At 46.5% G+C, this 60,948-nt stretch overlaps 2 protein-coding genes and 1 pseudogene across 2 annotated transcripts; all 3 read right to left on the minus strand.

Moving 5' to 3' along the window:
• Positions 1 to 10,474: 10,474 nt before the first annotated feature.
• On the minus strand, positions 10,475 to 13,352 carry LOC117851443 (uncharacterized). The gene is made up of 2 exons (XM_034733260.2): positions 12,869 to 13,352; positions 10,475 to 10,929 (listed from the first exon to the last, which is right to left on the minus strand). The coding sequence occupies exons 1-2, from the start codon at positions 13,167 to 13,169 to the stop codon at positions 10,739 to 10,741; spliced, it is 492 nt and encodes a 163-aa protein (XP_034589151.1). The 5' UTR covers positions 13,170 to 13,352; the 3' UTR covers positions 10,475 to 10,738.
• Positions 13,353 to 33,078: 19,726 nt separating this feature from the next.
• On the minus strand, positions 33,079 to 34,734 carry LOC140222609 (uncharacterized; annotated as a pseudogene).
• Positions 34,735 to 53,791: 19,057 nt separating this feature from the next.
• Positions 53,792 to 57,676, minus strand: LOC117854264 (uncharacterized). Its single transcript, XM_034736565.2, has 5 exons — positions 57,354 to 57,676; positions 56,261 to 56,363; positions 56,062 to 56,127; positions 55,750 to 55,947; positions 53,792 to 54,012 (listed from the first exon to the last, which is right to left on the minus strand). The coding sequence occupies exons 1-5, from the start codon at positions 57,595 to 57,597 to the stop codon at positions 53,985 to 53,987; spliced, it is 639 nt and encodes a 212-aa protein (XP_034592456.1). The 5' UTR covers positions 57,598 to 57,676; the 3' UTR covers positions 53,792 to 53,984.
• Between the last annotated feature and the right edge of the window lie 3,272 nt (positions 57,677 to 60,948).

The raw sequence follows: 60,948 nt of genomic DNA on the forward strand, positions 1-60,948 counted from the left end.
AGTTTCGCTACCCGGAAATAGTGCATTCGGGTGCCGAAATGCACCCGTTTTGCGTCGTTTTTCGTGCCGGAACCGAATGCTCAAAAACACTCCCAAACATGTTCTAGTGTATAGTTAGGAAGATTGCATGCGTTCGTTGCGAAAACATCCACCCGAGTTTCGCTACCCGGAAATAGTGCATTCGGGTGCCGAAATGCACCCATTTTGCATCGTTTTTCGTGCCGGAACCGAATGCTCAAAAACACTCCCAAACATGTTCTAGTGTATAGTTAGGAAGATTGCATGCGTTCGTTGCGAAAACATCCACCCGAGTTTCGCTACCCGGAAATAGTGCATTAGGGTGCCAAAATGCACCCGTTTTGCATCGTTTTTCGTGCCGGAACCGAATGCTCAAAAACACTCCCAAACATGTTCTAGTGTATAGTTAGGAAGATTGCATGCGTTCGTTGCGAAAAAATCCACCTGAGTTTCGCTACCCGGAAATAGTGCATTCGGGTGCCGAAATGCACCCGTTTTGCATCGTTTTTCGTTTCGGAACTGAATGCTCAAAAACACTCCCAAACATGTTCTAGTGTATAGTTAGGAAGATTGCATGTGTTCGTTGCGAAAAAATCCACCCGAGTTTCGCTACCCGGAATAGTGCATTCGGGTGCCGAAATGCACCCGCTTTGCATCGTTTTTCGTGTCGGAACCGAATGCTCAAAAACACTCCCAAACATGTTCTAGTGTATAGTTAGGAAGATTGCATGCTTTCGTTGCGAAAAAATCCACCCGAGTTTCGCTACCCGGAAATAGTGCATTCGGGTGCCGAAATGGACCCGTTTTGCATCGTTTTTCATGCCGGAACCGAATGCTTAAAAACACTCCCAAACATGTTCTAGTGTATAGTTAGGAAGATTGCTTGCGTTCGTTGCGAAAAAATCCACCCGAGTTTCGCTACCCGGAAATAGTACATTCGGGTGCCGAAATGCACCCGTTTTGCATCGTTTTTCGTGCCGGAACCGAATACTCAAAAACACTCCCAAACATGTTCTAGTGTATAGTTAGGAAGATTGTATGCGTTCGTTGCGAAAACATCCACCCGAGTTTTGCTACCCGGAAATAGTGCATTCGGGTGCCGAAATGCACCCGTTTTGCATCGTTTTTCGTTCCGGAACCGAATGCTCAAAAACACTCCCAAACATGTTCTAGTGTATAGTTAGGAAGATTGCATGCGTTCGTTGCGAAAACATCCACCCGAGTTTCGCTACCCGGAAATAGTCCATTCGGGTGCCGAAATGCACCCGTTTTGCGTCGTTTTTCGTGCCGGAACCGAATGCTCAAAAACACTCCCAAACATGTTCTAGTGTATAGTTAGGAAGATTGCATGCGTTCGTTGCGAAAACATCCACCCGAGTTTCGCTACCCGGAAATAGTGCATTCGGGTGCCGAAATGCACCCATTTTGCATCGTTTTTCGTGCCGGAACCGAATGCTCAAAAACACTCCCAAACATGTTCTAGTGTATAGTTAGGAAGATTGCATGCGTTCGTTGCGAAAACATCCACCCGAGTTTCGCTACCCGGAAATAGTGCATTAGGGTGCCAAAATGCACCCGTTTTGCATCGTTTTTCGTGCCGGAACCGAATGCTCAAAAACACTCCCAAACATGTTCTAGTGTATAGTTAGGAAGATTGCATGCGTTCGTTGCGAAAAAATCCACCTCAGTTTCGCTACCCGGAAATAGTGCATTCGGGTGCCGAAATGCACCCGTTTTGCATCGTTTTTCGTTTCGGAACTGAATGCTCAAAAACACTCCCAAACATGTTCTAGTGTATAGTTAGGAAGATTGCATGTGTTCGTTGCGAAAAAATCCACCCGAGTTTCGCTACCCGGAATAGTGCATTCGGGTGCCGAAATGCACCCGCTTTGCATCGTTTTTCGTGGCGGAACCGAATGCTCAAAAACACTCCCAAACATGTTCTAGTGTATAGTTAGGAAGATTGCATGCTTTCGTTGCGAAAAAATCCACCCGAGTTTCGCTACCCGGAAATAGTGCATTCGGGTGCCGAAATGCACCCGTTTTGCATCGTTTTTCATGCCGGAACCGAATACTCAAAAACACTCCCAAACATGTTCTAGTGTATAGTTAGGAAGATTGCTTGCGTTCGTTGCGAAAAAATCCACCTGAGTTTCGCTACCCGGAAATAGTACATTCGGGTGCCGAAATGCACCCGTTTTGCATCGTTTTTCGTGCCGGAACCGAATACTCAAAAACACTCCCAAACATGTTCTAGTGTATAGTTAGGAAGATTGTATGCGTTCGTTGCGAAAACATCCACCCGAGTTTTGCTACCCGGAAATAGTGCATTCGGGTGCCGAAATGCACCCGTTTTGCATCGTTTTTCGTTCCGGAACCGAATGCTCAAAAACACTCCCAAACATGTTCTAGTGTATAGTTAGGAAGATTGCATGCGTTCGTTGCGAAAACATCCACCCGAGTTTCGCTACCCGGAATAGTGCATTCGGGTGCCGAAATGCACCCGCTTTGCATCGTTTTTCGTGCCGGAACCGAATGCTCAAAAACACTCCCAAACATGTTCTAGTGTATAGTTAGGAAGATTGCATGCTTTCGTTGCGAAAAAATCCACCCGAGTTTCGCTACCCGGAAATAGTGCATTCGGGTGCCGAAATGGACCCGTTTTGCATCGTTTTTCATGCCGGAACCGAATGCTTAAAAACACTCCCAAACATGTTCTAGTGTATAGTTAGGAAGATTGCTTGCGTTCGTTGCGAAAAAATCCACCCGAGTTTCGCTACCCGGAAATAGTACATTCGGGTGCCGAAATGCACCCGTTTTGCATCGTTTTTCGTGCCGGAACCGAATACTCAAAAACACTCCCAAACATGTTCTAGTGTATAGTTAGGAAGATTGTATGCGTTCGTTGCGAAAACATCCACCCGAGTTTTGCTACCCGGAAATAGTGCATTCGGGTGCCGAAATGCACCCGTTTTGCATCGTTTTTCGTTCCGGAACCGAATGCTCAAAAACACTCCCAAACATGTTCTAGTGTATAGTTAGGAAGATTGCATGCGTTCGTTGCGAAAACATCCACCCGAGTTTCGCTACCCGGAAATAGTCCATTCGGGTGCCGAAATGCACCCGTTTTGCGTCGTTTTTCGTGCCGGAACCGAATGCTCAAAAACACTCCCAAACATGTTCTAGTGTATAGTTAGGAAGATTGCATGCGTTCGTTGCGAAAACATCCACCCGAGTTTCGCTACCCGGAAATAGTGCATTCGGGTGCCGAAATGCACCCATTTTGCATCGTTTTTCGTGCCGGAACCGAATGCTCAAAAACACTCCCAAACATGTTCTAGTGTATAGTTAGGAAGATTGCATGCGTTCGTTGCGAAAACATCCACCCGAGTTTCGCTACCCGGAAATAGTGCATTAGGGTGCCAAAATGCACCCGTTTTGCATCGTTTTTCGTGCCGGAACCGAATGCTCAAAAACACTCCCAAACATGTTCTAGTGTATAGTTAGGAAGATTGCATGCGTTCGTTGCGAAAAAATCCACCTCAGTTTCGCTACCCGGAAATAGTGCATTCGGGTGCCGAAATGCACCCGTTTTGCATCGTTTTTCGTTTCGGAACTGAATGCTCAAAAACACTCCCAAACATGTTCTAGTGTATAGTTAGGAAGATTGCATGCGTTCGTTGCGAAAACATCCACCCGAGTTTCGCTACCCGGAATAGTGCATTCGGGTGCCGAAATGCACCCGCTTTGCATCGTTTTTCGTGCCGGAACCGAATGCTCAAAAACACTCCCAAACATGTTCTAGTGTATAGTTAGGAAGATTGCATGCTTTCGTTGCGAAAAAATCCACCCGAGTTTCGCTACCCGGAAATAGTGCATTCGGGTGCCGAAATGGACCCGTTTTGCATCGTTTTTCATGCCGGAACCGAATGCTTAAAAACACTCCCAAACATGTTCTAGTGTATAGTTAGGAAGATTGCTTGCGTTCGTTGCGAAAAAATCCACCCGAGTTTCGCTACCCGGAAATAGTACATTCGGGTGCCGAAATGCACCCGTTTTGCATCGTTTTTCGTGCCGGAACCGAATACTCAAAAACACTCCCAAACATGTTCTAGTGTATAGTTAGGAAGATTGTATGCGTTCGTTGCGAAAACATCCACCCGAGTTTTGCTACCCGGAAATAGTGCATTCGGGTGCCGAAATGCACCCGTTTTGCATCGTTTTTCGTTCCGGAACCGAATGCTCAAAAACACTCCCAAACATGTTCTAGTGTATAGTTAGGAAGATTGCATGCGTTCGTTGCGAAAACATCCACCCGAGTTTCGCTACCCGGAAATAGTCCATTCGGGTGCCGAAATGCACCCGTTTTGCGTCGTTTTTCGTGCCGGAACCGAATGCTCAAAAACACTCCCAAACATGTTCTAGTGTATAGTTAGGAAGATTGCATGCGTTCGTTGCGAAAACATCCACCCGAGTTTCGCTACCCGGAAATAGTGCATTCGGGTGCCGAAATGCACCCATTTTGCATCGTTTTTCGTGCCGGAACCGAATGCTCAAAAACACTCCCAAACATGTTCTAGTGTATAGTTAGGAAGATTGCATGCGTTCGTTGCGAAAACATCCACCCGAGTTTCGCTACCCGGAAATAGTGCATTAGGGTGCCAAAATGCACCCGTTTTGCATCGTTTTTCGTGCCGGAACCGAATGCTCAAAAACACTCCCAAACATGTTCTAGTGTATAGTTAGGAAGATTGCATGCGTTCGTTGCGAAAAAATCCACCTCAGTTTCGCTACCCGGAAATAGTGCATTCGGGTGCCGAAATGCACCCGTTTTGCATCGTTTTTCGTTTCGGAACTGAATGCTCAAAAACACTCCCAAACATGTTCTAGTGTATAGTTAGGAAGATTGCATGTGTTCGTTGCGAAAAAATCCACCCGAGTTTCGCTACCCGGAATAGTGCATTCGGGTGCCGAAATGCACCCGCTTTGCATCGTTTTTCGTGGCGGAACCGAATGCTCAAAAACACTCCCAAACATGTTCTAGTGTATAGTTAGGAAGATTGCATGCTTTCGTTGCGAAAAAATCCACCCGAGTTTCGCTACCCGGAAATAGTGCATTCGGGTGCCGAAATGCACCCGTTTTGCATCGTTTTTCATGCCGGAACCGAATACTCAAAAACACTCCCAAACATGTTCTAGTGTATAGTTAGGAAGATTGCTTGCGTTCGTTGCGAAAAAATCCACCTGAGTTTCGCTACCCGGAAATAGTACATTCGGGTGCCGAAATGCACCCGTTTTGCATCGTTTTTCGTGCCGGAACCGAATACTCAAAAACACTCCCAAACATGTTCTAGTGTATAGTTAGGAAGATTGTATGCGTTCGTTGCGAAAACATCCACCCGAGTTTTGCTACCCGGAAATAGTGCATTCGGGTGCCGAAATGCACCCGTTTTGCATCGTTTTTCGTTCCGGAACCGAATGCTCAAAAACACTCCCAAACATGTTCTAGTGTATAGTTAGGAAGATTGCATGCGTTCGTTGCGAAAACATCCACCCGAGTTTCGCTACCCGGAAATAGTGCATTCGGGTGCCGAAATGCACCCGTTTTGCGTCGTTTTTCGTGCCGGAACCGAATGCTCAAAAACACTCCCAAACATGTTCTAGTGTATAGTTAGGAAGATTGCATGCGTTCGTTGCGAAAACATCCACCCGAGTTTCGCTACTCGGAAATAGTGCATTCGGGTGCCGAAATGCACCCATTTTGCATCGTTTTTCGTGCCGGAACCGAATGCTCAAAAACACTCCCAAACATGTTCTAGTGTATAGTTAGGAAGATTGCATGCGTTCGTTGCGAAAACATCCACCCGAGTTTCGCTACCCGGAAATAGTGCATTAGGGTGCCGAAATGCACCCGTTTTGCATCATTTTTCGTGCCGGAACCGAATGCTCAAAAACACTCCCAAACATGTTCTAGTGTATAGTTAGGAAGATTGCATGCGTTCGTTGCGAAAAAATCCACCTGAGTTTCGCTACCCGGAAATAGTGCATTCGGGTGCCGAAATGCACCCGTTTTGCATCGTTTTTCGTGCCGGAACCGAATACTCAAAAACACTCCCAAACATGTTCTAGTGTATAGTTAGGAAGATTGTATGCGTTCGTTGCGAAAACATCCACCCGAGTTTTGCTACCCGGAAATAGTGCATTCGGGTGCCGAAATGCACCCGTTTTGCATCGTTTTTCGTTCCGGAACCGAATGCTCAAAAACACTCCCAAACATGTTCTAGTGTATAGTTAGGAAGATTGCATGCGTTCGTTGCGAAGACATCCACCCGAGTTTCGCTACCCGGAAATAGTGCATTCGGGTGCCGAAATGCACCCGTTTTGCGTCGTTTTTCGTGCCGGAACCGAATGCTCAAAAACACTCCCAAACATGTTCTAGTGTATAGTTAGGAAGATTGCTTGCGTTCGTTGCGAAAAAATCCACCCGAGTTTCGCTACCCGGAAATAGTACATTCGGGTGCCGAAATGCACCCGTTTTGCATCGTTTTTCGTGCCGGAACCGAATGCTAAAAAACACTCCCAAACATGTTCTAGTGTATAGTTAGGAAGATTGTATGCGTTCGTTGCGAAAACATCCACCCGAGTTTCGCTACCCGGAAATAGTGCATTAGGGTGCCAAAATGCACCCGTTTTGCATCGTTTTTCGTGCCGGAACCGAATGCTCAAAAACACTCCCAAACATGTTCTAGTGTATAGTTAGGAAGATTGCATGCGTTCGTTGCGAAAAAATCCACCTGAGTTTCGCTACCCGGAAATAGTGCATTCGGGTGCCGAAATGCACCCGTTTTGCATCGTTTTTCGTTTCGGAACTGAATGCTCAAAAACACTCCCAAACATGTTCTAGTGTATAGTTAGGAAGATTGCATGTGTTCGTTGCGAAAAAATCCACCCGAGTTTCGCTACCCGGAATAGTGCATTCGGGTGCCGAAATGCACCCGCTTTGCATCGTTTTTCGTGGCGGAACCGAATGCTCAAAAACACTCCCAAACATGTTCTAGTGTATAGTTAGGAAGATTGCATGCTTTCGTTGCGAAAAAATCCACCCGAGTTTCGCTACCCGGAAATAGTGCATTCGGGTGCCGAAATGCACCCGTTTTGCATCGTTTTTCGTGCTGGAACCGAATGCTCAAAAACACTCCCAAACATTTTCTAGGGTCTAGTTAGGAAGATTGCATGCGTTCGTTGCGAAAAAATCCACCCGAGTTTCGCTACCCGGAAATAGTGCATTCGGGTGTCGAAATGCACCCATTATTTTTCGTGTAGTAGCGAAATGCTCCAAAACACTTCCAAACATATTTTAGGGTCTAATGAAGTAGATTGGATCCATTTGTTGCAAAATAATTTGTTATAAGTTCGCTACCCGGAAACAATGATTCAGGTGACGAAACACAACCGTTTCGCATTGTTTTTCGTGCAGTAGCGAAATGCTCAAAATGCTCCCAAACGTGTTCTACGGTCCAATGATGTAGATTCAATGCATTTGTTGCGAAAAAATCCGTTGGAAGTTCGCTACCCGGAAACAAAGCATTCAGGTGCCGAAACGCAACCGTTTCGCATCATTTTTGGTGCTGTAGCGAAATGTGCCGAAACACTCCCACACATGTTCTATGGTTTAATGAGGTAAATTCAATGTGTTCATTATGAAAAAAATCTGTCAAAAGTTCGCTACCCGAAAATATTGCATTCGGGTACCGAAACCCACCCGTTTCGCATTATTTTTCGTGCATTAGCGAATGGCTCCAAAACACTCCCAAACATGATTTTTGTGTTTTGTCTCCATGTAGTGCAGTACCCTCCTCTTCATGTGTATACCTAATAACAACCAAGGTAAAGGATTTAGGTAGTATAAAATTCTCACGTATGTTGAAGTTAATTTTAGCAAGGAAAGCATGCACCTCTTGTTGGAGTTTCTTAGCACTGCTGCGCGTAATTGGTCCTTCAGACCTAATGAGCTTGTGTACCCGATGCGTGGTCTTGTGTAACCGGTGCAATGTCCACATCACGAAACCTCCAACTATCACATGCGATCTGATTGTAGTAGTCTCGCTAAATACTCACATGTTCTTGCAGATTTTGCATGGATAATATATCTTCTTTATCTTCTCAATCATGCATAGTTCACCGCAACTTGAATGAATTTATTAAGTTCTCCATAGAAATAGGTGTCCGTCCTTTATGCCTTGTACATCCATGTCCTATCCATCTTTAAATAGCAACAAATAATTTAAATGGATTAAAACCATCACTTTAATAATTTTTAAACAAATAGTATATATATGTACACATGTATGTGTAGTTATTGAAAAAACTCAATGTCACATGTATTAATTAAAAAAATCAAAACCTAACTTGTTCTTGTCCCACTAAATCTTAGAAAAAATGTATCATGTATGTGTAAATATAGAAAAAACCAAATCTTCTCTCTCTCCATGGATCTAGAAAATTCATCATTAGTAAATGAGGCTAAAACATCAAAATTGAGTACAAATAATCAATCAGATAATCTTGTTGTCCTTAAATAACCTAACTTCAGCCAAAAGCTTGAGGTAAATTGAGCTCCAAATGACTAAAACACACCTTAGAGGTCTACATCTACTTAGAGGTAAGGGAACTCTATTGGAGCTTTAAACCTATTCAATAAGCTTAGAAAAACATTAGGTTAGCATCAACTTACCTCTTATAACCTCTAACTACAATGAAATCGAGTTGAAAACCTTCCTTCACATTTTCCTTTTTCTGGATTTTGAGGGACCACCTTCCTCGACTAAGAACCATGTTGTCGGGAAAAGGAAGAAGTATGGTTGGGCATTTTGTTGGCTATTTCTAGGGGTGGCTTGCCCCATGAGCTGCGTAGAAAAACATTTGCAAAGAGGCCACGGGGGCGAACCGCCCCTGGAAATGGCCCTGAAAAGATCATTTGCGGGGTTTAAAAAACATCATGTGCGAGGTTAGAGCAACTCTAAGAGTTTCCAAAAAAATTCTTTCCCAAAACGAGGTTTTGTGGACTATGCTAAAAAAAATTTTCCCCCAAAAACATATCAGGCCACAGCAGAACGCTAAAAACCACTCCCCAATATTTACCACGTCATCGTAATTGGGCCTACCTAGAACAGACCCCCCCCCCTCTACATCTAGAACAAAGCTCCATCGCTGTGCTCAAACGCCGCCGGCTCTGCCGCCAAGGCTCCTCACCTCCTTCTCCTGCTCCTCCTTGCCACCACCTCCTCGTCGCAGTCGCCGCGCCATCCATCTCCGGCACTGCTGCTCAGTCTCCCACATCCTCTTCCTCCTTTACCGCCGCTGCACCAGGCCCCTCCTCATCCGGGCACTACTACCAACCAGGCGGCTCTAGGCTCTAGTTCAGGAAGGGAAGAGCTGAGCCTTTCTTGGGAGGTTGCCGGTGGAGGAGCTAAGGAAGGATGGGGCGCGACAAGATCGAAATCAAGCGGATCGAGAACTCTACCAACCGCTAGGTGACCTTCTCCAAGCGCCGCAACGGGATCCTCAAGAAGGCGCGGGAGATCAGCATGCTCTGTGACATCGAGGTCGGCGTCATCATCTTCTCCAGCGCCGGCAAGCTCTATGACTTCTGCTCCCCCAAGACGTCGTCCGATGCGGCTACTTCGCGATTTGCGAGGTGCTCGATCTGCCCCGCCCTTCGCCTGTGCGCAGCAGGGAGCAGCCGTCGGGGGCGCCCCAGCGGAGCGCTAACCTAGCGTGACCATCCCAGCCTTGCGTCGCCCCTCTCACCCCTATGCCCATGTGCTGCAAGGAGCCGCCCCTTCCGGACCTGCGCCCGTGCGCTGCAAGGAGCCGCCGCCAGGGACGCCACGGTGGAGCGCTAGCCGGGCGCCACAGTTCAGCTCCGCCCCTCCTGACCCTACGCCTGCGCTGCTGGTCAGAGGAAGAGATAAGACAGAGGGAGAGGAAGAAGAAAGGTTTGAGTCATTGAGCGAGCGGCAAAAAAAAAAGAGCGCGGAAGCATCTGGCGCGCGTGGCTCGGGGGAATGGGGAAGACCGCGCATCGCGAAAATATACGAGGCGAGGGAGCGTTTTTTGCGTTGCTAACCTTTTGGGGATGTTTTGGGTGGACTGTTGGACTTTATTTTTTTCTCTTTTGGGGACGTTTTGGGTGGACTGTTGAACTTTATTTTTTTCTCTTTTTTTCCTTAAAAAGGTATCAGGGTAAGATTAGCAACCTTTTGAGGTTGCTCTTAGCGATGGCCTTAAAAATACTCAAGAAGCGGCTTCCGAGGCAACCCGAAAGCTACAGTAACTGAAGCTACAGTACCCACTCATATTCGTAGGAGCGGGTCGTATTTTGAGCCACCCCGACGTAGTGACTTTCTTGTAAAAATCTTGCGCACCAGACGGGCGTAGCCTGCACGAGATCACATAAGGAAGACACGGTTAACATTTGGTTTAAAAGCTGTAGCACCAGATATTTACAGAGGACATCATTCAGTGCTAGGCAACTTGCCTAGCTCTAAGAGGTTCAGCGTTGATTTGTGTTCCAGCACATTATAGCCGAGCACTTATGTACAGATGTCAATTCTCATTTCTCTGATGGGAAATTACCAATAACCGACATCCTACATAGAAATAGACAGTTTTCAGGATGCTAGGAGTTTCTGAGCGGATGCCAAATCAAATGCCATACTTAGGCATCCTTTTTGGCGTCAGAAATGTCCTTCAGGTCACGCTCACTCTCTTCCGACCTTCCATGGGTTGCTTCCTCTAGCATCGTCTTGTTCTGTTTTGAGACAGCCTCCAGGTTCTTCTTGAGCCTTCGAATTTCTTTGACATAGTTGTGGAGCCGGTCGATGACTAGAGCAAGGAATAATGAGTATCCTGAAAGAATGTGAAGCTGCCAATTAGAATTTGTCCATGAAACTTCAAAATTGCATTATGGTCCATAGAACATATATATTGTGCTTGGCCTACATGTCCAATTGCTATCTGAGTGAATTCACTCATTGCTGACCGCGATTGTTGAAAATTATCACCACTAGCAATTTATTTTATTTTTACATATTGGAAGGGAGTATAAATCCTACAGTTTAATCTGAATTAAATATAACAGCTGATATTAGTGGAATTATATGGACTAAGATCAAGGAAGAAAGACATTCAGGGATAAACTTGCAAATTTCTAGGTACCAAGCATCCAAGGCACAGAATGAATTCAAACATCCCTTTGGTTGCTTTATGGAAGCACAAATACCATTGCATTAGTTTTTTTCCTTGAACAATGTTAAACAAGTTCCATATGAGAATGCACCGATTTAAGGGTTGAATGACTTAAGGAATACAATGTGCAAAAAATAACAAACTTAAAGATGATTAAAAAAGATTACATATAATGCATTAAATCGTTTTTTAGCCTCCATCATTTACTCCCCCTTATTTTAGCAGGCGCCAATCTTCTTCATCTGGCTGCATTGCATCGATATGAATCAAATAATCCATTGGGTGTACGTTCTGAGATGGATAAAATTGCTTCATTTTTATGTTATACTAAGGACAGGTAACCCCAAGCCTCATTACTTCCAAAGTGCAAAAGAATTCTAAGAACAAATATCATAATAATATGCACAACACATTCTGATACTGCACGATTGCAGCTACTCGTTTCACATTTAAGGCTTGGGACCCAATCATACTGGGATCCTTCAAGTGCTTTGCATCTCAAACAAACATGTTGTGTTTAAAGTTATTTGGGATCAACCTCAACTTAAATGGAGAAACAACTATATAATTGGCAAAATCCATGATATGCATTGCAGAATAAGAATATAAGATATAGATGTAGCAAAAGGTATATGTTCAGTTTTCTGAAAAAAAAACATCGATATAAGGGGAGAGATATCCATGATCTACATTGCACGTAAGGTCAAGAAAAGGCCCCCCCGACACTAATGAGACATAGTGCAGGAAAGAGAAAATGAGACACCAAAAGAAAGGTTACTGTGTTTGTATTAAGTAGACTGCTTTTGCATATCCTATTCCAGAACATAATGGAATTGATGTCCGTAAAAGGGTACAGTATCATTGAAATGTGTCCAGCGCAAAAGACTGGTTCTACCAATTATTTATACACACATACTCCCCCATACACAATTGGAGGGGAATATGAAACACTCCATGTGAAAATCTTCTGAATTTAACTTCTACCATATGGAAGTGTTTGATTTTCTTTGGTGCAACTATTCATAGAACAATGCATTGAACATTATGAAAGCATACTAAAGATACAGAACAGGGTTTATAATGGTGAAGTAAAAAAGGATGGTACATGTGACAACCACATTTTGTTGGTGTTTCATCATGATATAATAAACATTACATCCTAAAAATCCTGTTTGGGTAGGACTGATATCCATAGCCTCATAGATTAGTTCCGATTTGAATGAAATTATAAAATTTCCTGGAGCAAAAGCCTCATCCAAACAGGGGACAAGTCTAATAAAACAGAGTTTACCCTGAGCTCAATAATCAATCTACACCACTGGGTGCAATCTGCAAAGTGAAATCTAGGGACATCATAAATGAAATTTTTGATATACATCATCCCAGTATGTAGCCGTGTTATTGCTAAACTGTTATTTCAGAATAAAATCCTATGCTCCTGTATTGTACAACGAGATCGATTCATCCGTTCCCCTAATCCCTCCCTACATATGCGAAGCCTCAGCAACACACACCGCCGCGAAATTTAAGATGATGGACCAAATTAAACCGAGGAGACTAAGGGAATTCGAGAACGGATCGAGAAACCGCGCGTGCGTACCCATGAGCGAGGCCTCGAGGAGGTGGCGCGCGAGGAGGACCTGGTCGGTGGGGGTGAGCCCCACGACCCCGGCACCGTCGAGCTCCCCCTCGGCGCGGCCGCGGATCTGGGCCATGCTGTGGAGGCTGGATGCGAGCACGACGAGGACAGTGGCCGCCACGGTACGCACCATGACGGGCCCGCGCCCCCGCTTGAGGCGGTCGAGCGCGAGCACGGCCAGCTTCCGCAGCGGCGTCTTGAAGAGCAGCGTCGCCGCCACCGCGGCCTCCGCCGCGAGCACCGTGAAGAGGAGCTGGATCATCGCGCCGGGCCGTCGGCGGAGGGAAAAGACGAGGAGGAGCCGAGGAGGCAGGGGTTTGGCTTTGGCCGGGGTTTGTTGGATCGAGGGGTTCGTTCCCCTCCCTTTTCGTGACGCCTGTCGCCGGAGCGGTGCCTTTACCGCGTGGTGGGTTTTTGGAATCTGGAAGGGCAGAGGGGTTACTGCGAAAGCGAGCAGGAGAACAAGAATGCCGTTGGATTGATGGTCAAGGACGGCGTGCTGGAGCGGTATTCTTCTTCGTAGTAGACGGTTTTGTTTCCGGGTTGTTTGGTTCCACGGACTAAGGGGGTGTTTGGGAGGGGGTGCTAATTTTAGTCACTTTTAGCCCCTAGTGCTCCCAAACACCTAGGCTAAAATGGATCATAATCCATTAGCCCCTCAAGGGGTGCTAAAATCGACTAGAAACGCTAAAAGTGGTCCCCCTCGTCCATTTTTCCACCGGTACCCCGCACCCCTTCTCTCTCCTCCCACTCTCGCACGCGCGTCGCCACTCCCGTTCCTCATCCACTCCCGTCTGGATCTCGCACCTCCGCCGCTCCCTTCCCTCACCGTGCCCCCTCCGCCGACGCGCCTCCGTCGCTCCCTTCCCTCACTGCGCCCCCTCCACCGACGGGCCTCCGCCGTCCTCTCCCTTCCACTAACCGTCGCCCTCCTTTTCTTCCACACCCCACCGCCTTCCTTGCGTCGCCACCCCACCTCCGTCCGTCCCTCCCCACCACGCGCAGCGGCATCGTCCCCACCCCACGCCGCTCCAGATCCAGATCCAGAAACCCCACTCGCGCGTCGTCATGGACAGCCACGGCGACGACCCCTTCTCACAGCCGGATTCGCCCTTCCCCTCCAGCGCCTTCGACCTTTTCTCCCAGGCGGATTCGTACCAAGGGCCACGATCCGGGATGCAGGCCTTGGATCTGAACTCGCAGGTCGACGAGTTCCCTGCCTTCACCTCATACGTCGACATCCTCCGGGGTGAGGACGGCGGAGTTGCTCGAGCGGGCGGTGCTCGCACCCTCGAGCGGAGGCAGCAGAGGAGGAGGCGGCACGAGAGGTGGCGGCGTAGGGGGGAGGAAGGTTCGTGGCACTGGGGGAGCAGAGGATGCGGCGCCGGGAGAAGCAGAGGTGGCGGCGCAATCCGTGGCGGTGGCAGTGGCTGTAGCAGAGGTGGTGGGCATGATAGAGTCGGAGTGTCCGATCTTTCGGTGAGTGGAGATAAATTCGACTTGGTGGAAGTAGACCCTCACGATCCGACTACGACGAGCGAACCCGAAGCGCCAATGCAATCGCTGAACCAACTTCCTGTGGTTACCAACCTTGCTAGCGCAAGATCAGCCTGATCACGAAGATCAATTCCTGTCCGCAATCGAAGAACGAACAAGAAAAAGAGGCGAGCAATCTAAATATCACTCGAAGGTGGAGTTCTGAATCACACAAGGACAGCGCGTATTTGCGCGTGTTCGAGAGTAGCTAAAGCTAGATGTAAAACAAAACTCAAGTCGTAAACAAAAGGGACTTCGACTAAATAAAGGGAGCGCAGCCCCTGGAGTCCGGAGGGGTCGCGCGCGCCCAACCCTAGGCGCCCCACCTGGGCTGCCCTGTTGGGCCATCTTCTTATTCCGCTGCGCCTTCGTTCCTTAACACCATGATGAAGTTTCATTCTCTCGCACGGGCCCGAGTGATTGGCCCAACTGGATGATTAACTGTAGGCGCCTGAGGTGGAGGAGCAACTGGAGGCGCCTGAGGTGCTGCTGGTGTAGATGTACTCGTGGTGTCCTCATCATCCTCCCCTTCTTGAACTGAAGTCGTCCTCGACGGCAACTCCTCATCTTCGCCCAATACGGTTTCAAATCTGCAACATTAAAACTCGTGGAAACACCAAACTCCGCAGGCAGGTCAAGGATATAAGCATTATCATTAATCTTAGTTAGCACTTTCAAAGGACCAGCAGCACGTGGCATCAATTTAGAACGACGTAAAGTAGGAAAATGATCCTTTCTCAAATGCAACCAAACCAAATCACCCGGTGCAAAAGTAACATGTTTCTCCCTTTACTACCCGCAACCTGATATTTATCATTAGCAGCAGCAATGTTTTGTTGAGTTTGCTCATGCAAGCTAATCATTTGATCAACATGTGCAGCGGCATCTATGTGTGGGGAGTCCTCGGCATCAAGTGTAAACAAATCAATAGGCGCCCGAGGAATATAACCATAAACAACCTGAAAGGAACACATCTTTGTAGAAGAATGCGTTGCATGATTATAAGCAAACTCAACATGAGGCAAGCAATCTTCCCAACGTTTCAAGTGTTTATCTAAAACAACCCTAAGCATGGTGGACAAGGTTCGATTAACCACCTCAGTTTGTCCATCAGTCTGAGGGTGACAAGTGGTGCTAAACAGCAATTTAGTTCCCATTTTATTCCACAGTGATCTCCAAAAATGACTGAGAAACTTAGCATCACGATCAGAGACTATTGTATTTGGAATACCATGCAAACGAATAATCTCACGAAAGAACAATTCAGCAACATTGCTAGCATCATCAGTCTTATGACAAGGTATAAAATGAGCCATTTTGGAGAAACGATCAACAACCACAAAAATACTGTCCCTCCCCTTCTTAGTTCTAGGCAATCCCAAAACAAAGTCCATAGAAATATCAAGCCAAGGGGAAGTAGGAACAGGCAAAGGCATGTACAAACCATGGTTGTTCAATCGTGACTTAGCTTTCTGGCAACTAGTGCAGCGTGCAACAAGGCGCTCAACATCAACGCGCATCTGGGGCCAAAAGAAGTGGGCAGCTAGCACTTCATGCGTCTTGTAGACGCCAAAGTACCCCATGAGACCACCTCCATGCACTTCCTGTAACAACAAACGACGAACCGAGCTAGCTGGAACACACACCTTGTTAGCGCGAAACAGGAACCCGTCCTGTATGTGAAATTTGCCCCATGGTTTGCCATGAATACAATGGGCGAAAGCATCTTTAAAATCAGCATCGTCCACATATTGATCCTTCACAGTTTGCAAGCCAAAGATTTTAAAATCTAACTGTGACAGCATGGTATAGCGACGAGACAAAGCATCAGCAATGACATTTTCCTTCCCGCTCTTGTGTTTAATAATGTAAGGGAAAGACTCAATGAATTCTACCCATTTAGCATGACGACGGTTCAGGTTTGTTTGGGTACGAATATGTTTTAAAGCCTCATGATCAGAATGAATTATAAACTCGCGATGCCAAAGATAGTGCTGCCAAGTATGCAAAGTACGCACTAAAGCATAAAGCTCCTTATCATAAGTAGAATAATTCAAGCTAGCACCACTTAATTTCTCGCTAAAGTAAGCAACCGGTTTTCCTTCTTGTAACAAAACAGCACCTAGCCCAATACCGCTAGCATCGCATTCAAGCTCAAACACTTGAGTAAAATCAGGCAACTACAAGAGAGGAGCATTGGTTAACTTATCTTTCAAGGTGTTGAACGCAACCTCTTGCGAATCACTCCAAGCAAAGGGAACATCCTTCTTTGTAAGCTCATGTAGAGGTGCTGTAATGGAGCTAAAATCACGAACAAACCGGCGGTAGAAACCTGCAAGGCCAAGGAAGCTTCGAATTTGTGTGACCGTCATCGGTGTAGGCCACGCCCGAATGGCATCGATCTTGCTGCTATCCACCTCAATGCCCTGTGGAGTAACAACATAGCCAAGAAACGAGACACGTTGTGTGCAAAACATGCATTTTTCGAGGTTAGCAAATAAATGGGCCGCACGCAACGCATCAAAAACAGCACGCAAATGATCTAAATGCTCTTCCATAGACTTGTTGTAAATGAGGATATCATCAAAATAGACAACTACAAACAATCCTATGAAGGGTCTCAGAACTTCATTCATCAAACGCATAAATGTGCTGGGAGCATTTGTCAAACCAAACGGCATAACCAACCATTCATATAACCCAAATTTTGTTTTAAAAGTCGTTTTCCATTCATCACCCAATTTCATGCGAATCTGATGGTAGCCACTACGCAAATCAATCTTAGTGAAAATAATGGCACCACTAAGCTCATCTAGCATATCATCAAGGCGTGGTATAGGGTATCGGTAGCGAATGGTAATGTTATTAATAGCACGACAGTCTACACACATACGCCATGAGCCATCTTTCTTTGGAACAAGTAACACGGGAACGGAGCAAGGGCTAAGAGACTCACGAATATAACCCTTGTCAAGCAACTCCTGTACCTGGCGCTGGATTTCCTTCGTCTCATCCGGATTTGTACGGTACGGTGCGCGGTTCGGAAGCTGTGCGCCGGAAATGAGGTCGATCTGGTGCTCAATGCCACGAAGTGGTGGGAGTCCCGGTGGCAAATCTTTTGGAAAGACATCAGCGTACTCCTGCAAAATGTTAGCAACCGCAGGGGGAATATCCAAAGATGGTGCATCATCAAGTGAAACGAGCACACTAGAGCATATAAGGGCATAGCATGGCGAAGGAGCATCACGTAACTCATCAAAATCAGCACGTGTAGTAAGCAAAACAGGAGCATTCAACTTGATTTCAGAATTAACAGACGTCGATGGTTCAAGTTGTTTAGGAGTTTTAGCAGCTCTAGCAAGATCATCTTTAAGAATTTGTTCAGGTGTCATTGGATGTATAATTATTTTCTGACCCTTAAACATGAAAGAATAGTGATTTGAACGACCATGATGCAAGCTATCAGTATCATATTGCCAAGGTCGCCCAATTCAACAAGTGGCCAAAGTTGAGGGACCATTGGAAGACATTTGTCGAATACAAGATGAGCGAAGACGGTGCGAATAAGGTTCACACCAACGTTGCAAATGCTGGCAAGAAGAAGTACCATCATCGTCTAGGGCGAGGTGGTTACAGCACTATAATTCCCAGATGGCGCAAGATGGAACAAGACCTGATCGATCAGGGTATCGTACTAGCAACTCTTGAATGGCCCAATTGATCGAAAAATTGGTATTACGCTCATGGAGGCAACCTGAGCCAAGAGGATGGGACACTGATCTTCACTGAGACAATATGCCAGAAGGCCGAAAGGCTTATCAAGAACATTGAAGATACTAAGGCTGGGAGGTTGAAGGTGGACTGAGAGAATGATGAGCTCACATTGGCCCTCGGGAATCCCGAGCACCCAGGATGTTGCTGAGGGTACGGGGTCGTTCTTTGGAAGTTCGCTTTCTGAGGCGACATCGACTCGTACATAAGCCGCAAGCGAAGAAAGGAACAGCAAGAGGAGAGCTGTCAGCGCATGTTAGAATCCAAAGTGTATTCACAAGAAGTAAGAATGCAAGAGGAAATCAATTGTCGAGTGGCCCTAGCAGTTGCAGAGTTGGCCCAATCTGGAGCACTGCTGGATCCAAACGTCGCCAGCCCTTCTCAACGTCTCAGCAGCAGCTGTGCTTCCACAGGGGTCCTCGATCCGCAGACGCCAAGATTACCCTTGGACGAGCAATGGTTCCCTATGGATGTCATCACCCAATGCACCTCATGTGAGCTGCATAAACCGATCGGCAACATCACCATTAAGGTATAGTTATACATAATATTTATGCAATCTTCTCAATTCATCCACGCCTCAGGAGTTTAATAACTTCTTTATTTCTGCTATATGTACAAGTGGCGTACAGGAGTGCCTTACCAATCCTATCAGGGCAGATAAGCCATGGCATGGAGATTCCACCTGGCTACACCAACGTTGGCCTAGAGCAGCTCATTGATAGCGAATATGAAGGACTAGAGCTCGACCTCCCGGGAGGTGATAGGGAAAGGACCCTAGGAGATGCGCTTCACGGGATCATTCTATGGTGCAAACTCTACATCATCATCCCTGGCACGAAGGCATCACCACTCCCCGTAGATCGCCAGCAGCGACCATCTCCTCAAAGCCCAAGACCGTCATCTCCACCACAGCCTGCTCTAGGACTGTCATCTCTAGCACAACCTGCTCCAGGACTGTCGTCACCATCGAGACCGTTGCTTCCCTCCATCTCCAGCACATCCTGGTGGTGCGAGCGATGATGACAACAACACCCCTCCCCGATCACCGTCGCCGAGACTAAGAGCCGCATCGAGAAAGGAACCTGCAGCACCACTTAAGAAGTCACGACCACTGCCTCCCAAGCCAAGACAGAGAAAGAAGAAAACAAAGGAGCCTGAATTGAATCCTGAGGAATGTAGGGAGGCAATGACTCATGAAGAACGCTGGGCCCAAACAAAAGCAGAATGCAAAGAGTGGTTCAAGAAAATGGCCAAAGAAAGAAAAGCAAAGGTGATGGAGCCACCGCTAGTAGATTGAGGACAATTAAATTTTTTTTATAAAGATGTTAGAAGCAGCCAAGAAGACGCTACTACCACTATCAAACTACGACCAGGTGTTAGTCAAGGCTGATGAGAGGCAAAAAAGGAAAGGAAAGTCGTCTTCAAGGGGTATACACCCCACCTCAGCCATCTACCAGAAAAACATGCTCAAAAGATAGCAGCAATACCCTTGGATCAACAAGAACAAGTAGTGAAATTCATCCAAGAAATAGGAATGTCCCTTTCTAAATGTCTAGGGCAAAGTGAGCTGCCAGCAGCACAACCAGTTGAACCGAAATGGACCTTTGAGCTAGGCAAGTCTCTGGTAAGGCCTGAGTTGGTACAGAAGCTATCAACAAAGATGTACAAATTCCATGAATGGTACATGAAGCAGTCCGCCATTGACAGGGAAATGTTCGACCTTAAGGTAAAATTGATAGACTTTTTCGGCGAAGGCGAGAAAGTCCTATGACTGGAATTCAAGGATATATACGAAGTGTACCATCATGATGCCCTTCACATCTCTCTCATCAGCGCCTGGGCTCTGTAAGTGTCCATTTATCTATATGTAAATTTTGGCTCATATCATTATTTTTTGTGCATGCGTCGCTCTCCTAACTTCATATTCCATTTTATGTAGGATGCTAATTCAGATGTGTCGATGAGAAGTGTACTTCCATGTTGGCTTCATGGATCCATCCCTAGTTAACCAAGACCAGATATGGGATTTTCTAGAGAAAATGTTGATGGAAGTATACAATTTTCTGGACAAACAAAATTACAAGGAATACATACTAGTTCCACATACTAGTTCCATACAACTTCAAGTAAGTGTGTGTATACCATCTATTTTCATTTCCTTTTTCCTTACCAGATTAATGTTAGTTAGCTCTAATATGAACATTTATGTACGCAGTTTCCACTAGATCCTCCTAATAATTGAGCCTGATAGAAGCCACATCACTATCTTCGATTTGTTGAGGAAACCACGGAAGGAGTACCAAGATATTCAAGGCATGCTATGTTGGGCTACGAGGTAGGCTACACTAGTGTAAATCAAAATTTTCTACCACGTAAACCAGGAAAACTGCCATATATGGATCACGGGATTACCACTCGACGCACTGGTGCGGAAGATGTAGAATTGCGTCGGGGCAGCGAAGTCGATCAGCATAGTCGAACACGTAGCTGATCACGTCGATGTCGAGCAGCTCCTCAGCAGCTCATCCACGTGCATCAAGATCGTCCTCGTGCCGCGGCTCATCGTCGGCTCGTCATGGCTCATCGTGGCTCGTCGGTGGCTCGTCCAAGTGCTGCAGGTGCAACACCTCCAAGGTATCCACACGTGCAGGGAGGAAGCGTCGCAAGCCAGACTGCTAGGTCTGTGAGTTGCAACAGGGCGAGGGCATGGGAGGCGCGGTAGATGTGTTTCGGCCAAAGGGATAAAACCGTAGGGCGCCCCACCCCTCTATTTATAGAGGTTCCTGATGGACCTCTAGGTCCGAGGCCCATTAGTACTTCTAAACATGATCCAACTCGGATCATATCCAAATTGGGCTTCCAGCCCCTTAAGTGTGTGACCCTATGGGTTCGAACACGTATAAACATGGCCTGAGTACTTCTACTCGGCCCAATAGTCGGTAGCGGGCTCTAGCAAGATGTGCCAACTCCTATATGCACACGAAGATCATATCAGACGAACCGTCACAACATTATGTACATGCTATTCCCTTTACCTCATGATATTTGGTCTAGCTTAAAGCCGACCACTATTTCTCGTTTCTGTGATTCCGAATCCCTTTGTAGGTTAACTCTTAACCGTACGTAGGATGGCCATGCATTTTTGGATCCGATGACTCGAGGGGCCCAGAGATATCACTCTCAATCAGAGAGGGGCAAATCCCATCTTGATTGACCATGTCTCACAGCATGCTTCTTGACAAACCCGAAAGATACCTTTTTTAACTACGCTGTCACGGTGTAGCGTTTGATAGCACCTAAGTAAGTCGATCCACATCTTGAGTACATGCAACAATCTCAGGTCTAAGGACAAAGCGTACATGTTGTATAAAGAGAGAACTACTTCTCGTGTTGGGTCAGTCCTAGCACGTGTCTCCACATGTGCCTACATTATTAGGGTCAATAGGCTGGACGCATTTGGGAACACACCAAGCTCAATAAGGAAATTCCTTATCCAAACACCTTCCTTCGTGGCTTCCGAACCCGTGATGTACTCGGCTTCTGTCGTAGAATCAGCCACCGTCTCCTGCTTGGAACTCTTCCAACTAACAGCACCACCATTTAGTGTGAACACAAATTCTGATTGTGACTTTGAATCATCTCTGTCGGTTTGGAAACTAGCATCGGTGCAACCTGTTACAACGAGCTCCTCCTGACCTCCATAGACGAGGAACATATCTTTAGTCCTTCTAAAGTACTTAAGAATGTTTTTCACCGCTGTCCAGTGACTCTCACACGGATCAGACTGGTTTTGTTTGTCATACTTAGCGCATATGAAACATCTGGGTGAGTACTTATCATTGCATACATGATAGATCCAATAGCCGAAGCATATGGCACTCTACTCATGCGATCCCGCTCATCAGCAGTCGAAGGACACTGAGTCTTGCTGAGATGTATGCCATGTGACATAGGCAAGAACCCTTTCTTCGCCTCTTCCATGCTGAACCGCTTCAACACTTTGTCAATGTAAGTATCTTAGCTTAATCCTATAAGCCTTCTCGATCTATCTCTATAGATCTTAATGCCCAGAATATATGCTGCTTCCCCTAAGTTCTTCATCGAAAAACTATTTTTCAATGAAGTCTTTACAGACTCAAGCATAGGAATGTTATTTCCAATTAGCAATATGTCATCCACATATAAGATTAGAAATACTACAAAGCTCCCACTAACCTTCTTGTAAACACAAGACTCTTCTTCATTCTTGGTGAAGTCAAACCCTTTGACCACTTCATCAAAACAAATGTTCCAACTCCTAGATGCTTGCTTCAATCCTTAAATGGATCTCTAAAGCTTGCATACCTTTCCAGCATTTTTCATATCAACAAAACCCTCGGGTTGTATCATATATACATCCTCACCTAGGTTTTCATTCAGGAAAGCTGTCTTGACATCCATCTGCCATATCTCATAATCAAAATATGCAGCTATAGCTAGAATAATCCGAATGGACTTAAGCATCACTACGGGCGAGAAGGTCTCATCATAGTCAACTCCTTGGACTTGTCGAAAGCCTTTTGCGACAAGTCGTGCCTTATAGATGTGAACATTTCCATCCATGTCCTTTTTCTTCTTATAGATCCACTTGCACTCTATGGCTTTAACGCCATTAGGCGGTCAACCAAGTTCCAAACTTGATTGTCTCCCATGGACTCTATTTCGGATTGCATGACACTCTGCCATTTTTTGGAGTCTGGGTCCATCATTGCTTCTGCATATATCGCAGGCTCATCATTGTCCAACAATAATATTTCGCGCATCTCACGGAGCCTTGTCGACCTTTGTGGTTGTGGCGGTGCTTCTCTTGCCATGGGTGTCTCAACTTGTTCTATTACGTTAGCATCACTCGTTGATTCTTTCCCGATCGGCTCATCTCGAACTTATTAAAGATGCACTATCTTTCCACTCTTTTCTCCTTTGAGAAACCATTTCTCTAGGAAAACCCCGTTTCGAGCGACAAACACTTTGCCCTCTGACCGGTTGTAGAAATATATCCTAAAGTTTCCTTTGGATATCCCATGAAAATGCACTTATCCGACTTGGGTGTGATCTTGTCCGACTAAAGTCGCTTGACAAACACTTCACATCCCCAAATCTTTAGAAAAGACAAACTGGGAGTCTTTCCAGTCCACATCTCATATGGTGTCTTAACTACAGATTTAGACGGTACCCTATTAAGTGTGAAAGCTGCTGTTTCTAGAGCGTATCCCCAAAATGATAACGGTAGGTCCGACTGGCTCATCATTGATCGAACCATGTCCAACAAAGTTCGATTACGTCGCTCGGATACACCGTTTCTCTGAGGTGTTCCAGGCGGCGTAAGTTGTGGAACAATTCTGCAACACTTTAGATGATTGCTAAACTCGTGGCTCAAATACTTGCCTCCGCGATCAGATCGTAAGGCCTTAATTTTCTTGCCACGCTGATTTTAAACTTCATTATGAAATTCCTTGAACTTTTCAAAGGTTTCAAACTTGTGCCTCATCAAATAGACATAGCCATATCTACTAAAATCATTAGTGAAAATTATGAAGTATTGGAATCCTTCTCTAGCCGTCGTGCTCATTGGTCCGCATACATCGCTATGTACGAGGTCCAACAAGTCTACTGCTCTCTCAGGAAAACCTGTGAAAGGCGTCTTGGTCATCTTGCCTAACAAGCAAGCCTCACATGTCTCGTATGATTCAAAATCAAACGAAGTTAGAAGTCCATCAGAATGGAGCTTCTTCATGCGCTTTTCACTTATATGACCCAAACGACAATGCCACAAGTAGGTAGGCTCAAATCATTAGGCCGAGGCCTTTTAGCACTTATGTTACAGACAGGTGAAGCATCAAGATTTAAAACAAACAATCCATTCACAATGGGTGCAAAAGTCATAAACATATCATTCTTAGAGATCACACAACCATTGTTTTCACTCGCAAATGAATAACCATCCTTCATCAAGCATGAAGGAGACATAATGTTTCGACTTAAACTAGGAACAAAATAACAATTATTTAACTCCATAATAAATTCTGACGGGAGGTGGAGTTGCATCGTCCCGACAGTCAACGCAGCAACTCTTGCATTATTGCCCACGCAGAAATCAACTTGTCTTTCCACGCTTCTACTTCTTATCATTCCCTGCATCGAATTGCAAATATGAGCAACCGATCCGGTATCAAATACCCAAGAATTAATAATTGTATCAGCGAGAAATATGTTGTCTATAACATTAATAACATTAATAACAAGCGTACCTGAGGTGGAAGTACACTTACTTCTGCCATTCTTCAACAAAGCTAGGTACTGCTTGCAATTTCTCTTCCAGTGACCAAGTTCATGACAGTAAAAGCACTCTTTGTCTGGAGTAGGTCCACGTCCAGCTTTAACCTTGGGTGTTGGGTTTGGCTTGGACATTCCAACCTTGCCCTTCTTCTTCCAAGAATTGTCCTTCTTCTTAAAGCTAGGCTTGTTCTGTATAGCCATCACATGGCTGCTACTAGCGCTTTTCTTGATGTCAGCCTCTGTTGTTTTAAGCATGCCACACAGTTCATTCAGACCCTTCTCCGTCCCATGCATATGGTAGTTCGAGATGAAGTTCCCATATCTAGACAGAAGAGATGAAAGAATGAAATCAGTGGCCAACTCTTGGCCTAGTGGGAAGCCTAGCTTCTCCAACCGTTGGGTGTAACCAACCATCTTGATTACATGTGGTCCTACTGTTGCGCCTTCTGCTAGCTTCTTCTCCACAAAAAGCCTTAGACACATTGAACCTTTCAATCCTGACCTATGTTTGGAACATGTCTCTAAGCGCCACAATCATATCGTGCGCCTCATGGTTTGTTTCGAACTACATCTGCAGCTCGGGTTCCATGCAAGCAAGTATAAGGCAGCTTACTTCGAGGTTAGCATCACATGCTTTCTTGTAAGCATTCTTAACAGCAGCAGGTGCATCATCAGCAGGTTCTTCTGGTAATGGGTTGTCTAGAACATCTTCCTTTTTCTCAGCCCTGAGAACAATTCTCAGGTTATGGATCCAATCCGAGTAGTTTGTTCCATTCAACTTGTCCTTCTCAAGGTAACCTTGTTAACCAAACCAACCCTTATGCGTGTAAGTGTCCGACACAAACTCGTCTAGTCAAAGAAAACTAGTGGCACCCTAATTTCATAGACCCACAACCAGTTGTACAAGACATGGGATGGTGCAAGTTTTATTTGGGAGGGTATGCTAACTTAAACTTTGTGAGGGATCGTTCTACTTCTAACATCACATTATGCAGGAAGTAAAACATAAAGAATAACATGCACATAGTTGTGACACAGTATGGCCCGTTTTATTATGGTGATCTCCATCTCCAAATAACTTGTTCACCATGGTGATCTCCATCTCCATGTTCCATGCGCGCCATCCTCCTGGTGATGAGTCCTCCAAGAACTAGAACATGCTATTGCACCTAATAGCTAGTAATGAAGATTACATAGTTGCTTGGATCATCACAGATTGGTACGCAGACCATTAAATACATTAAAGTGACAACACATCTGGCTCCAGCCATGTTGCCGTACGCGCGACACGCAGGTCACGAATGAGTTACACACATGCATTACATACACAAAGGGCCACACTGATCACAAGATACATACATCCTGCAAAACAAAGTTAGGCGTTCTAATGTTCCAATCTTCAGAGGCCTGAAACTCCATCTTACAAGCCGAATTTGGGAAATCTAATTTCGCTAAAAATGGCAAAGCCATTGAATTTTATGTGTAACTTTTTCTGTAGATCAATTTTTATATAAAATTCACCCCGATCCGAGATCGTACCGAAAAGTTACGGCTGTTCTACCGAAGCACATGCACACGGCAAAATTCCAGCTCAGTAGTAGATCCAATCTACTATTGCACATCTCATGCGCCTATTGAATGAAACTGGATTTCGATTCGACCAATCACATTAATCTTCGCTCGCTGCAACTGGCATTACGTGTATCACTTAACTCCGATGGCAGAAATCCGATCGGTAGGAATATGTCGTGACACAACCATTGCAGTAAGAACACAAAACCAGGACATAGATCAAACTGAAAACTCGCATATCTCCATATGCACACATCCCAAATCCAAAACAAAATAGCTATGGCTCTGATACCACTGTTGGGCTACAAGGTAGGCTACGCTAACGCAAATCAAAATTTTTTACCACGTAAACCAGGAAAACTGTCGTATATGGATCACAGGATTACCACTCGATGCACTGGTGCGGAAGATGTAGAATCGCGTCGGGGCAGCGAAGTCGATCAGCGTAGTCGAACACATAGTCGATCACATCGACGTCGAGCAGCTCCTCAGCAGCTCCTCCACGTGCAGCAAGATCGTCCTCGTGTCGCGGCTCATTGTCGGCTCGTTGTGGCTCGACGGCGGCTCGTCGTGGCTCGGCGGCGGCTCGTCCAAGTGCTGCAGTGTGGCGGATCCACCTCGGATTACCTTGATTAAAGCACGGTTAAGTCGCCTGACACGCGACACTCATGCCTTAGTCAAGTTAACTCCAAGTGCCATCGGATTTCATCTGATTAAACCACTTAACAGGACCGAGTTTAGCAAACTCACACGAAGGTGAGTGGTTCCAGAGAGTACAACAGATCCACCAAAAGATTAACAAGTTGTTACACACTTGGTTGTAAATCAGAGTTTAACAAGTTCTGAAGAAAAAGACAGAAGGTAAAACAAGCGGAAGCTAGCGCCGGGGTCGGATATCCTTGATGAGGCCGATCAGGACATCATGATCCCTTTCCTCGCCGTCCGAGGAGGGATCCCACTCGACCGTCCAACCCGGAGGGAGCTGGAGCGGCCAAGTGCCAACAGGAACAAACTCAGGAGCGGCGACTTCACCTGAAAAGAGAGCCACAAACAAGGCTGAGCTTCTAAGCTCAACAAGACTTAACCGACCGGTGGTAAACTACTCCACCACTTCTAGACATGCAAGGCTCTTTGGCTGAGGGGTTTATTTGCCAAAAGTACTATGTAGATCCTTATTTTCAAAGTTTTAGCTCAGATTCTAAGTTCATTAACCGGTTTAAGTTGGCAACTTACTCTAAACAACCATGGTTCCAACAACAAAGCATAGAACAAGCATCGAGTTCATACCATCATCATGTTCCATCTTTACTCAGTGTAGCATAGTGATCAAGCAGTCTCAAACTGGGAGAGGCAGAGGAATCGATCCGAGTTTTTTAACCATGCATGGCGAACCTAATCTCACGACATATGCGCACCACAAGGGTCGCTTCCTGTGTCGGCCGTCCCCATCAATTCCCAGGCACGTGTCAGGTCCAAACTTCCCTTGGCATGCAATGCTCCACAGTTCCGGCCTCTACCGTACTGTGACTGCACTTGCACCCACATGATGCACCATGGGACCTCATTCTAGAGATAGCAGGGGTATAAGCCACGCCCTAGTTCAATCGGTACTAGGCTTCCCCATCCCATACTAGGTATGAGATTAGTACTTTCAAACACTTGATCACGAACACCGCCACTGTCGGGCCTTAACAGATTCCATAGACAGACGGGGCGATCAACCGACCACCAAAAGAGTTAACCAAAACCCTGCCCCGTCCATCGTCCTTATGATGGTAGCAGAAGGAGAAACAACCAACTCCTACAACTCGCGAGTGACAGGAAATCACTCGACTTTTACCGTTCCCTATTTAAGCATAGCCACTACTCGGCCCAACAACTAGTGTGCAGATCAAAGGAACTATGTCATGCATCTAAGGTTGCAAACAACTCCTATACGTAAATGCACAAACATGAGAAGGAAGGTATGTGTAAGTTTAGAGAAAATGGGTTCATGCTCCGGAGCTTGCCTTCAAGCGAGGAGGAAGGGAACTGGTCTTCTGCTGGGCGACGTCGGCTTCTGAAACTGGCAGCTCAGCTACAGCTCCATCTTCTGGCACCGTGTGTAGCTCGTAGACGCCGTCAGCGAGGTGCAACTCTACACGAATGCAATGCAGGAGTTAGTGTTTAGACGGTTATTTCAACAACACTTGCAGTTAAGCTCGGACATTTTGCAGCAAGGTTACAGAAAAGGTGGGGAGAGATTACTCTAGTTGGTGGAGAGCAAGATCAAAGGGTCGGATGGGAAGAAACTTATGATCTAACCCTTAGACTAGAGGAATAGCTGTGCTGGGGGTCCTCAGACTTAAAGTAGAGAAGCCTCTGATTTTTACACATATACCCTCGGGTCAAGGAAAAAGGGTCGTGCGAACAGATAGGGTCGGGCGAGACGGAAAAGGGGTCGGGCGAACAAATAGGGTCGGGCGAGACGGAAAAAGGGGTCGGGCGAACAGATAGGGTCGGGCGAGACGGAAAAAGGGGTCGGTAGCTTACCTTCGGTTTATAGGTGAAGCTTTGGGATCGGGAAGGAGCAGACTTGGGCGGAAGGACTGAAGCACTAAGACTTGGGGGGCGGGGCGATGTCCGGCTGTACTCCGGCGGTGACGGAGCTTCTTGTGAGCAGGAAGGAAGCTCTAGCACTGCGCGGAGGAGCAGGCGGCTGGGGGGATTGGGAGGTGCGGGTGTTGAGCGGAGAAGGGGAAACTCTCAAGAGGTTTAGCGGGATTTGCTCAAGTGCTCACAGAGCAGGGGCGGTGAAATGGCAAGGGCGAGGAAACTCCGGTGGGACTCCGGCATTCCCTTTTATAGCTGCGCGGAAGAGAGAGAGTTGGAGTAACGCGAAGACCGGAAGAAAAGAATGGAGTGCGCTGCCATGGCGGCGATTGAGCGGCGAGGGCTGCGGAACAGGACTTCGGAGATGACGCCTTCGGCCATTGGGCACTGGAGTCAAGGTAGCGCAGGCGCTGTTTTGCCGGGGTTGAGATTAGGCGGAGGCGAGCGTCGTCGAACGGCGGATCTAATTGGTGTGACAGGGAGAACGGCGCTACAAGCAAGGTTGCAACCGGTGAAAAGATAGGCGGGCTGCGACTGCGCGGGCAAGCGTGAAACAGTGGTTTGCCAAGGCACAGTTCTGACAAGGCGGAAAAGGAGCTGTTGCGGCCGGGGTCGGGGTTGGCGATGGAGGAATCGTCGCGTAGCGCATTTGGGGCGGCGCGACTGTGGAGAGGCGGCGGAAAAGACGGAAGGCCTCGGGCCTTGCAGCAGGGGATCCGACGAGGTGATAATGGGCGCGAGCAGCGAGGCAGTTTGGATGCAGCAGGCGGCAAGCTCTGCCACAGCGGCGACGGGGCACCATGGCACGGTCGGCGGGGGCGCGAGCGAGATGAGGCGCTACAGAAAGGGTCGCAGAGGAGCTTCTGCTGCGATTGGGGAAGAGGACGCGGGAAACCATCCGATCGCGGCCGGCGGCGGGGCGAAGCGGCGGGCGTCGGGGAAGTTGAGCCACACGGCGGGGGAGCTCTGAAGTGGTTCCAACCGCTCGAGTGCGTCTGCCTCGGGAGATCCGGGGGAAAAGATTGCGGGTCCACCCGTCAGTCTCGGTTTCTCCTCTGCCCAAGATTGAAAGGGACACTGTTGTTGAGACTTAGAAGGAATCGGTGGTCCTGGTTGGGTTTTCAGGGGTCGGGACCGGAAACTGGAGGTTGAGCGCTTAAGCTCGGGGGAGCTGAGTCAGTGGGATTAGGGACTCGGATTAAGATTAACTCGAAAGATTTGACCAGGGTCGTCACAGCCTACCCTCCTTAAAAAGAATCTCGTCCCGAGATTGGGGTGTAAGAGCGACCAATGAGGGTGTGCAGTCCTTACCTCCTTGGCTGGAAAGAAAACCTTGGAAATGCTTGTTCAGATACTCTTCTGTCTCCCATGTTGCGTCATCCTCTGTGTGGTTATTCCATAGGATTTTGTACATTTTCACCACTTGGCGTCGGGTGCGCCTCTCCTTATGGTCAAGAACTTTGGCCGGGTACTCAGCATAGGTCAGGTCGGGCTCGATTTGAAGTTGATCCTGTCCCAAGATCTCAGTTGGGACTTGGACACATTTCTTCAGTTGGGATACATGGAAAACATCATGTATGGCCGAGAGCTGTTCTGGGAGTCAGATCCAGTAAGCAACGGGTCCGCAAATTTCCACAATCTCATAAGGGCCAATGTAACGGGGAGCCAATTTCCCTTTTACTCCAAACCGTTGCACTCCTTTGGTTGGGGAGACTCGAAGATATACGTGATCACCAATGTCAAACTGCAGGGGTCTCCTCCTCCTATCGGAGTAACCTTTTTGTCGGGATTGGGCGGCCTTGAGATTTGCTTGAATTATCTTCACTTGTTCTTCTGCTTCTACCACTAAGTCAGGGCCATAGGTCTGTCTTTCGCCAACTTGTGACCAATTTAACAGCGTCCGACATCTCCGGCCATATAAGGCTTCAAACGGTGCCATCTTCAAGCTAGTCTGGTAGCTATTGTTATAGGAGAACTCTGCCAATGGTAAGCATTTATCCCAATTTTTGTCATAATGGATGACGCAAGCTCTCAACATGTCTTCAAGGATCTGATTTACCCTTTCGGTTTGCCCATCGGTTTGAGGGTGGTAAGTTGAGCTACGAATGAGCTTGGTGCCCATTGATGCTTGTAGCTGTTCGAAAAAACGCGCTACAAACTGAACTCCTCGATCAGAGATGATCGTCCTAGGCACACCGTGTAGGGAAACAATGTGGTCAAGGTACAACTCCGCATATTTCTTGGCCGTGTAGGTGGTGTGAACCGGAAGAAAGTTGGCAGTCTTGGTAAGATGATCCACAATCACCCAAATGGAATCATGTCGCTGCGATGTAAGGGGTAGTCCAACAATGAAATCCATGCAAATGTCTTCCCATTTCCAAGAGGGAATAGGTAGGGGCTGCAGGGTACCTACTACCTTTAAATGGCTGGCTTTGACACGTTGACAGGTGTCACATTCTGAAACATACCGCGCCATCTCTGGCTTCATTCCACTCCACCAGAAGATTTGACGGAGATCATGATACATCTTATTGCTGCCAGGATGGATTGAGAACTTGGAGAGATGAGCTTCATCTAGGATTTGCTTTCTCAGATTGGGGTCGGATCGTACAACCAGTCGATTTCCATAGTACACTCTCCCATTCTCATCCTGTCGGAATTGTTTATACCATTCATCTTTCAATGAAATCTTCCTTTTGATCCGCCTTACTTCCTCATCCTCTAACTATGCTGACCCAATTTAGTCTTCCAGGACAGACTCAAGGGAGATGTGACTGAGGGTTCCATGGGAAACAATTTCCAACTTAAGTTTTCCCATCTCATGACACAGAGTCTCGGTGGAGTTGGTTGCCGACAAGCAATTGCAAAGGGTCTTGCGGCTAAGAGCATCTGCCACTACGTTGGCCTTATCGGGGTGATAATGTACTTCCAAGTCATAATCCTTTATCAACTCCAACCATCTTCTTTGGCGCATGTTGAGGTCGGCTTGAGTGAAGATATACTTGAGGCTCTTGTGATCAGTGTAGATGTTGCAGTGGGCGCCCATCAAATAGTGCCTCCATATCTTTAAGGCATGAATTACTGCTGCCTACTCAAGATCATGGGTCGGGTAGTTCAGCTCATGAGGTCGTAACGCCCGTGAGGCATAGGCAATGACTCGGTGGTCTTGCATAAGAACACACCCAAGTCTAGTGCCAGAGGCGTCACAGTACACGTCAAACGGCCTAGAAGAGTCAGGTTGAGCCAAAACCGGGGCTGAGGTCAGCAAGTGCTTCAGGGTGTTGAAGGCTTCTTCACACTTGTCGTTCCACACAAATTTGACCTCTTTCTTCAGCAGCTCAGTCATCGGCTTAGCTATCTTGGAGAAATCCGGAATGAAGCGCCGATAGTAGCCTGCCAATCCAAGAAAACTTCGGATTTGGTGAACTGAAGTGGGAGGCTTCCAGTCCATAACATCCTGTACCTTGCTGGGGTCAACAGCTATGCTATTCCGAGAGATAGTGTGTCCCAAGAACTTGACACTATCTAACCAAAATTCACACTTGGAGAATTTGGCATAGAGCTGATGATCTCTCAACCGTTGAAGAACCACTTGAAGATGTTCGGCATGTTCTTCTTCACTCTTGGAGTATACCAGAATATCATCAATGAACACCACCACGAACTTGTCCAGTTCGAGCATGAACACCGAATTCATGAGATACATGAAATAGGCGGGTGCATTGGTGAGTCCAAAAGACATGACCAGGTACTCGTAGAGTCCATATCTAGTGGAGAAGGCAGTTTTGGGAATGTGACAGGATCTGATCTTGATTTGGTGATAACCGGAACGAAGATCGATCTTGGAGAATACTCTTGCTCCAGCTAACTGATCAAACAGATCATCAATGCGGGGAAGGGGATACTTGTTCTTGATAGTCACCGCATTGAGGGGTCGGTAGTCCACACACATGCGTAGACTCTCATCCTTCTTCTTCACAAACAGGGCTGGGCAACCCCAAGGTAAAGTGCTGGGTCGGATAAAGCCTTTTTCCAATAGATCCTTCAACTGGGTTTTTAACTCGGCCAGCTCAGCGGGTGGCATCCGATAAGGTCTTTTGGAGATAGGGGCGGTGCCGGGGATCAACTCTATGGAAAACTCCACATCTCTATTGGGCGGCATGCCCAGCAAAACATCAGGAAACACGTCGGTGTACTCACAGACTACAGGGATATCCTTCAGTCGGGTCTCGATTGCGGGATACGCACAAGAATTCACATCTTCTCGGCGAGGCAATTGTACAACAGAGGGGCCTTGGTGGGGTGAGTTGACCTGGATAGCTCGGGCTGGAATATCTAGAACAACCTGGTGTCTAGTCATCCAATCCATTCCTAGGATGACATCAATCCCCTCTAGATCGAGGATAACAAGGTTCTCCTTCAAAAGGGTTCGGCCTAGCTGGATAGGCACGTTGACACTCATCCTATCAGATGTGATTATCCCACCCGGGGTGGATATCCTAAAAGATCCTCTTGTTTGGCATTCCTTTAACCCATATTTGTCGCTAGTCCTTCTTCCAATAAAACTATGTAAGGCTCCTGAGTCACACAAAACCAAAGCTGAAAAACTGTGAATCAGAAAGGTACCCGTCATTATCGGCGCACCTTCAGGAAGCTCTGCTGCGTTGGTGAAGTTCAGCCGACCTTGACGAACTTGCATCTTGGGCCTGTTCCCTTTGTTGAGCATTGCATTGCTCTGCCCTAGTCGCTGATTCTGATTTCTGGGGTAGTCCTTGGCGAAATGCCCCATATTGCCGCAGGTGAAGCAGCGGTTACCATTTGCAGGGCGCGGTGGTGGCGGTGGGGTCAGCCGTGGTGCCTGAGGTGGAAATCCCGGAAAACGAAGTGCTGCCGCTGGTGGGGGTCGGGAGACCCATCTTCCCGACTGCTAGGGTCGGCTGGGTGCCTGTGGGGGAACCATTCTGAATCGTTGTGTAGGTGGGCTGGACGTTGGCAGTGGAGCCTTCCTCTTCCTCTCGGCTGCCAGAGCCTTCATGCAGTCTTCTTGTGAGATGGCCAAGTTGACCAACTCATTGTACGTATTCACCCTTATCGGATTTAACCTTTCCCTGAGCTCCAGGCTCAGCCCTCTGCGGAACCTGTCCCGCTTCTTCTCATCTGTGTCCGCATGATATCCAGCGTATCTGCACAAATCATTGAAGGCCTGCGCATAGTGCAGGACATCTCGATTTCCCTGGGTAAGGGCCAGGAACTCGTTGAGTTTGCGTTCTAGAAGACCTTCTGGAATATGATGGCCCCTAAACGCCGTCTTAAACTCCTCCCAGCTGACGACGTGGTCGGCCGGCTGCATGGCGTGGTAGTGATCCCACCAAAGGAGGGCAGAACCACGCAGTTGCTGCGCGGCAAACCGAGCCTTGTTCTCCTCCAGGCAATGGGCGATGAGGAGGGAGAACTTGGATTCGGTGGCATGAACCCAGGTGTCGGCGTCTAGCGGGTCTTGTGTCTTCTGGAACAAAGGAGGCTGCGTGCTCAAGAAGTTCTCATAACGAGCAACTTGGGGTTGTTGATGGGCTCTCCCTCCATGGGGCTGCTGTTGTTGTCCCTGTACAATATGCCTCAGCAGCTCGGTTTGAGCTGCTAGGATGGCCTCCAGCGAAGGTGGGGGCGGAGGTGGAGGAAGATCCTGCCTCTGTTCACTGCCACTAGGCACAGAGCCAGATCGGGTGCGGTGCGCCATCTGCAAGAGCCAACGTTCCATTAATTCCATCACCTCAGAAGTATTCCAATTATGTGGGAACGCATATGTTAAATCCTCAAATGCGACTCTTGCCGATAAGGCAACACAACCACATCTCTTATTAAGGAGATACACACTTCCTCTTGCTATCTTAGTTAGCAACTATCTTAGTTCTGCACACGACTTCGGGCGAACCATAACCATATCCCAAGAGTTCCACTATATCTGACCTTAGGCCGAGGGGTCGGGCTAAGTGAAACAGTGCAACAAGGGGTCGAGTGAAGCGAACCGCACAAGAAGGGGGTCGGGTAAGGTGGAGAACTGCTTCGAGGGGTCGAGCGCATCCGACCCTGCGGCTCAGGGTCGGCCAAGTTTTGGACAGACCCACAGAAAAAGGGGTGTGTGGTCATAGCACAAACTCGCACAACCTGGCATCCCAAGCGTGTCGCAAAAGAGTCAAAGGTCAAGTTAAGATCTGATTCCACTGAGGTCATTTCATTGTTGTTTCCCCAAAACACAGGAGGGATACTCAACTCAAAGCTAACCTATTACATCACTATCCAAAACTTAGGTTGCCGAGGAGTACAACAAAAGATGAGATTCCTATAGCTCTCAACCTACGAGGGAATACTGTGAGTTGGAGAAGGGGCATCGCCATCCTCAATGTCCATGCTGGACGCTCCCATTACTTCCTCGGGATCTTCTTGCTCATCCAATTGCATCTCAAGGGCATGCATAGCATCAAGCTCGGCGTGGTGCTTATCCAGATGAGCATTAGTAACTGCTAGCTCCATCTCGACCTCCATCTTTTCTTCGGAAAGCTCGATCATGCCATCCACCAGGTCCGTTACTTCTCCCTCGAGTTCGGAGATTCGGTCTTGCATGTCATGGATCTGTATGCCTCTCTGGATGAGTTGATATATTTGTCCCACCAAGTCTCTCTTGGCGGCGTTGAAGAGCCCTTGGGTGTCTATGGCTATCCGAGCCAAGATAGCCATTGCTCGGCCTTGAAGCTCGATCAGTCGATATAAGGCTGACATGCATCTGGTGGTGGTAGAGATGGTGACTAGTGAATGGGAGGTTGCCAACACCTCTATGTTGTTGACGCGATCAAGCCAAGCCGGGTCCATCCGGTCCCTGGCAGGAAACAGGCCGATTGGGTCCAAGGTGACCTCAAGCGGGTGTAACCGACAGAACTGGGTGAGGATTTGTAGAGCAGCCGACTCCCAGGTGTCTTCCAGAGCGTGTCCACAAGTCAAGACTTCGAGCTGGGGCCACTCGGGCTGCACAGGGGGTGGAGGCACAACCACCCGTACGTTGCACCTCTGCACTCCGTGCTCCTGGTACATCCATCCCACGTACAAAGGCGGGGACTGGTACCCAAACCACCTTAAGGTATCCCACAAAATAGCAGGAAAACCCTCAAAGTGTAGGCACGTAGAATGGGAAATGTCATCGGCGCCATAAAACACGTGTCCGAGGGCGGCCATCTGGAACCAAGAACCAAAACATCATGAGATAGAAATCCCAAGAAGGACAGATCGGGCAGGAAAAGAACTCGGAAAACAACCAGAGCGTAAGCTGGAAAGGAGGCTAAAAATCCTTAAAGCGAAGAAGAGCTTTTCCAAGGCAAGGTTGTTTTAGGGAGGTGGTTTCACAGATTTTAGTTGATGACGCATGCACGGCCTACTTCGTCCTTTCAATCAAAACAACTGCCAAAACTTTGGTGTTACGCAGTCAGTGCCGGTGGCAAGGCAACCAGTACGTCTCTCCCTATAATATCTAGTCGGGTTCTAGTAGCGTCTCCTAAGCCAACGCGGTTAGTACCTGCAGAAAACACAACCACATGAACCTTTCGTGCCAGCACCCACGAAAGCGTCCCAAAGCATTACCGTTCACTATAGAAACGACACCTATGCGTTTTAGGCTGCATGGACAGCACAACAACCGTGGAAATAGATCCCCTTTGAATGGAACCGTATAACCCTTCGCATACTCGTGATGCGGAATCTGCGCACGTATAATAGATGTGGGTGAACAACCGTGATGATAGGCTCGTTGGAATCGAACCATACCACCCTTCGTATGAATTAGCATACGGAACCTGCACACGTATGATAAACGTGGGCGAAACAACCGCGATGATAGGGTCCTTTGAATAGAACTCCCTATCAACCCTCGCATACTCGTGATGCGGAACTCGGCACACGTATGATACACGTGGCAAAGCGTTGGAGGTTAGCAAAATAACCAATCAGTAGTAGCCACCTGAAACAACCCAAAATCCCCTAGGGCCTCTCGTGCTAAAGTTATCCTTAACGACCGTACGGGATTTTTCAACATTTTTCTTGCAAATTTTATTTAAAAGAAAGTGTTTAGGACCTATTGTGTTCTCTGTCTTGCTAAACCAGCTCTGGTACCAACTGTGGCGGATCCCCCTCGGATTACCTTGATAAAAGCACAGTTAAGTCGCCTGACACGCGACACTCATGCCTTAGTCAAGTTAACTCGAAGTGCCGTCAGATTTCATCCGATTAAACCACTTAACAGGATCGAGTTTAGCAAACTCACATGAAGGTGAGTGATTCCAGAGAGTACAACAGATCCACCAAAAGATTAACAAGTTGTTACACACTTGGTTGTAAATCAGAGTTTAACAAGTTGTGAAGAAACAGACAGAAGGTAAAACAAGCGGAAGCTAGCGCCAGGGTCGGATGTCCTTGATAAGGCCGATCAGGACATCAGTGATCCCTTTCCTCACCGTCCGAGGAGGGATCCCACTCGACCGTCCAACCCGGAGGGAACTGGGGCGGCCAAGTGCCAACAGGAACAAACTCAGGAGCGGCGACTTCACCTGAAAAGAGAGCCACAAACAAGGCTGAGCTTCTAAGCTCAACAAGTCTTAATCGACCGGTGGTAAACTACTCCACCACTTCTAGATATGCAAGGCTCTTTGGCTGAGGGGTTTGTTTGCCAAAAGCACTATGTAGATCCTTATTTTTAAAGTTTTAGCTCAGATTCTAAGTTCATTAACCGGTCTAAGTTGGCAACTTACTCTAAACAACCATGGTTCCAACAACAAAGCATAGAACAAGCATCGAGTTCATACCATCATCATGCTCCATCTTTACTCAGTGTAGCATAGCGATCAAGCAGTCTCAAACTGTGAGAGGCAGACGAATCGATTCGAGTTTCTTAACCATGCATGGCAAACCTAATCTCACGACATCCACGCACCACAAGGGTCGCTTCCTGTGTCGGCCGTCCCCATCAATTCCCAGGCACGTGTCAGGTCCAAACTTCCCTTGGCATGCAATGCTCCACAGTTCCGGCCTCTACCGTACTGTGACTGCACTTGCACCCACATGATGCACCATGGGAACCTCATTCCAGGGACAACAGGGGTATAAGCCACGCCCTAGTTCAATCAGGTACTAGGCTTCCCCATCCCATACTAGGTATGAGATTAGTACTTTCAAACACTTGATCACGAACACCACCACTATCGAGCCTTAACAGATTCCATAGACAGACAGGGCGATCAACCGACCACCAAAAGAGTTAACCAAAACCCTGCCCTGTCCATCGTCCTTATGATGGTAGCAGAAGGAGAAACAACCAACTCCTACAACTCGCGAGTGACAGGAAATCACTCGACTTTTACCGTTTCCTATTTAAGCATAGCCACTACTCGGTCCAACAACTAGTGTGCAGATCATAGGAACTATGTCATGCATCTAAGGTTGCAAACAACTCCTATACGTAAATGCACAAACATGAGAAGGAAGGCATGTGTAAGTTTAGAGAAAATGGGTTCATGCTCCGAAGCTTGCCTTCAAGCGAGGAGGAAGGGAACTGGTCTTCTGCTGGGGTGACGTCGGCTTCTGGAACTGGCAGCTCAGCTACAGCTCTGTCTTCTGGCACCGGGTGTAGCTCGTAACGCCGTCAGCGAGGTGCAACTCTACACAAATGCAATGCAGGAGTTAGTGTTTAGACGGTTATTTCAACAACACTTGGAGTTAAGCTCGGACATTTTGCAGCAAGGCTACAGAAAAGGTGGGGAGAGATTACACTGGTTGGTGGAGAGCAAGATCAAAGGGTCGGATGGAACGAAACTTATGATCTAACCCTTAGACTAGAGGAATAGCTGTGCTGGGGGTCCTCAGACTTAAAGTAGAGAAGCCTCCGATTTTTACACATATACCCTCAGGTCAAGGAAAAGGATACAGCCGAGTCCTCGGGCGAGACAAAAAAGGGGTCGGCTAACAGACAGGGTCGGGCGAGACGGAAAAAGGGTCGGGCGAACAGATAGGGTCGGGCAAGACGGAAAAAGGGGTCGGGCGAACAGATAGGGTCGGGCGAGACGGAAAACGGGGTCGGGCGAAGAGATAGGGTCGGGCGAGACGGAAAAAGGGTCGGGCGAACAGATAGGGTCGGGCGAGATGGAAAAGGGGTCGGGCGAACAGATAGGGTCGGGCGAGACCGAGATGGAAAAGGGGTCGGGCGAACAGATAGGGTCGGGCGAGACGGAAAAAGGGGTCGGGCGAACAGATAGGGTCGGGCGAGACGGAAAAAGGGGTCGGTAGCTTACCTTCGGTTTATAGGTGAAGCTTTGGGATCGGGAAGGAGCAAACTTGGGCGGAAGGACTGAAGCACTAAGACTTGGGGAGGGGGCGATGTCCAGCGGTACTCCGGCGGTGGCGGAGCTTCTTGTGAGCAGCAAGGAAGCTCTAGCACTGCGCGGAGGAGCAGGCGGCTTGGGGGATTGGGAGGTGCGAGTGTTGAGTGGAGAAGGGGAAACTCTCAAGTGGTTTAGCGGTTTTTGCTCTAGTGCTCGCAGAGTAGGGGCGGTGAAACGACAAGGGCGAGGAAACTCCGGTGGGACTCCGGCATTCCCTTTTATAGTTGCGCGGAAGAGAGAGAGTTGGAGTAACGCGAAGACCGGAAGAAAAGAATGGAGTGCGCTGCCGTGGTGGCGATTGAGAGGCGAGGGCGGCGGAATAGGACTTCGGAGATGACGCCTTCGGCCATTGGGCACTGGAGACAAGGTGGCGCAGGCGCTGTTTTGCCGGGGTTGAGATTTGGCGGAGCCGAGCGTCGTCGAACGGTGGATCTGATTGGTGTGACAGGGAGAACGGCGCTACAAGCGAGGTTGCAACCGGTGAAAAGACAGGCGGGCTGCGGCTGCGCGGGCAAGCGCGAAACAGTGGTTTGCCAGGGCACAGTTCTGACAAGGCGGAAAAGGAGCTGTTGCGGCCGGGGTCGGGGTTGGCAATGGAGGAATCGTCGCGTAGCGCATTCGGGGTGGCGCGACTGTGGAGAGGCGACGGAAAAGCCGGAAGGCCTCGGGCCTTGCAGCAGGGGATCCGGCGAGGTGATGATCGGCGCGAGCAGCGAGGCAGTTTGGACGCAGCAGGCGGCAAGCTCTGCCACAGCGGCGATGGAGCACCATGGCGTGGCCGGCGGGGGCGCGAGCGAGATGAGGCGCTGTAGAAAGGGCCGCAGAGGAGCTTCCGCTGCGATTGGGGAAGAGGGCGGGGGAAACCATCCGATCGCGGCCGGCGACGGGGCGAAGCGGCGGGCGTCGGGGAAGTTGAGCCACGCGGCGGGGGAACTCTGAAGTGGTGCAGGCCGCTCGAGTGCGTCTGCCTCGGGAGATCCGGAGGAAAAGATTGCGGGTCCACCCGTCAGTGTCGGTTTCTCCTCTGCCCAAGATTGAAAGGGACACTTTTGTTGAGACGTAGAAGGAATCGGTGGTCCTGGTTGGGTTTTCAGGGGTCGGGACCAGAAACTGGAGGTTGAGCGCTTAAGCTCGGGGGAGCTGAGGCAGCGAGATTAGGGACTCGGATTAAGATTAACTCGAAAGATTTGATCAGGGTCGTCACATGCAGGTGCAACACCTCCAAGGTATCCACACGTGCAGGGAGGAAGCGTTGCAAGCCGGACTGCTAGGTCCGCGAGTTGCAACAGGCCGAGGGCATGGGAGGCGCGACAAATGTGTTTCGGCCAAAGGGATAAAACCCTAGGGCACCCCACCCCTCTATTTATAGAGGTTCCTGATGGGACTCTAGGTCTGAGGCCCATTACTACTTCAAAACCTGATCCAACTCGGATCATATCTGAATTGGGCTTCCAGCCCCTTAAGTGTATGACCCTATGGGTTCGAACACGTATAGACATGGCCCGAGTACTCCTACTCGGTCCAATAGTCGGCAGCGGCCTCTAGCAAGACGTGCCAACTCCTATACGCACACGAAGATCATATCAGACAAACCGTCACAACATTATGTACATGCTATTCCCTTTGCCTTATGATATTTGGTCTAGCTTCAAGCCGACTGCTCTTTCTTGATTCTGTGATTCGGAATCCCTTTGTAGGTTAACTCTTAACCATTCGTAGCATGGTCATGCATTTTCAGATCCGATCACTCGAGGGGCCCAGAGATATCACTCTCAATTAGAGAGGGGCAAATCCCATCTTGATTGACCATGTCTCACAGCATGCTTCTTGACAAACCCGAAAGTTACCTTTTTTAACTACCCTATCATGGTGTAGCGTTTGATAGCCCCTAAGTAAGTTAATCCACATCTCGAGTACATGCGACAATCTCAGGTCTAAGGACAAAGCGTACATGTTGTGTAAAGAGAGAACTACTTCTCATGTTGGGTCAGTCCTAGCACATGTCTCCATATGTGCCTACATTATTAGTTTGACATCTCCATGTCCATGACTTGTGAAACATAGTCATCAACTAATACATGTACTAGTCTAATATTCATGTGTGTCCACGCATGAACTCCGACTAGGGACAACTTTTAGAATAACCATACAAGTAAAGAGTTCCACATACAATTCACATAATTGCAGATCAATTCAATTAGCCTTTAATGGATATTCAATGAACACAATATACAAATCATGGATACAATCAGATATTATCATCTCTATGATTGCCTCTAGGGCATACCTCCAACATGCTAGACTTGTAATAATTCTGGACCTTTATCTCTATGCAAAATTTTATTTCCTAAATTTTCACCTAGCACTGTATCATTCATTATTTTAATCCGCAGCGCATGGAGATAATTCATCAAGAAACACAGAGGTCCATTCAAAGAAAAACTTACATGGAACACAGACTTCCCGGTACGTATGAAGTTTGCACATTTTGTACATTCTATGGCATGAATATTTCATAACTTGTTTTTACCCCACTAAAGTGCTTAAGACAGGAACCCCGGAATAATCTATGTGGCTACTACATCTGTGAGCATATGCACAGTTTTGTGGGAACCAAGGGACTGAAGATGATGCCGCACAACTATAAAGTACATAAAATAAAACTATTAATAGTTAATTATTTTCTAGTTCAATAATTGTTCGTGTAACATTCACATATTTCCAAATTACAGATGTATAATATTCAACAAAAACTCTTGGAGAAGGAAAGAATAGGGGCAATATGTGAAGGTCTGATGGGATTCCTGGTGAACGAGGTGGTAAATCCACAAGGAGAATTTTATTACTGTGGACGAAAATTAGACGCACCGAGCAACACCTCGACGGGAACATCCAAGGAATGACCGAGGAAAATTTTTGTATATGTATACTAAATGTATAAATACTATCCTAAGATTTGTATATTGTGCTAAGAATTGTATATATAGTAATTGTACAAATACTAGTTGATTTCATTATAAAAAAAGTCTTAACTACTAAATGGTAACTAAAGGGTACGTGGTGCATGAAAAATTATAGGCACCATGCAAGCAGGCGCTTGTAATTTCATGTATGCACTTTAGTCCCGGTTGGAAAAACCAACAGAGAATAAAGGAGGCACCCTTTACTCCCAATTGGAAAAACCAACCAAGACTAAAGGAGCTTGTCCCGCGCCTGGCGTGGCAGCCCCTTTAGACCTGGTTGGTTTTACCAACTGGGACTAAAGGGTATCTTTAGTCCCAGTTTAGCGACCCAGGACTAAAGATCTTTCATCTCGATTACTTTATCCCATATGAATTTTCGGAAGATTTGGCCCCTACCAACGGGGACTAAAGGTGAGTTTTCTACCGGTGTGAACTCATCGAATGGATTGAATCCATCTATACTTAAACCAAACTGTATGTTCCTTGCATCATTTTTAAAACTCAGGAAATTCTCTATCAATTGTTCTCCACTGGGACCAATCAGCAGGGTGTTTGATCATTTCATCTTGCTTACTTTTTTTCCTAACGCATCAACTTTGCATGTGCCTTATTTCTGAACAAACGCTTCAAATGTGGTACTACAGAGAAATACCACATTACTGCAGGAACTTTCTTCTTGCTGACCTGCCCCTCAACATCACTGGGATCATCTTGCCTAATCTTATAATGCAGCACTTCGCACACAAGACAAGCCTCCAATTTCTCGCATTCCTCATCGCGATAGAGGATACAGTCATTAGGACATGCATGTATCTTTTGCACCTACAATCTATAGGGCAAACAACCTTTTTTACTTTGTACGTTGAAGATGGCAATTCGTTCCTCTCCGGAAATATGTTCTTTATGATTTTCATTAACTCATCAAAATCCTTATCAGAAACTCCATTTTCTGCCTTCCATTGCAGCATTTCCAGTGTGGTACCCAACTTTTTGTGCCCCTATTTGCAATCTAGGTACAACAATTTCTTATGATCATCTAACATACGCTCAAACTTCTTTGACTCATTCAGATTCTCGCAGTCTTTCTTTGCATCTCGCAACACCTGACCTAGATCATTGGTAGACCTTCTTCTACAACCATCTCTTCTTCAGCTTCGCCCATTGCAGCATCTACAAAGGCACCTCCTTGAGTCCAGTCAGGAATGTAGCTACTATCTTCTTATTCATCATCATCTTCCATCATAACTTCTCTTTCCCCGTGCTTGGTCCAAACGAAATAATGAAATAGTTAGGCATGAATCCCGAATTGTATATGTGGGCGTGAATAATCTTTCTAGATGAGTAATCCTTCTCATTTTTGCAAATTCGGCATGGATAACAAATAAAACTAGACGACGGCTTGTTGGACTCTGCCAGATCGAGAAAACCATGCAAGCCATTAATATACTCCATGGAGCATTTGTCCATATTGTACATCCATTACCGATCCATCTACAAAGTATTACCGAACCAAAAATATTCTAATCATACATAGAATTATACATGAAACATAATAAATATGATACAAATACCTTTAAACTCAAATGTTGCTAAAAATTTAGATAGAAATACACAAATTTAAATTTTAAACTCAAACTACATGATACACTACGACAAACCATCCACTAAGTACTATCTAGAAGGACTTTAAGCATCTTGGGCGGCGAAGATGAAGGTTTCGCTGACCCAGCCTCATTCTCTGGTTTATTTGTGCCTCCTGCAACGGTAGTACTCATTGGACCTGAAGCACCCGGGACTGGCGGTGGAGCATAATGACCACCAAAAGGAGATTCCTGACCTGCCGCAACAGTATCTTCATAACATCTTTCCAAATAACGAAGCATTGCTCTCTCCCACGTGCTCATTTTCTTCGGCTTATCATGAGGGCTACCTGTGTTTTTTCCCTTGCCATGAGAGGAACGACGATCGCCCCCACCATCACCACTACCTCCAGTAGCAGTAGCCATCTCTATGTACCACAATTTATTTAGCTCATATTTACAAATGACTAAACTATGAACAAATTATAATTTATTCCCCACAATTTATTTAGCTCAAACATAACATATAAACGAAAAGTTTCTCCAGTGTAGCTTATTCTAAAAATAACTAATTACATACCTCTATTTCATCTTATTATCTCTACGTACCACAATTTATCTCGCTCATATTTGCAAATGACTAAAATATGAATAAATTATATTTTTTCCCATAATTTATTTAGCTCATATTTGTAACCTCATATCAATTTTTTTGACTAATACAAAATATAGCATCTAAAAGTGTAGCTTATTCTAAAATTCAAAAATATAAGATCTAAATAACAGATGCATATAAATAAAAAATTTCTCCATTGTACCTTATTCTAAAAATCACAAATTACTCATCTCTAAAGCATAAAACTTAGTATATTAACCATGTATCAAGGGAGGATGAAGTTTCTAACCTTTAGAACACTTGAATGAGTGAAGTCCCCATGAAATGGTCAAAAATCTAGCAGCACCTCCCCTATTTCGCCATGAATGGATGAAGCTCGAGCTGAAGGAAGAAGACACTTGATTTATAGGAGGGAAGTTAGTATCTGACCCGGTACTAATGGGTGACCTTTAGTATCGGTTGGAGCCCCAACCAGTACTAAAGGGGGTCACGGGGGCTCCTAGGAAACTAGCCGTTAGATCTGGTACTAATGCTCACATTAGTACTAGGTCAAAAATCAACCGATATTAAAGGTTAGGACCAATGTTCAGTTTTCTAGTAACGAGACTTCCCTCCGGTACAGCAATCTTTTTGATCCAGTAGCAATCAAAGCCAAGTATCTGCTCATGACTTAGAAACTTGGCAGAATTATGAGTAAGCTTGGTTGCTGAGCAAGCCTCGTCTTACCTTGCTCGGTTTGGCTCTCGAGTCCTGCGAAAGATTTTGTGATGCCAGGATGGAAGAGTCAGAATTTGATTGCTCGTGAAAGTAAAGAAAAACTTGTTCAGCCGAGAATACATGAATAAGTAAATTCATAGTCCGGAAGAATTCTCCAGCCTCAGGGTGAATTCGGCATCCGAAGCCTATTTTAGAGTGCCGCGTGTACTCCATGTTACCGTAGCTGTTCATCGTGTAGTTCCGTGTACTTGCATCGCGTGCCATGTTCATACGCAAATGCCCAAGCTCCGTGCATGTGTCGCTGCCGTTCGCGTGTGGCCTACGCCCACCGCCCATCGACCCATTAGGGGAGTCGTAATTGGCTGAAAAAAAATTGGCAGCGTGTTCGGCTGGCTGCTTTGCAGTAGCTGCCACAGCTAGCCGAATAGCTACTCCAAATATCGTAGGAGGCTCGGCCTGCTGCTGCACCAGCAGCCGAGGAGCAGCAGCCAGCCGAACGCGCTGTCCATACCATCAAAAGAACTCATCTTTAATATATATCATTAAAAGATTCAGCTATATCAAAAGATGGCAATGTATAGGTATGTACCATTCCGTTTTGCTTCCGATAGTACGACCGCAAGTTTTTCTTTTTTTTCTTTTTTACCGATCAAGTATTTACCGTTCCAATTTTATCCATCTGCTAAAAAAAACTCAACCTCGTCGCTTGTTTGGAATGAGGGGTGCAAATTTCTTCCTCGCGCATCTGCTCGGCGGCATCCCTACCAGCGCTCCCAAGAGGCCTCATCAGTCGCGTGCTCCCGGAAGGCCGGGAGGTCTCATCGGCAACGCGGTGTCCAGCGGCCGCTGCTTCCTCCTTCCTTCCTTCCTGATAGTGTGGCGCCCTGGCGTGCCTCGGTCTCCACCGCGTGATGGCTCGCCTGCTTCATTGTTCCCGGCGCTGACTTGATCATCCACTGGCGAGTTCCGGCCAGCACGATGTCGGCCTAGAGCACTATGCGGAGCCTGTGAGCGATGAGAAGATCGAGGTCGCACTGGTGCACGGCCGAGGGCCTCCCCTCCGCCTCGCAGCCGCCAACGTTATCGCCTCCGTCATCGCAGCTGCAACAATGGCCTAGGGCGGTGGTGAGCGCAGCCCCTGCGACAAATGGGCGGCGGTAGCACAGAGGTGAGTGATCGAGGGAGGCCACGGGGTCCGGCAGTGCGCTGCTCTTCTCGTCCTTCACGGTGAGTTAACGTGCCAATAGCATCTCGAACAGAATTGCTATCCCACTCTTCAAGCTACAATTTAGCAAATTTACTAGAAAATTACGATTCAACAAAGTTGCTATTCGAATGGCCTTCCCGTCTAGCTCACCAAATGTTCCCCTTCACTCTCCGAACTTGGTAAGCAGGTTTGACTTGCCAAATGTGGGTCTCGCACATAAAATGAAGAGTGCAAAATGGAGAGTATGTTGTAGTGCAAAATTGGGAGGTTGTTGGAGTGGATTGAGAGTTTAAATTTTTAGAGAGAAATCTACCTATTAGGATTTTGAGAGTGGGAAATGGATTGTCTGTTGGAATGAGAAAGTCAATACAGAGTTGAATCTTTTTACCAATTGGTTAGAGGGTGAAATGGAGAGCTAAAAATAAATAGTTTGTTGGAGTTGCTAGGTAAGAAGTCCAATTTTTTGATGTATATAGCTGAATCTTTTGATGATATATATCCAAAGATGAGTATAGATCCATTTCAAAAAAAAAAAAGTCAAGCGCTGCCTGAGCCTTGCCTCCTCCGCTTGCCTTCCCTGCTCTGCTGCCGATGGTGCCGGTCCAATCCAGAGCTCCAGCTCCAACCCATGCCCTGGACGAGGTGGACGTCCGTGTTTCGCCACGAAATCGGCAACCGCTCCTTTCTCCATGTCGTTCGCCTCCTGGCCGACTCCGTCCTCCTCCGCTCGCTTTCTACGTCGCCGACAACGTCGTCCAATGCGGTGGTGCTCTGGCTCCTCCGTTCGCATCCGCGAGGCAGTGCCTCGCCACGAAATTGGCGACCCCTCCTTCCTTTATACTGTACGCCACCATCACCGAACCCGGTAGGTCCCCGCCCTCCCCCGACACCTTCCCTCCCACTTCTCTACCACGCCTCCCCACGCTCCTCACCGTGCCTTCCCCCACGAGATCACCGGAGGACGCGGCGCCTCATGGTAGCGACTAGCGACCATCCTGGCTGCACGACTTCGCGCTGATCCTGGCTGGTGCTGCCTCGGCCCGTCCGCCGTCGCCGTCGCCGCGTGCCCGCGTCCACGCTCAGCTCTGTGGTGGACCCCTCCCCTGCATCTCTGCATCCGTAACCGGCTATTGTCTGAATCTTACCTTGGAGATTTACCGCCGCCGGCCTCTGGGTTGCAGAATCAGCCGCCATTGAGTGCGCGGCTGCGGTTTCCTTCTCCCTAGAGGCGTAGACCTCCTCTTTGCATGTTCCGGTACGGAATCAGATGAGGTCACACTACCGTTTGTAATGATTGCACGGTGTTACATTGCTTGCTCGTGCCTTAAGGGGTGTTTGGATGCGGGGTACTAAACTTTAGGAGGGGTGACATCGGATGTTCGGACACTAATTAGGAGGATTAAACATGAGCTAATTATAAAACTAACTGCAGAACCCCTATACTAATTCGCGAGATGAATCTATTAAGCCTAATTAATCCATCATTAGCAAATGGTTACTGTAGTACCACATTGTCAAATCATGGACTAATTAGGCTTAATAGATTCGTCTCGCGAATTAGACTCCATCTATGTAATTAGTTTTATAATTGGACTATATTTAATACTCCTAATTAGTATCCAAACATCCGATGTGATGGGTACTAAAATTTATGGGGGTGTTCCCAAACACCCCCTTACTCTTTTTATTGCTTAGGAATGCATCACCGGAATGCTGTTAAACAATTGGTGTTACTTCTTATTGATGGTAGAAATTTAATGTTGTCAGGTGCTCGGTGTTCATAGAACTTTAATATTGTCAGGTAGCAGCAATAATAACTTTAATTAATATTGTCAGGTATCTTGGTGTTCATAATAATCGGTGCTCATCATTTGTATTGCTTGGTGTAATGGAACAACCAATTTTTGGCTTCATACAGTAAAGGCCATTTTAAGGTGTCCTTTTTCTGTCAACTGCATCTTGCCCTTCGTACATACTGCTAATTAAAGGAGTTGAGTTAGTAGGGGGAAAAAGCTCTCTCTCTCTCTCACACACACACATATATATTAAGAATTGAATCTGATTCAATTATTGGCTCAATGAAGATAGTATTATTGGGTCAACATAGGGAGAAGCAGCCAAGTGAGAGGCAGTATTTGTAGTACGTGCTACCAAGATGATCAGAGAGATCGTTTCCATAGCATGCAACAAAGAGCATATACGAGTTGTTTGTTTCTTCTTTGTTTTCTGATTCTCTCCTAATATTTTTCCTCTCTATTCGCAAAAAAATATTTTCCCTCTCATTGCGCCATGCAGAAGTCATCTGTGTTAGGTGGTTTGGACTTGAGGGTTTTCAATCAAAGAATTGGATCAGGTTTCTAATATGGCTGCAGATGAGCAGGTAAGTAAAAAAGAATACAAACCTAGATTGAAAAGGATATGCTTTGTTCCTTCTTTCTTCCATGTGATACATTGGTTTTGGTTTACTTTCAATTTTATTTCTTCCTCTTTTAGGATGTGTTCACACTGTGCTATGGTCAATGCCTGATGTCCTGATCCATAGTGCTAAAATTAAATGTGCACTGCCAGACTCGTACATTTTATTGTCGGCCTGTTCGCTTCAGCTTGTAAGCCGGCTGAAAAGCTGAAATGGCTGATTTGTTGTGAGAGGAAAACACTGTTTGGTAGCTGATAAGCCGGCTGAATAAGCTGAAGCGAACAGGCCGAAAATAAAATAGGCTTTTCCACCTCTTCTGTAATCTCTGATACCATTCAAGTAATTGAACATATTACACAATAATTTACTCAACTATGTGCCCTATCCAAATTGTGTTGTTCCTCCCATGTATGTGCAGCGAATGGCCATGCCCAAGTTCATTTATGGAGTAAAAACTATGATATACTTGCAATTAAGGACGAAGCTCACTAATATAATCAGAACTGTCCTTTGTAGGTTGCCTCTATTTCCATGGATATCAACTTAACTTTGTGTCATGGAGGCATAAGAAGATGATACCGTCCAGTTAGGAATCTTGCTCTTTGATGTATGTGAAGCTCTCTTTTTTCTTTCTATAACTACTTCCATGTTCATCTTTATTTTTCTTCATGTACTTGTGTAGATATATGTTATGCAAATTTTCAAGTAGGTATGTACCCAACTTAAGATTTAAGCATTAGGTAGTCAAACTGAATTATTAGACCTGTAGGTACAGGGTGAACATTTAGGTCTTAATTATTGTTGCGTGTAATGATAGCCATTAGGAGGAAAAAATAGAAATACATCTTATATCCATAACAGTACATATTCTTGTGATCATGTATGTCAGTTTTGAATGGTTTTCTTTGAACTGTGCAATATTCCTGTAGTTGCATTACCGAAATCCTAGCCACACTAATAATTGGAAACCATCTGATGGGTTGCTTCATAATCCAATTGCTGCCCTGCATGTCAGTGCCTCACCGGGATCACTGCAGAGTATAAATATAATGACGTACCAAGTAAACGGTATCACTGGAGTTCCCAATGTAGCACTCCCGGCTACAGCTCTTCTTATGCTCGCAGGTGACAGCAAGCTCATTTCAGGCCTTCTTATTCATACTCAAATGAACAGCAACCAATCTTCATGACATTAAGTCAGTCGAGAAATGCTTGCCTCAGCACAGACCTGATCCTGCTGCTTCAAGTTTTGCATTTCCAGTTGATTGGTAGTTAACTTTGCCTTCCTACATAGGTTTTGCTGAGTCAGGTTTCCTCTCTGCTTCACTTGAAGTATTTACAGGAAACAATGCCTTCTGTCACTCCGCCACCAGCACGTACATCTGTCACTAGAGTTATCACTAATCGTGAGTTCGTGACAACATTTTGCTGGAGAAGTTTCAATACTGGTACATGTCCTGTCCTGTTCACAAACGCTTTGTGTCAATGTGATCAACGACGCTCTATGTATATATGGAAATTATGGACAGGACACCGACAATTAGAAACCATAAGTGGTTGTGCTTCCTAATGCCTCTTGCCTGTAAATTATCTCATGGTCTTCGTGCCAGATCGCTGCTTTGTTTTGTCAATCCATTATTACATTTCCTCTCTTTGAACTGCCTCACCGTGTTCAGCTTACAACGACCTGTATTTCCGCACGTTGACCACCCATAAAAAACTGAACATGTAGCAAACTCCACAGTTATCAACAAGCTAATAAGAGCACAGCACGATCGCACGTAGGCCCAACACGGGCGCGGCACAGCGCGCTCCCCCTTCCTAGTAGATTTAATGGAGAACTAAAAACATGTCATGTAGCTTCACTCGTCTCTCAAATTATACGGCCAGAAGATCTAGTCTCTTATCTTAATCTTAGGGGTGAGTTTGGTTCCACGGATACCAATTAGAAGGATTAAATATACTAATTATAAAACCAATTGCACAGATGGAGGCTAATTCGTGAGACAATTCTATTAAGCCTACTTAGTTCATGATTTGATAATGCGATGCTACAGTAAATATGTGCTAATCATGAATTAATTAGGCTTAATAGATTCGTCTCGCGAATTAGCCTTCCTCATCTGTGCAATTGATTTTGTAATTAGTCTATGTTTAATACTCCTAATTAGTATCTAAAAATTTGATGTGACATGGACTAAACTTTAATCCGTGAAACCAAACACCCCCTTATATAAAGCATGTTTGGTTTATGCCCCATCTAACCTTACTAAATATTGGTCATGATCAAATCGAGAGACGCTAAAACTTGGTAACGTTGTGTTTGGTTCGTAACCTACCAAATCTAAGCAAATACATTTTAACTGACATGTGAGGTCCATTTATCATTATTATTTTTTATACTGAAATATGGTCAAGTGATACTTTATTTTGTAGATTTAATTGTTACGATTACAAATATGTAAACAGATTTGTAAACAGATGAGCCATTTAAAAGATATTAACGCTTAAATATTGCTAACCCACAAACATAGGTTCCCGCATGGCCAGTCACGTTCCTTCTAGCTGCTGATGTTGGGCATTGGCTGCTGCCATGTTGGCGAGGCTTTCGCTCGCCTGTGTTTTCGTCAACATACTTTGTATTTTAAGCAGGTTAAGATTGGCACACCATTGGTTGGTAGTGCACTAAATGACGAGGACATCACCTGATCGGATACAATCATATTGACAATTTTTTATTCAAAGGTGAAACAATTCTTTATCATGATTGTATTTATATATTTAATGAATTGATGCTGCAACATGATGTGTGTTTATTGACATTTTTAGAAATATATTCATGGATTAAAAAGAGTGTTAAATACACATGGAAGGTGTGGAAGACCAAACAAGTTGATTGGAGACCAAGTTCAAGTATTCTCAACATCCTCCACCAGGCCACCACGTCATTTTTTGACGAGGACATCACCTGCTCGGATACAACCACATTGGCTACTTTTGATTCAAAGGTGAAATATTTTTTTTTATCATGATTGTATTTGATACATTTGATGAATTGATGCTGCACCATGACGCATGTTTATTATCATTTTAAAAAATACATACATAGATCAAAAAGAGTGTTAAACACATATGGAAGGCATGGAGTACCCCACATTGCTACTTTTGATTCAACGGTGAAACAAATTTTTATCATGATTGTATTTGATACATTTAATGAATTGATGTTGCACCATGATGTTCATTGTCATTTGCAGAAATACATATGTGGATCAAAAAGAGTGTTAAACACATATGAAAGTCATAGAGTATCAAAGAAGTTGATTGGAGACTAAGTACAAGTATTCCCAACGTCCTCCACCAGGTCACCATGTCACTTTTGGCCTAAAAAAAAGATGAAATTCAACACGTTTCGGGGCTGGATTCGGACTGCAACACTGCGCCAACTTGTGATGACCGCCACGACTTCATCTGGACTCCGTTTTGGACGTTCAAGTACTTCATGGAATCCTTATGAAGTCTATTTTCATATGGATCCAGATTCATATCCATATCTATTATGAGAAGGTCGCAATGATCAAATTACTACAGAGATGTTTTCTGTTTAAGGTGCTGCGTCGCCTTATTTTGGCCCAATAGGTCGTGTATCAAGTTGGGTCCATTAGGGACGCATCCTAGGGTTGGAGCATGACCCAAACACACTGGTGGTCGTCTTCCCATGTTCATATACCCCTTAGCCACCACCAAGAACAGTTGGGTTTTGTTTGTATTAAGTTTAGCTATTGCTACTTGCTTGTAAGTGCGCATGCTGGATTAGTCGTCCGTCTTCTTATCTTCAGAACCCTACCATATTGGAGATTGAGTTTGAAACCTTCATTTACATATAGTACTTCCGTACTTGTTTTTACTAGTTCTTCGATTGCTTGCAGGATGAGTGCCCTAGTAGCCGGGGTGTCACGCTCCACAAGATCGCAGCAGTCATTGGAGGTGGTGTATCGGTTGCTAAGGCGCAGCGCGTTGGAAGGCTACAGTTGACACTCGAGCTGTGATTTACTACAGAGACCTTTTTTTGTCCAAGGTGTTGTGTCGTCTTATTTTGACCAAGTGGACCGTGTATCAAGTTAGCTTCATTAGGGATGCATCTTAGGGTCGTGGGACGACCCCTCACCACGTCCTGATTGTCCTCTACCCTCTCATATACCACCATAGCTGCCATAAATAGATTGGGTTTTGCTTAGGTGAAACTTTAGCTATTGCTACTTCCTTGTAAACATGTGTGCCGATTAGACCACCTGATTTGCTTGATTCAGAACCCCAAATTTGAGTGTATCAGATTCATCTCTTGGAAAAAATCTATGCACTGTGTGCTTGTCCACTTGTTCTTATTTGTTATTCGTTTATTCGATTTGCTTGCAGGTTCAAGGTTGTTCTTGGCATGGCAAGAACAGCAGCAAATTGGAGACGGTGTAACTGTTGCTAATGCACAGCACCCCTATTGGTCATTGTAGTTGGGCAGCACAACATTGCATCCACCCCAAATCAAGTTATCCCCACTCACCAAAAGATCGGGAACACGGGAACAAACCCTAGCGGGTTCATATCACTAAAAAGACGCCAATTTTTTAGGATGCACCAAAATTTTGATTTGATTAGCATCGGTAACAAACTAAACATGCCCTAAACGTGAAACGTCAACGTGGTCCCGATATGGTAAAAATCCAACTTCTTTTTACGACCATATTAGCACGCAAAAACAAAACAAAATCGCAAGGCTAAGAAACCACGTATTCCTCCTGATAATTATTTGAACAAAATATTACAACACCTCACTTCATATAATCCATTAGAGCCCATTGCTATATAATTACATGAAGTCTGTATAACTACATGAAGTTGCTTAGTCGCTTAGAGCACATGTAGAATGGGATGCATAGCCGAAAAACCAATTGTTCGCGCTATCATTTGTGCCCGGTGTTTAGAAGGTAATGCATAATTTTACAGCGTCGCCTAATGTGCTCTAATAAGATAGTTAAGCTTATTTCACTAGAAAGAAAGATGATTGCACTTATTTAAACATCAATTAATTTGTACGGTGGGGGGGGGGAATTGGATTATTAGAAAGATCAGAAATATAATGAATTAACGGAGCTCTTCTTTGCGAAGTTCAGACACTAGAGATTTATATCAACACACGACACTGCAATATTAGCATTTATCTTATTGGCCAATCGCCCTTTCATACTTTAGATGCGCGCGTAACAAAGTTAAAACCATCCGCGCAGACAACATTAAATAAAATAAAACTCAAACAGCAAAGTTTACGAGGGACGGCACAGTGTCATGGTTGAGTTCATCTTACAGCATCCAGCGACTATTGAGGTTTCAATTTCAGAGATGCACTGCAAGGAAGAAGGATAAAAGTGAGCACAAGAGCTTACAATTCGACCTATGTCAATATCCCCATGGTATAAACATTTTGCCTAACTTTATCGCGGCCGAGGCACCACTACTTTATAGACACAAAAGTTGTGCAAACCTAATCTACGTAGGGAGATCTAGAACTGGGTATATGATATCAGCGTAGCAAAGCTAGCAGAAGGTCCCCACGTCGTCTCTCAGGCGACTCGAGCAGCACCCCCACTCCGCCGCCACCACCCACCTCCAGGCCTCCTCCCCACCTCACCGCCGCCGGAGCAATGCACCGGAAGCCCGAGTGCCTGCTAGGAAGGTGGCGACGGGGCCTCTCTCACTAGCCAGGGGGCCTGCGCACGCCTAAGATGCGGTGGCACCGGGCCATGGAGGTGGCGATGGCATCCTGGGCCGGCGGATCCGGCGTCCCAGGGACCAAATCCGGCACCCCCGGGGCCAGATCTACGCGAGGAGGCAGCCGGTGCGTGCATGGCCCATGCTGGTGTGACGGCGCGGTGGCGGGATGGCGGCTGCCTTGGGCGCGGTGCTGTGGATGGCGGCGGCGATAGCGGGTGGGGCGCGAGCGAGGCGTGGTGGTGCTTCGCCCCCCTAGGCGGCGGTGCTGTGACGACCGAGGCAGTGTGGTAGGGTGCCGCATGTGCGGTGGCAGCGGCGCACCGGACCGGCGGCGGGCATGCGCGCGAAGGTTTGAGCGGCGCGGCTCGTGAAGGTCGGCCCTGGGCGTGAAGATGAGGTAGCGCCGCGCAGAGGAAGGAGCGGGCTGGCCAGTGGTGGCGGACGGAGGGCGGCCGGTCCGGCACGTGGCTGCGCGATGGCGGCCAAGTGGGACGAGCAACAAGCCGGGACACGACAGCCTTTGTGCCTTCAATGGCGGTGGCGTGGTGCCACGACCGGGATGGCCCATGCAAGGTGTGCCAGCGACGTCATGGAGACGCGGCAAGGACACCTGGCGCAGGGGCGTGCTAGCAGCATTGAGGTGGGGCTGACTTGATGGCGGAGGCTTTTGCGTGGGTGAAGCAACGAGGCAAAGTCAACCTATGGCCGCGGCTTGGTTGATCGATGGAGATCTGGTGGAGTGGGGCATCATTGCTCACCACTCTGATGGTGACAAAAGAAACGGATCCGTGGTGTGGAGTACCGTGGTGCGCAAAGCAAGGTGGAGTTCAACGGCGGATGTGGTGAGGCCCCCGCACGTTGTGTTATCGTGGTGGCGTCTGCGTGGCAACCTGCGAGATGTTTGGATTCGGTGGTATCACTCCGTCAGGTGGAGTTTGGTGTTGCAGCGGCACTTAGGCGGAGGGTCCATGGCGGTGGCCTTCTCGGTATGGTGCAGTCTATTTCTATCGGTTCCCTGTCGACACAAGGCTACGCCTGGAGGTTTCGGCAAATATATGAGCGCGAATGTTGGTGGGTGCCACCATGGTGAGTGGAGTAAGGAGATCGCGTTGACGTCCTAATCCAACCGGTCAGGTGTGGTGATTTTGAGTTGAGTGGTGACCCACGTTAATGTTCCAATCCAACAAGGCAAGTCTTTTTGTTTTCCTTTTTCTTTTCCTTTTCCTGCCTATGACCTCCCAGGGATGTAGTCTTGTATTTTCTGCTATATCAATGAAACATGCACTATCTGGTGCGTCGTTCTTAAAAAAAATCTACGTAGGGGAATAGTGACACCAAGCACGGTTATGAACAGGACCTAGAAGTTATACCTGTTTATGCAGTATCTCTTCCCTGTTGGTGGTGGCCCATCATCAAAGACATGCCCCAGATGAGCATCACAAGCAGCACAAAGCACCTCGGTCCGTGGCATGAATATGATTGACATATCAAGCTTGCTCTTGACATTATCACCAATAGGTTTGTAGTATGATGGCCATCCAGTACCACTGTCAAACTTGGTCGATGATCTGAAACAACAGCAACGCCGCAGTATCTTTCAGCACAGAAACAAGTATCTTTCACTTTTCAAATGAAGAAATATGAAGCTGTGTTCCCTTCGCTGTTCAATGTGGATTGCTTACTCAAACAGAGGAGTGTCACAGCAGACACAGTGATAAATGCCTGGTGTTTTAGTGTTCCAGTATTCCCTGATAAAAAAAGACAGAGCAAGATTATTTTTTAACAGCAGTAGAAACACTGAATTAAGCTGGTTAGCGAAAGAAGCTTCATAATTTGAGTAGATTGCAAAACAATTAGAATAGTAGCCACTTGGCAATGTACCCAGTGAATGCTCTCTCCGTGCCCTTCTGCCGAGTGACGTAATACTGCTCTTTAGTCAGCCGCTTCTTCCACTCCTCTTCAGTCAGGGATGTATTTGCCTTTTCTGTTTGCATAAATTGGAATATCAGCCGTTAGTGCAATACTTCTTCAAGCATTGATATCAAGGCAACACGCTATAGCATCCATATAATGTAACAGATATAACAGAAATGAGTCCAAAGATTGACTGCAGATTTTTTTTTTATCTGAAAGACTTTCTCTTGAAGCATCAATACCATCACTTGAACACTAACTATTTTAGTGAAGTAACAAACTGGAAATCTAGAACATGCATGCATATTGTTGATATAATTAATCAACAGCCTTGCTTTTACCAGATGTAACAAAGTACAACTAACACAATCTTTTACAGAAGAAGATGATATCATATTTTAAATAAAATATATTAAGTCTGAAAGCATGATGCTCTTTCATGTTGTTTCGTGCTAGATTTCTTTATTTCTGAAATTATAGGAAAAATAATTTTGTGTTTATGTCTAATGACAAGACTGCCTATTATTGTTGATGCAGTCTGAAATTAATCCGAGGAGAACTTTTGAACAGCAACTTTTCTAATTTGTTTCGGAAACACAAAGACCTTAGCTTAATATGCTAGTAATGCTATCTATTCCACTTGGAGTTAAATTAAAAATCTGAATAATACAAATACAGAAGATATTGTCAATTCCGAGCTCCTTCAGGCAAGAAAAGGAGACCAATCCAATGTTGCACCATTGCCATCCAATGTTGCACCAAGAAGTCTGCATCATTTTCTGAAATTAAGAAGCACATATCCGTATTGGAAATGAAGAAGTAGAAGCCTACTGTCTAGTTTGCCAGAATTGGACTCAGGACATGACTAGCCGGACAAATTCGCTGCTTGCTTAGGTTAATGAACACAAATTTTGACCACCTTCTTATTCCACACACACAGCTGGATTAATCAGTTCATAGCCTACAGTTTAACATAGAACAAGAACCCAAAAAATCTATGTCAAGATGCCATCCACGTCCCAGGAGACCAATCCCAAAGGCAGCCAGAGAACGACGTCACCTTGGGCTTGTCCTGGCGGCGTCTGCGGCGACGGAAACGACGATGAAGACGGCGCGGAGCCCATGGCTCGGCCTGTGGCTGGCCTGTGGCTGTACCCTCCTCCGTACGTCCACGCTCCTCTCGGTCCTGGACGCGCCGACGGAACCGCTGCGGCGGCGGCGGCCGGGAGGGAAAGGGAGAGGTCGGGCGCTCCTGCTCTGGAAGAGAAGACCACGGTAGCAGCAGTATAGCACCGTGCCGCCATCGATACTCGTTCAGGTTTTGTGGCACTGGCACGGGGCTCTGATGCTTGGTGGCACACGCTGGTAACCGTAAAACGGTGCGTGCAGCGTTCGTTGCGATTTCGAGACGCAGGCGAGTGGTTTCGCATCGTTCCGTGGACGGCGATGGCGAGACGTGGCCGAGCCTCATCGGCACACGCAGCAGCGGCATCGGCGCCTGAAAGAAGCAAGCCGCGAATGTTCGGTTCGCACACAGTATCGGATTGTTCTCACCCTCTATCCGTTCTCAGTTCTCTACTAACGCCGAGCAAATCGGCCTTCGGTTTACATAATCCCTTTTTTACTAACTGTCAGAAAACTTAGACTAGTAACTCGACGCAAATGCTCTGAACTGTTGTGCTAAATCCTAAGAGCAACTCCAAGAGGTTGCTAATCTTACCCCTAAAACCTTTTTTTAGGAAAAAAAGAGAAAAAATGAACTCCAACAGTACACCCAAAACTTCCAAAAAAATTAGCGACGTCAAAAAGCATGCCCTCCTCCTGTATATTTTCACGACCCGAAACCTTCCCCCAATCCATTCCCGCGCCCCCTGTCACGCTTTTTTATTTTTTTGCCGCGCTCTTCTCCCGTCATCTTCTCGAGCCTTCCAGGCGGTGGCGGCCAGGCTCCTCTCCCGGCGCGGCCCTCCTCTCCCGGCGGCGCGCCCCTCCACTCCCGGCGACGGCGAGGGGCGAGGGGCGGCGGCACCCTGTCGAGCTGGTTGAGGAGGCGGCGGAGGCGGCCCTCCCCACTCCGGCGCACCCCTCTTCTCCCGGCGGCACACCCCTCCTCTCCCGACGGCGGCCCTCCCCACTCCGGCGGGGGCCCTCCTCTCCTGGCGGCGGCGAGGGGTGAGGGGCGGTGGCACCCTGTCGAGTCGGGCTGAGCAGGAAGCCCGTGGCGGCCAGAAGATCTTCAACATCTCGCCAAGAACTCGAGGACTGGATTGGGATGAGCTCTACTCATTGTTAATTTGCTCTCTTGCTAAAATCCTTGGCTGTATCCATTACCTTAGCATTGTGAAAAGAACCGCCGTTTGTAGTTACTGCATTTGCACATAATCTGGCCATTGTTTGCTTATATGGTGCTGCTATGTGTCTTTGCAATGTGATTTAGAAACTAATCAGCTTGTTGACTACTCTCTTTGCGGAGCTGATACTGTAATGGTGGTTGTGAAATGCTTCCTCCCCTGATTCGGTAGCTAAAGGTTTTCAGATCATAGTAGTAGTGCAGCACCAGTTTGGGAGCAATTAAGCAAGTACCTAGGTATATAAATGCAAATATCTCGTTCTTTGTAATCAGCTCCTGGAGTAGTTGGAATAGTTTACAGCTTCAATTGAGGATTATTTTGGCTAGTAATATTGAGCAAAACTTGAATCTGCATTCGGTTTGGTTTGAGTTGAATCTGAACCTGGTTCTGCATATTGCTAATTTATTGGATGTTTGCATACTGCCGTGACGATGGCCTGAGGTATGGCGTACATCCAATAAATTAGCAGTATGGTTTTGGAGAAGGGAAACACCAAATTACTGCTCAATAAATATATGGCAATGCAGATTTAAATTCCTTTTGTTGCCTGTGCAGATGCAAGCACCACGGTAGGGCCAAGTAAGGCGCGGTGGAGGGATGCTTCAACGGCGTGTGGTGCTCGTCGGCGGCGACCACATCCCTCAATGGAACAGCAGCAGCAGAAATTTGGAGAGGTCCAGCAGCGACGACCTCGACCTGCCTGGTAGTGGTGACATGTGTGGTGATCTGCAAGGTCCTCTGATTGTAGCTCTTACCAGTGATGATTTGGACTCCCTATTGACGGTGTCGTACCCATCCAGCGGCGGTCCCTCTGGTGCTTTCGAACAAGCGGCCAATGGCAACCCATTTGTGAATGGTATGAATCATAAACTCTTTAACTCAATTCCCTGTGAGATAAGATGGATTTCTTGTGCTGTGTAGTCAATTCTAGGTGGCTTTGTTTTGCCTATAGAAGGATTTTGCATTGATTTAAGATAATGTGGCAACTAACCTAGCAATAGCAGTCAAAGCATCAGTAAGATTCAGTACCTATAGAGATGCATCAAGTTGATAGTTCGGCATTTAATTAATTCTACTTGTTTATGCTATTTGGTCACTGTAATGCATTATGCAGTGCATTAATCTCATATCTGGTCAATGTGTTAATCTCATATCTGGTCAGTGACATTTAACTATTTGCTTATGCTATTATCTAGTTTAAAATTGTAGTTCTTATTGGCACACGATATAATCTATATTAAAGAAAGGATTAGCATGGCTGCACTAGTGTTGCCCCACGACATATGTTTGTTCTGCCTCCATATTTATCTTAGTTAAAATATTCCACTAGAGCAACTTTAATTTATTACTTAGGCCATTTTGTTCTGTACAAGCTTTGTATTGTCAACTTCATAATTGAGCTGCAGGCATGTGAATGAACTGTATTACTTTGAAAAGAAACTTGGTTCTATGCTGTGAAGCAAAACTAAAGGGTATGTGGTTAAGTGGAAGTAGGAACAAGGAACAGTTTCATTGCTTGTCATAAGATGAGTTATAAATACTGAAATCAGCTGTGATCCTGACTAGTTGGCTCATATTCCCTTCACTTCAGGGACTTAGCTAGCTGACTAGTTGGCTCCTAGCATGTAGTCACCATCTTATTGGTATGATAAAATATGCCACTTGAGCAAGTTTTCATATGTGCAGCCTCCATATGCCACTTGATGTTTATTTTCTACCTACTGGGCAGGAAACAGATATTTTTCCAACATGATGATGGATGAAACCAATTTAGGGGATTCTCATTATTATAGCAACACATGTGCTGATCAACAATCCCAAGCAATTGAAGTTGGTCTAGCAGCCCCCTCCGCGAGGCCGAACCATAAGAGATCAAAGAACTTCAGTGACCACGAAGATGAGGTTTTAGTTTTAGCATGGTTGAATGTAAGCTTGGATCCGGTCGTAGGCAAAGATCAAAAAGGTGCCAAGTATTGGTCTCGTATCTGTGATTACTTCCATGAACACAAGACGTGCACCTCAAAGCGTACCATAAATTCTCTCATGCACCGGTGGGAGACCATACAAAAATGTGTGAACAAGTTTTGTGGATGTCTAGCACGAATTGAGTTAAGGCGTCAGAGTGGTAGTAGAATGAAAGACAAGGTACTTCCTATGCAATACCACGATTTGTTTCGACTATTTTATTTTTATATATCGTATATTAATATTTCTTGTATGGTGGTGCATGTAGGTTGCAGAGGCATGTGCTTTGTACAAGTCTGAAGACGAACATCAGAAAGCATTCCCGTTCATGCATTGCTG

This window comes from Setaria viridis, chromosome 4 (genome assembly GCF_005286985.2).
Source record: "Setaria viridis chromosome 4, Setaria_viridis_v4.0, whole genome shotgun sequence".
NCBI lineage: Eukaryota > Viridiplantae > Streptophyta > Magnoliopsida > Poales > Poaceae > Setaria > Setaria viridis.

Excerpts from the sequence above, each read along its gene's own strand:
- LOC117851443 (XM_034733260.2), bottom strand. The coding sequence starts at position 13,169 with ATGATCCAGCTCCTCTTCACGGTGCTCGCGGCGGAGGCCGCGGTGGCG. Across the intron at positions 10,930-12,868 it reads CCTCGAGGCCTCGCTCATGG|GATACTCATTATTCCTTGCT; the intron begins GTACGCACGCGC and ends ACATTCTTTCAG.
- LOC117854264 (XM_034736565.2), bottom strand. The coding sequence starts at position 57,597 with ATGGCGGCACGGTGCTATACTGCTGCTACCGTGGTCTTCTCTTCCAGA. Across the intron at positions 55,948-56,061 it reads TGTGACACTCCTCTGTTTGA|ATCATCGACCAAGTTTGACA; the intron begins GTAAGCAATCCA and ends CTGTTGTTTCAG. Across the intron at positions 54,013-55,749 it reads AAGAGATACTGCATAAACAG|TGCATCTCTGAAATTGAAAC; the intron begins GTATAACTTCTA and ends TCTTCCTTGCAG.